Genomic DNA, 61,829 nt, shown 5'->3' with positions numbered 1-61,829 from the left:
GTTCCTTTCAACTTTACTTCCTTTAGCCTCTGCACAGCCTCTCTTTCAACTTGATTCTCAGCTTTGTGCTCATCTCTCTTCAGATTCTCTGCTGCAACCTTCAGTTCAGCTTGTGCCTTTACCCTCTCCATAGCCTTGTGTTCAGTTTTATCCACAATCTGTGCTGCAGCCTGGGAAACAAATTCTGTTCCATACAAGAAGCTGTCAATCTGATCCACCTCTTTCTCATGATCACTCAACTCAATCTCAGAAGAAGTAGTAGAGAGGATAACATTGCAATACTCTTTGGGATTCTGCTCTGATTTTCCTGGTAGAGATCCCATTGGGCGTTTGGAGGTTGAAGGCATAGAGGCAAACTGATTCTCCAAAGCCTTGAAGTGAGAGGAGAGTTGTAGGAACTTGTTGTTGAGGTCATTGTAGCTTCCATCAACTTTGGTGTGAAGGTTCTTCAGCTCATATCCAATGTGCTTCTCACTTCTAGTTTGGGACTCCAAGATCTGTTTCAACATTGCATCAGTGCTACTCTCTTGTGGAGCAGAAGTAGAAGATCCGGCTTGGCCTTGTGTAGACTGATTTTCTTTGGAGGAAAAGCCTTGAGAGTAGTTTTGCCTAGCTTGGTAACCACCTTGTTGGTTGTTGTAGAAGGGTTTTTGTTGGTATTTTTTGTACTGAAAGTTAGGCTCCTTCTTGTACCATGTCCCATTAGCATTCACAAAACATAGCTCTTCTTGACCTTCTAGACCATCAACTTCATTAACCACAACGGTCTCCTCTTGTTTCTGCTCACCAACAAAGTTTACTTTCTCTTGTTTGGCTCTATCCGAAAGAAGCAAATCCATCTTATCTTGTAGAGCCTTCAACTCTCTCTTAGTGTTTGTATCATCACCTCCACTGTCTCTATTGCTTCTATCATGCTCATCACTGTAGACTGAATCACTCTTAGCCATATTCTCTACAAGCTCCAAAGCATCTGCTTCAGTTCTCCCCAAGAAGAAATCATTGCTAGCAGTATCAAGCTGGCTTATAAACTTGGGCAAAGCACCTCTGTAGAAAGTACTAAGCAAACTCTCCATATTGAAGCCATGATGAGGACACTGATAGATGTAGCTGTTGAGCCTTTCCCATGCCTCTCCAAAGCCTCAAGATTCCTTTGATGAAATCCAGAGATTTCATTCCTTAGCTTAGCAGTTCTTGAAGTAGAGAAGGACTTGGTGAGGAAAGCTTTCTTGCATTCATCCCATGTTGTGATTGAATCTCTTGAAAGACTCTTCTCCCATGTGTGAGCTTTGTCTCCCAAAGAGAATGGAAACAACCTTAGCTTGAATGCATCTTAAGAGACACCATTGATCTTTGTAGTTCCACACAGCTTATCAAAGTTATCCAAGTGGTCTAGTGGATCCTCCAAGGCAAGACCATGGTACTTGTTGCTCTGGATCATGTTTATCAAGTTTGACTTGATCTCAAAGTTGTTGTTTTCCACAGCTGGTGCTCTAATGCCAGCTCTATGCCCATGGATATTGGGCTCATCATGGGTGCCAATAGCTCTAGCTTGGCGATGTGGGTGTTGTGGCCTAAGGTTGTCAGCTCCTTGGCCATTACCCTCTCCATCTTGAGACTGATTCTGATGTTGATCCATCACAAACCCCAATCTGTCTAAGTGAGCCTGTTGCTCTTCTTCTCTTCTCCTCTTTGCAATCTCCCTTTCAAGTGCTCTAATGTCTTCAACTTTTGGAACTAGGTCTGCTGGGCCTCTGCTCCGCAAGTTCATGCACCTGAGATACAAAAGGCTAGGAAAGAGAATCAGTAACTAGATATAAGAAAAATAAGACTTAGTCTCAAGTAAGGACCAAATCTCAATGTCAAAATCAACTTAGAATTGGCAACGACGCCAAATTTGAAATGGACTTTTCAAGGGTCCTAATTCAAATCATGTAGTATTTAAGATGTCAATCCATTTCTAAGTTTTTTGATGCAAAGAGAATACAGGTTCAAACTTAATCTAAGTGCATTCAGTTCAATGAAGTGGTTTGATTAAACTAACAGGTTTCTAAAGCAACTAAACATCAACTTTCAATCAAATAGAATAAGGAGGAAACATGGGCATAAGATTTTGATTTCAGATGACTAAGATTAAATCTAAAATGGCAAGGTTTCAATCAACACATTCTCCTAAATCTAGATATCAATTATAAGCAAGTTCTCTTCCAAGATAAAAGCTCATTTACTCTCATGATCAAACATCAAATTCCTTTGGTTTGTGTCAATCAAGCAATTATTAAGGATAGATCATTCAACTTTCCTAACTCCCCTAACATCAAATCCCTTTGGTAGGGTAAGCTAAGAGCTTGATGAGTTGGCTCAGACATTTCATCGAACACCTTCCGGGCAATGAAATGTCTAGAGTTCTAAACCAGAATGGCCAATTCAAGCTTAGCATTAAGATCACTCAATCAAGCAAGGAAACACATTAATCTACTCTAAACATTCTAGATCATCATTTAATCATCCTAAATCATCCTAACCCATGAATCCAAAGATGACCACTCACTCATAATCATGGTAGACACTAGATCATTAGTTGATCTAAATCTAAACATGATTAATGGTCAAAGTAATCAAGCAAAGATAAGAAATTATGATCAAGATTAGATTTTTCACCCAAAAGTGGCTTTTGATTAGATAGAAAACAAAATCCCCTCATTTTTAGGTCTAAAATGTATATATAGGACTTAAAAACGAGTGGACCTATAAACAAATCTCAAAAAGGCCCATAAAATAAATAAAACTCGACCAATCAAAGTGTGGGAGCGGCTTCCTCATCCCGCTCCGAACACCCGCTCCATGGATCGTGTGAGGCACAGCGACCACTTCACCCCGCTGCCCGTGACCGCTCCACTACTTAGCTCCGAAGATGATGTCTGTTGGAAGATGCGCGCGGGTCGGTGATGTCGCAGCAGAAGCCCGCTCCAGCTCACGCTCATGGTACGGCGACTTCACAACCCGTTGTGCGTTGCCCACTCCAGCACTTGTGATGATTCAAAGCTAGAACAAACGGTTAGGCTTCGTCGCTCCATACACCCGCTCTAGAGCTCGTCTAAGATACAGCGACTGCCGCAAGCGGCTCCATGATCTCGCTCTCAAGCTCGTCGTGCTCACCTCCTCCGCGGCGACTTCCGGTTCAGCTCGCTCCAAGTCGACACGGGCTGACTCCAATCACAGCCAATGTGGCCCCTCCACTCTCCATCTTCGTCAATCTCCTTCGTGGTTTCTCGATGTGAACCGTGACACAACCAAGTCGTCTTCTTCGTCTCAAGCTTCAGTCATGGTGGTGGTTGAGCTCGTGCTCCGGCCAGCAGCATCGCTGCTCAGCTACTCCACGTCTCGGTCGTACAGTGAGTCTCGTCGTCGTCGCGTCAAGCCTCGCTGCCGTCGGAATCGTCAGGATCTACAGCTCCGTGAAGCTCGTGAGCTCCAATGGTGATTTCCCAGTATTTTGAAAACCAGGTCCCTGAAATTCTTGTTATTTTCAATGCGGCCCTTGACTTCAGAATTTGCAGACACACCCTCTCAAATCAACCATGTACTTTCGATTGTGCAATGTAACCCAACCGAGAGTTCTGAATTTGCAGCTTTGGTCCATGCCCTCTTGTTAACATCAAATTGGACCCAAAACTCCAAAAGGTGCAATTTAATTCTTGATTTTCGTCCCAAACTTCCAAATGTGCATTCCAACCCCTATGATATGCAAATGACTATGCAAATGCAACATAAAGACCTAAAATGCAACTTTAAATGATCATAATAAGCATAAATATGAATCTAAAACTTATTAAAATCAAGAGATATCACTTACTATATTACTTGTTACTTGAGAGTACTTTTGAGTTATTTGCAAATATTTACGAAAATTTAAGAATTACATAGTAAATAATACTCTTAATAGAAATAATAGACATGAAAGTTTATTTTGTTTATTCTGTAAAGAAAAATTACGGGAAATATACTAATTCAAATATTTGTGCATACTCTAACAAATGATCAAAAACAAGAATATTTCTATATAAGAGTATTTTTTGCTTTTTCGTAATAACAAAAATGTTTTCTATATGAAAGTAACGAATAAGCCGAGTAATGATTTTTTTATACTTGCAAGTATCTAAGTTATACTATTTGATACTCGACTTAACAATGACGAATACTTGAAAAATCAAGACGGAAACGGAGCGAGTAGCGAGTATAAGTCAAGTAACGAGTATTTATGTCCAGACCTAATGAAAACTGCATATATTTTTTTGAAACTTATGAAAACTGCATATTCTCAAGCTATGATTGTTATTAATACTTTTTGCTGAACATACTTTTTATTGATTTCTATGGTCACAACAACCGTTATTTATTGAGAAATTAGGCTAGATAGCTAAGAAATAAAGCATATTTAAGAATCTAACTAAAAAAAAAGTCACCATTATTACTATATTATATACTATATTGCCCTTAGTATCCGGTCACTAAAATCTCATACACTTTCTTCTTTAATTACCAATCGCCACCACCGTCGTTTCTTTCTTAATCACCACTGTCTCTTTTATTGTCGCCACTTCTACTACAATCATCACAAATCCATAATCTTTGTTCAGTATTTTATATTTTTTTAGACTACAATCCTATCAACCATCATCTCTTCCTCCGTAATCACCACCGCCTCTATCAACTCTGTTATTCTGTCACTCGGCCACCGCTATTGTCATCATTTTTTAAATTATTAAAATCTGTAATCTTCGCTTTCATACTTTTGTCATCACATCTTTCAAAACAACTCCATCTATTTGATATCAGTCATCATCTCTTCCACCATAACCACCACCACTCGAATGTACTGTAACTTCCAGGTCGTACTATGCTATTTGAACAATATGTACTATGATATTTCCTTGTTACTATTCTGTTTTAATAATGCTTCATATTATGTACAACGTGCATGTTTTGATATTTGGATTAAGGTTTATATTTTATTTTAGGGTTTAGTGATTAGTGTTTGAGTTTGGGTGTAGAAATCATCCATAGATGTAGAGGAGGGAACACAATTCATTTTCGAATATACCATTCTATTTACTAATTTTACTAATACTTGCTATACCACCTAGTTTGTTCTATACTATTTCTAATCTATGTGATAAAAGATCATTGGTTCCTACATATCCACGACTGTCACTTTCTTTTTAACCACCACCACCATTGTCATTACCACCACGACCACCACCTATTTCATTGTCTCTTTTACATATTTCAAATTATCGTTGTTTCACCATCACCACCGTACTCACCTCCATTGCTATGATACTACGATAATCATCACCGTCACGATCCGTAGCTGCCCCTACCATACTCACCACCACCGCCGATGTGATAATCACCATCGCCGCGATAACTGTCACCATTGTAACATCAAAACCGTTATTATCACCGATTTTTTCATAACCATCACCATTTTTCTTCGATCACTATTATCAACCATGTCTCGTAATCTCCTCTCATTTTCTTCTTTTCAATTTTAACATCATCAATTATTTTCTTTATCGTGTACCTGCAAAACAAAAAGTTAAAACCGGAAAGAAAAGGAAAAAAAATATTATCCATTTAATTATGTCAAATCGATAGCTATATTCTTAATATTGATCCCAAAATTGGTTAGTTGGCGAATTAACCCTTATTTATTTTTCTTTTTGGACAGCTAGAAATCGTTATTTATGATATCTTGCATATTTACATTGTTTTATCCATTTATTCATGTGCATTTTCATCATATAGATTAGGATTTAGCCATGTCTAGGTTGCATTTTGCATACATATGTCTCTATTAGGTATTGGAGTACCACATGGAGTTCTTGGAGACATTTGGGTGCATTTGGAGCTCAAAGGAGGTGATTAGAGTGATCTTTGGACGAGCGACTTCCCGGAGCGACTTCCCGGAGCGATTACATGAAGTCGCTGTGCACCACATCCCGGAGAGACTTTCCCAGAGCGACGTGCCGAAGTCGCTCCCGAAGTTCAGAGCGACCTGTTGGAGCGACACACCAAGTTCGCTCGAGTCCTCTCGTCCGGAGACACCAAAATCGAGCATCCTGGAGCGACCTCTCAGAGCGACCTACCAAGGTTGCTCCCAGCCAGAGCGACCAAGGTCGCTCCCAGCCAGAGCGACCAGCCAGAGCGACCAGCCAGAGCGACCAGCTCAAGTCGCTCGCATTTTGACGGGGCAAGACACGAAGAAACGCGTCGGGAGCGACCTCCTGGAGCGGCTATGCTAGGTCGCTCCGCGTGTTTTACTTGGACGATTTTTATGTTATTTCAGGGACCTTTTGGTCATTTGTTTTGTTGTTTTACATTGCCTAAACCTAAGTTAAGTACCTGGGGTAAGCCACCAGAGGGGATTATCTTTTTCCCAGAGAACAACTAGTAAAACTTCTTTTGATTCAGATTTCATTGCTTTCATCTTGTGTTCTTGTTGATTTCTTATCTATTTCTCTACATGATTAATCTGAAATCCAATATGGGTTTAAGAGGAATCATGGAGATTAGTGAGTAATCACTTTTTGAATTCATGGGTTAGGGAGATTAAGGGTGATTAGGTTAGTTCTAGGATGTTTTAGTGTAGATCATTCTTATTCCTTGCTAGTAGAGTATTCATAATGCATCTTCTGAGTTGGCCACTCAAAAGTTGATCGATAGGCATTTCCCACCCGAAAAGGTGTTCGATGAAATGTCTGAGACAACTCTCCTAGGCTTTTAGTATACTTTGCCAAAGACATTTGTTGTTAAAGGTGCTAAAATAGCTAATAGATTTGTTAGTAATGATTGCTTTCATATTATTCAACCAAAGACATTTGATGTTTGAGATATGTTAGCAAATGAGCATTTATCTAGACATAGAGCTTGCTTAGAATTGTGTCTAGGCTTAAGGTCGATAGTTTGATTGATCATTTGCCATCCTTAGTTCGATACTTGATCACCTAAGGTCTAATCCCTATGCCCATGAATTCTCTTTTCCCTTAGTCAAGAAAGTGTCATTCTATAATTGCTTTCTAGTATTAGTAGTAGTTTAAAACTCATCTAAATCATTAGTTGCACTTAGATTAAGTGAGTACTTGCATTCTCAGTGCTTGAAATCCCTTAGAATTAGTTCGACAATCATTTATACTACAACATTTGTCTTAGGAGCCTTGAATACTCCTAATATCAAATTGGCGCCGTTGCCAAATTCTGAGTATATTTGAACATTGAGATTTAGTTATTTGCTTGAGACTAAGTCATTTTTATTTTCTTTTGTTACTGATTCTCCTTCTTCACCTCCCTTTACTTTACAGATGTATGAACTTGAGGAGCAGGGGTCCATCAAGCCTAGTTCCAAGTGCCGCAGACATCAGAACTTTAGTGAGAGAGTGTGCTAGAATGAGATGAGAAGAAGAGCAACAGTCTCACTTGCAGAGATTGGATACTGATATGAGAGACATACCTCAAAATGATGCCAACAACGTTCCACACAACCAACAGCGACCAGCTCGACCCATTGGCACTTATGACCGCCCCAACATTCATGGTCATAGATTGGGAATCCGAGCACCAGCTGTAGCAGCCAACAACTTTGAGATCAAATCAGGACTCCTCAATGTGATCGAGAACAACAAGTATCATGGCTTGGCTCTAGAGGACCCATTTGATCACTTGGACAGGTTCGACAGCTACTGTGGGTTGTCAAAAACCAATGGTGTGTCTGAGGATGCCTTAAAGCTGAAGTTATTCCCTTTTTCTCTGGGGGATAAGGCACGACAGTGGGAGAAGTCTCTACCAAGCGACTCAATCACCACTTGGGATGAGTGCAAGAGAGCATTCTTGGAGAAATTCTTCTCATCCTCAAGAACTGCTAAGCTGAGAAATGAGATCTGCAGTTTCCAACAGAAGAACTTGGAAGGATTCAGTGAAGCCTGGAAGAGATTCAAAGGCTATCAAACTAAATGCTCACATCATGGTTTCTCTAAGGAGAGCTTGCTCAGTACCTTCTACAAAGGTGCCCTTCCTAAGTACAGAGCCAGATTGGATACAGCTAGCAATGGGTTCTTCTTGGGAAGAACTGAAGATGATGCAGAAGAGCTGGTTGACAACATGGTGAAGAGTGATGCAGTCTACAGTGTAGATCACGACAGAGGCAGTCGGAGTGATGATAAGCAGACGAGGAAAGAGATCAAAGCTTTGGAAGACAAGATCGACCTACTAATTGCTGAAAAAGCCACCCAAGAGCAGCTGAAGTTTGTTGGTAACTCCAAGCAGGAAGATCCACCTGTTGTCCATGAGGTTGAAGGTTTGGAAGGTCAGGAAGAGTTGTGTTTCATCAACAACAATGGTAGTTGGTACAAAAAAGAGCCTAACTTTCAGTACAACAACTACCAACATAAATCCTACCCCAACAACCAACAGAGTGGTTATCCGCCTAGAAACAACCAGCAAGGCAGCTATCAGCCTCAGCAAAACCCCTCGTCTGGTTCCTCTGCTCCTCAAGAGAGCAGCACTGATACCTTACTGAAACAAATCTTGGAGTCTCAGACTAGAAGTGAGAAGCATGTTGGTTATGAGTTGAAGAACCTTCACTCCAAGATTGATGGGAGCTACAATGAGCTCAACAACAAATTCTCACATCTTGCTTCTACAGTCAAGAATTTAGAGAATCAGTTTGCTTCCATGAATACTAACCAGAATCGCCAGCAAGGATCTCTACCTGGAAAATCTGACCAAAACCCCAAGGAGGCCAAAGCTATCACCCTTAGGAGTGGTAAGCAGTTACCTCCTACAACCCTCACTAGGGATGTTGAGAAACTAGGTGAGGAGGTGGCCATCAACTTAGATGATGAAGTGGTGATTGTTGATGAGAAAATCAATGATGAAATCTTGGAGAAGATTGTGGAAGCTAAAGGTAAAGGAAAGGTTGGGGAAGAAAAGAAAACAGTGAAAGATGGTGAAGTTGTTGCTCCAGCAAGTGAGAATTCTTTTGTTCCTCCTCCCTATGAACCCAAACTTCAATTCCCTGGTAGATTCAAGAGGCAGCTGCTAGAGAAGTACAAAGCTCTGTTTGAGAAGCAAATGAGTGAGGCTCAGGTTGCAATGCCCATCATCGATGCTTTCATGTTGATTCCTCAATACAACAGGTTCCTGAAAGATGTTGTAGCTGCAAAGAAGAAGGAGATGGAAGGCATGATGATTCTTACCCATGAGTGCAGTGCCATCATCTAGAGGCTTGATGTTCCAGAGAAGTTAGAGGATCCAGGATGCTTCACACTACCTTGTGCTCTTGGACCTATGGTATTTGAGAAATGTCTCTGCGATTTGGGAGCTAGTGTCAGCTTGATGCCTTTGTCTGTTGCAAAGAAGCTTGGATTCACTCAGTACAAAAAGTGTAGACTCTCTCTGGTGTTAGCTGATCGTTCAGTGAAGTACCCTGTGGGCATCTTAGAGGACCTCCCTGTGAAGATTGGACGGTATGAGATACCTACAGATTTTGTGGTGCTTGAGATGGGTGAGGAGGCTCAAGACCCATTAATTCTTGGAAGGCCATTCTTAGCTACAGCAGGATCAATTGTTAATGTGAAAGAGGGCACGATTGATCTCCATTTGGGTAAAGGGCATGTTCTCCACTTTGACATCAAGGGGAAAATGAAGAAACCAACTGTGTTCGGGCAAGCCTTCCACATTGAAGAGATGAGCACTCCTGCTGATGAGCACCTTGAAGAGTTACCACCTGAGGACGACGAGGAGGGAGCATCTCCCTCTACTCATTCCCTATAGAAGGTAATCCACTACTTTCCCTTGTATATACCATTTCGTTTTTGCATACTAGTTTTCTCTTTTTGGGTATCTCTCTCTCCTTGACAACACAGAGACTGTGTCATTTAAGTTTGGGGGAGGTACCAAGTATTTGATCATGTTTGCTTTGATGTTGTTTCATTGAGTCATGCATTGCATACCTATTTGCATATAAAAAAATCATTTAGTTTGCATCATTTGCATTTCTAGGAGAGTCTAGAGCATATAGGTTGCATTCACTTGCACTGGGAGCAATGATTTTAAATGCCTTGTAAAGAACACTACTTTGCACCTGAGTAGCTTATGCACCTCTCAAAAAGACTTGTATGCTTCGAGCCTTGAAAACTCTTCCTGAAACTTATTGATTGCTGAAACTCAGTCTTTGAAGCCAACTACAACCTTATTTGAACTGAACGAACTTAATACATCATGCTCATGGTCCCTTGTGTACTGAATCATGGATATACACACTTGAGTTGTCACATTCTTTATGCCAATCTTTTTGACAACCTCTAGTGGTAGACCTCTCTCCAAAATCCTTTCCTCCGTTTAAGCCTTCATTGATTGATGAGTGAGGCCTTTTTCGGAAAGTCTTACATGCACATAATGTTGAGAGTATCGGGAACGACAATGCTTGATCTTCATTCTTGCTAGATTAGGCACATTATTGTCTAGCCATAGGATGGGGGTGAGTGTTGTAAAGTTTGATTTGGGAGTATGAGAAAGTTGAAGGAAAAGAGTGAACTCTTGTGTTTAATTGACTAGTCTTTATGGGATAAGTAGAGAAATTTCTAGCTCAATTTGTGAAAAGTCTTGGCCCCCAAACAAAAAAAAAAATAAATAATAATAAAAAAAAATAATAAAAAAAATAAAAAGAAAGAAAAGGGGCTAGCAAAGTTGTTTAGAGCTAAGATTTGTTTAGAAGTTGAGAAAATCCTTTATAGATTTCAAAGAAAAAGAGTTTTATGTGCAAAGTGTTCTTGAGATCTTTTGGTGAGAGATGAGAGTTGGGTTTGACATTGGAAAGTGATTGTGTAACTTGTATGTTTGGGAAAAGGGTAGAACAATGGAGATTGAGCATTGTATGCATGAGTTGGTCCCTTTCTTAGATATATTATGTGCAATGTCAAGGCTACTTGTTTCGAGAGTAAACCACCTTAAAGATCATATATCTTGAACCTCTTGACTCACTTGAATAAAAAAAGTCTTCCCTTACCCAACCAAATGATTTGGACCAATTGGCCATTTGCAAGAATTCATCTGATGTTTTATGCTTAATGAATGTGAGAGTTGGTTGATTGAATGTTTGGATGCTTGATGATGAGTGTAAGGGCAAAAGGAGTTGAGATAGGCCTAGAGAAGCTAGAGTGTAATAAGAGAGTGTGCTCACGTTGGATTAGATGTTGAATTGAGTGCTAGTTGTGTTTCTTTTGGCTATGAGCTCCCACCTTCAAACCTCTCTCCCTATGAGTTCTAGAAAGTTCACTTGACGACAAGTAAAAGAATAAGTTTGGGGGAGTTGATATCTTGCATATTTACATTGTTTTATCCATTTATTCATGTGCATTTTCATCATATAGATTAGGATTTAGCCATGTCTAGGTTGCATTTTGCATACATATGTCTCTATTAGATATTGGAGTACCACATGGAGTTCCTGGAGACATTTGGGTGCATTTGGAGCTCAAAGGAGGTGATTAGAGTGATCTTTGGACGAGCACTGCCTGGAGCGACTTCCCGGAGCGACTACATGAAGTCACTGTGGACCACATCCCGGAGCGACTTTCCCAGAGTGACCGCACGAAGTCGCTCGCGTTTTCACGTCCGGAGACACACAGATTTGACCCTGGAGCGACCTCCCATAGCGACGTGCCGAAGTCGCTCCCGATGTTCAGAGCGACCTGTTGGAGTGACACACCAAGGTCGCTCGCGTCCTCTCGTCTGGAGACACCAAAATCGAGCATCCTGGAGCGACCTCTCAGAGCGACCTACCAAGGTCGCTCCCAGCCAGAGCGACCAGCTCAAGTCACTCGCGTTTTGACGGGGCGAGACACGAAGAAACGCGTCGGGAGCGACCTCCTGGAGCGGCTATGCTAGGTCGCTCTGCGTGTTTTGCTTGGACGATTTTTATGTTATTTCAGGGGCCTTTTGGTCATTTGTTTTGTTGTTTTACATTGCCTAAACCTAAGTTAAGTACCTGGGGTAAGCCACCAGAGGGGATTATCTTTTTCCCAGAGAAAACTAGTAAAACTTCTTTTGATTCAGATTTCATTGCTTTCATCTTGTGTTCTTGTTGATTTCTTATCTATTTCTCTACATGATTAATCTGAAATCCAATATGGGTTTAAGAGGAATCATGAAGATTAGTGAGTAATCACTTTTTGAATTCATGGGTTAGGGAGATTAAGGGTGATTAGGTTAGTTCTAGGATGTTTTAGTGTAGATCATTCTTGTTCCTTGCTAGTAGAGTATTCATAATGCATCTTCTGAGTTGGCCACTCAAAAGTTGATCGATAGGCATTTCCCACCCGAAAGGTGTTCGATGAAATGCCTGAGACAACTCTCCTAGGTTTTTAGTATACTTTGCCAAAGACATTTGTTGTTACAGGTGCTAAAATAGCTAATAGATTTGTTAGTAATGATTGCTTTCATATTATTCAACTAAAGATATTTGATGTTTGAGATATGTTAGCAAATGAGCATTTATCTAGACATAGAGCTTGCTTAGAATTGTGTCTAGGCTTAAGGTCGATAGTTTGATTGATCATTTGTCATCCTTAGTTCGATACTTGATCACCCAAGGTCTAATCCCTATGCTCATGAGTTCTCTTTTCCCTTAGTCAAGAAAATATCATTCTGTAATTGCTTTCTAGTATTAGTAGTAGTTTAAAACTCATCTAAAGCATTGGTTGCACTTAGATTAAGTGAGTACTTGCATTCTCAGTGCTTGAAATCCCTTAGAATTGGTTCGACAATCATTTATACTACAACATTTGTCTTAGGAGCCTTCAAAACTCCTAATATCAATTTACAAAAGAATTCATTAAAAAAAAACTTGGACAATCATGAATCACTACTGAGAGTTACAGAAAAGTGCTTTCTGGGCTAACTAATCCGCAAATGAATTTAATTTCACGATGTCCTAGTTGAAACTCACATCACAAACGTACCACACCAAGTTACCAACTATGAATTGCCTTACCGAAGCCAATGTGGGGGCAATATCCAATACTATATGATGAGCATATATATTCTGGCTTAAAATTCTCTCATTTTTATGGATAAAAAGAAGTGGTCTGAAAAGGATATAAACACAACACTCGGCCCAAACCAGCCCATCAATTGGAGTTATCTCGCAGCCAAGGTCACATTAACTTTCGGCTTACGAAAAGAGGGAAAGACAGAACAGAACAAAACCATTCTCTGATCTCTTTCTTCATATGTTGTGTCTTTTTATAAGCCTTTTCAGATAAATTTCAAGAAGAAAGAAAGAAGAAGATGGATGACGTTAAAGATAAGCTAAAAGGATTCATGAAGAAAGTCAATCCCTCTTCCTCCTCCGGCAAATTCAAAGGCTCTGGTAGAGTTCTCGGATCTTCCTCCTCTGCACCCGTTAACCCGATTCAAAACCGGTTTAACCCTCCCCAATCTTCGAAGCCGAATCCGAATCAGACTCCTAGACCCACCAAACCTTCTCCTTCTCCTTCTCCATCAGCTGCGTTGCCTGAGAAACCCGTATCTTCCGGGTCACAGAAAAAACCGGATCCTGATCCGGTTCGTGCTCCTCCACAAGACGGGTTCGACCCTTTCGGAGCGTTCATCACGTCCTCGAACAGATCTCAAAACGGATACTCTCTGAACATGTTCGAGTGTCCGATCTGCGGCAACCCTTTCAAAACAGAGGAAGAAGTCTCCGTCCACGTGGAGAGCTGTCTTGGAGAAGACACAACCACCAACGGAGACGAAGCTTCATCCGAGGAGAAGGACAAATCCGAAGTGGAGAAGCTCGTGGTTGTGTATCTCTCCGGGAAACCAAGTGAGAGTTCGGTTGATGTTTTGCTTAGGTTGCTTAAGAACATAGTGAAGGAGCCTGAGAACGGCAAGTTTAGGAAGATTAGGATGAGCAATGCTAAGATTAAGGAAGCTATTGGTGACGTTGCGGGAGGCGTTGAGCTTCTTGAGCTCGTTGGGTTCGAGTTGAAAGAGGAAAATGACGAGATTTGGGCGGTTATGGATGTTCCTGGAGGAGACCAAACTCAGCTGATTAACGAAGTTGTCGGAATGTTGGAAAAAAGAAAGATTGAAATGACTAGAAATGATGAGGTTCTTCCGGTGGAGCCAGTTGCTGCTGCTCCAAAGAAGATCGATAGAGAGGTAAAAAGTTTGTTTGCTTTTTTTATGACACAAGCTATTTTAGTTTAGTCACTATCTTCTTCTTTTGTTGGATTAGATTCGTGTCTTCTTCTCGGTTGCTGAGAACGTAGCGTCGAGAATAGAGGTGCCTGATTCGTTCTATAGCCTCTCTGCGGATGAGATCAAAAGAGAAGCGGATCTGAGGAGGAAAAAGATTGCGGAGTCACAACTTTTGATCCCAAGATCTTACAAGGAGAAGCAAGCGAAAGCAGCTAGAAAGAGGTACAAAAGGAGTATGATAAGAGTTCAGTTTCCTGATGGAGTTGTGCTTCAAGGTGTGTTTGCTCCTTGGGAACCAACCTTTGCTCTCTATGAGGTGGTTAATACTAACTAAATGCTTTTTTTTCTTTCTCAAATTAAGACCAAAGTTTTGAAATTTTCTGTTTTTTTTTTTTTCAGTTTGTGAGTTCTGCTTTGAAAGAGCCAAGTTTGCAGTTCGAGCTTTTGGATCCTGTCCTGGTTAAACGGCGTGTGATTCCGCATACTCCAGCCCCGGGACAGAAGCCAAGAACCTTGGAGGATGAAGAGCTTGTTCCCTCGGCGCTAATCAAGTTTAGACCCATTGAGACTGCCTCTCTCGTCTACACCGGTCTATGCAATGAACTCCTGGAGATCAGTGAGCCACTCACATGATCATTTCGAGTTCCACAGAAGACTTGGCATCAAAACGGTTTTATGTTTTTTCTATTTTTATGGTGTGGGTTGATTATTCTGTGTTTGTGATTCCAACATATTATAGGGGTTTTATGGGAAAAAATTGTGTAATTTGCACAATACTTAGAATCAAATTTGAAGATTCATCGTATCTAAAAAAACTCTCATTTTACTAGAAAAATACATGACGTTAGTAACTACATCTCTGAAGGTCCATTTTAGAAAACTTGTGCAAGTTCTACTATGGCTGAGAAAACAAAAATCTGGAATTTGCATGGTTACTTAAGTAGCAAGTAGCAACAACCAAGAACCACCAAATTTTAGCACAAAAAAAAAAACAAGAACTAAACATTCCGACACAGTTTACTACTTTTGCTGCAGCTAAGAACATCTTCAATCTCAATTTATTTTTCATTCTAAAATAAAGTTTAGAATAAAAACTTCAATGTTAGAGTAATTCTTTCAAATAATCTTCTTCTTTTTTAAGTTTTTTTCAAAAAAATAGCTTCAAAAAAAAAACCAAAATAATTTCTTTTTATTTTGAAAATTTTCATTTTTATTTTTTTATTTTTAAAATTTGAAATCATATCCCCAAAACTTCGCTCTTCAGCTATAAACTCTAAGTTTATATTAGTTAACCCTAGAACTATAAGTGTATATTTACATTTTAATAAAACTTATTTTGGTTATTTTTTTCTTTAATAGCTATTTTTGCGAAAATAAATTAAAAAGAGCTATCCAATTTTTTTTCTTCTTAATATAGTATTCTATTTTTTACTTTATAATAGAATAAAAAAATAAAATGATTACTGTATTTATAGATGGTCTAAGATACATATTGGAGATTAGTACAAATTAACGAAAATATTCTGACGTAAAACTTTTGGCTTTAAGAAATTTAAACAATGTCTAATACTTTTATATTTTATTTGTTTGATCTAATTAAATTTCTGACGATGTTGTTCAAGTCTAAATCCAGAGATATGAACCTTATTAAGAATTGAAATGGCAAGATAAAAATAATATAAAAGTAGAAAAAATGAGCAACAAGAAGACTGTCACAAGCAACAAAAAAAATCTAAATGATTAACTTTAAAATACAAACGGGACTCAGGTTTACACACTGCGTTTGTATTGCCAAGGAAAAAGTTGATAAGAAGGTGCTTCAGGGCTGGCTCTTGATTGAGCTTCCGGTCCAGAGAGGTGATTTTTCGGCGTTGATGCATAGTGAAGCGTGTTATGATGTTGTTGCGCATTCTACTACGCCTTCAATGCTTATTACCAGAGGATGGGGAAAGCTGTGATTTCAACAGAACAGTCATCACCACTGATCCAAGTGTGTTGAATCTCTAAACATTTTTATACTACACTTTGGAAAGAGACTACTTTTTGCTATCTTTCTGGAAATGGTTTGTGTTGTTCTGATTCTCTATGCAGACCGAGGATTTTTCTTCCTACAAAAGACAGATTAATATTCGAATTAATCAAAGTCAATGAAAATATAAATTATAAATATAGAGGAATGATATTTTATATTTTAGAAACACAGTCAACCGCTGATAATATGAAGACAGAGGAGAAATAACAAGAATAAGAACACTGCGGGCGATCACAATCAGTTCATAAGATGCTAATGATTGTTCTTCCCTATCTTCATTCAATGTTCGAGCTTCTCTCTATGCCCGCGTTTTCGCCTGTGGTCAAGCCTTACGACCATTGAGGTCTGGGTTAACCAAATAACCAATGATATTCTACGGGAGTGAAAGGTTATAAGAGAACTCAACGGTGGTACAATGACGACCTTTGTCCATAACAAGGTTTCATCTCTCTAACTGCGTTTTTGAGCACCAGATAAACTCGGGACGGGACATAGAAAGAAGCTCTAATAAAGAGTGAAGATAAGAAGAACAATATTGAACATCTTTTTTTAGATATGTCTGTATAAAATGTCACGTATATTTGAAGAGAAGAAAACATATATGTAGTTATCATATAATTAGCCAAAATGGAAACAAATACGTCAACTTTTTTTTTTGTTCAACTTAAATATGAGGATTTCAGGGAAAGGAACTTAATGTGAAGTAATAAAATGAAATTTGCAATTATTACTGAGATTTTGTATAGAACTATTCTTTAGGAAAGTTAGATTTCTTATTGTAATTTAAAGATGTTCACAATCGACTAATGAAAATACAATAATTCGAATGAAACCGACCCAAATACGGATATTCCATGGAGATTCGGCTACCGTTCTTTATTTTGCGATCGTTGGATGGTGTTTTCATCTGCCGTACCAAAAGTATTACGTTAGATAAACATTCGGTCACGCAACATTTAGTAAACACCATTCCCCATCCAAATTCCTACAAAGTGTTTTAGTTTCTGTTTCTGGCATCGAATTTTTCGTCTTGTTGTCGACTCTATAAGAAATTTTTTAATATCTTCATAGAATGTTATAATGGTACCGTCTATTTATGTGGAACTGAACCATCCAATCTTTCAAATTTCTGCAAACATATATATGGTGTCAAGGTTACATATCCACATACTAATTGATGATAAATTATGTATTTTCAGTAGAATAACAATAGACGTTAAGAAATCATTTTTCTTATTCATTTATCAAGTTCCGTCCTATCTAGTTGATCGTCTAAGTTATATATAAAATGTTGCCTATAAAAGCCTAAATATTTATTATTCGAAAGAAACAAATTTTCCGCTTTTGTGTTGACTCACTTGTTACATTATGATTATTGAATTTGATCATGTAAACTTACTAAGTTAAATATTATGAAGTAGCTATTAAAAAAAACAGTGATAAAACAATCACACTTGGATACAAGAACTTCTTCATTCAGCAAACTCCACAACATCTGGCTGTTTCACTCAGTACCCTCTCCATCACGCTTCTTTCAGTTAACATTCATCTTGCTGCTACTGATTATTTTATTAATGATGTTGTAGCAATTCTGAAAAAAAATAACATCTCTCCATTTTTGTTTCTTCATTTTAACTTTTTTTTTTTTTTTTTGGTTAACCGTGGGGATCCGGCGACCGAGGTCAACCGACTAATCCCACGAGGCCCGCAGCAGCCACGTAATTTCCTCCCCAGGAATTAGCAGGGAGAGCTCGGGTGGCCAACGCGAATCGAACCTGCGGGGAACGTATTGGATTTTCTTCCTCAACTACCACTAGGCCAACCGCGTTGGTTAAGAGAAAAGAAACTTGTCAAAGGAAATATAAAAGAGTTAGCCAATCAAAGGAGATAACTTGTATTCGGTGTATTTGTTTTAACATCTACCCCGTTTTGTTGTTTTTTTCCTTCAAGAAAAGTTCACTAAAAGTATTATATTCAATCAATTTTATAGTCATTGTTGTTTGCAACTGTTTTCTATGTTGAACACTTTTTTCTTTTTATTTATTACACAATAAGTATCTTTGGTTTTTACATAATCCAAGGTTTTCATTTAAGAACATAAAAAAAGATGCAGAGAACAACAAATGTTTTTAGATATGAATGTCCAAATCTTCTTATTGGCTTGGTCGCAAACATGGCTTTGGTTTAAAACGACAAGTGGTTTTAAAATTGATAGTTGAGAGGTTCTTTTTCGCTTGTTCTTGTCCTGTAGTGACAAGCTTGGCATACAAACATAGTTGCATCAGTCGTTGTGTTATCTTGCCTCAGGCTGCTGTGACCTGTGCAATATGGTTTGTTGCAGAACCTGCACTTTGGAAGCGCTTGGCAACAAGGAAGACACACAACGTCTGCCCCACACGCTGCTTCTTCAATCTGATCAGTGTCTGGTCCGAGACAGACTGCACATTCCATGCATCTAGGGACGCAATACCAGCATCCCCTGCACTCCCGTTCGTTCCTTCCCTCACGTTTCTTCAACAACGAAACAACATTTATGTTAGTAGTAGTCTCAAAACCATTTCTATGTTTGTGACAAAACCTTCATTCCACTTACACATGATTCTCTTGAGCAAGGCGGAATCATCCTGACTTGGTCGCATTTGGGACACACCTCGAGGTCGATTGCTCCCTCTTGAGGAAGGTAAGTCAAAAGTGCTGAGAGATGGTCTTTAGTGAAGCCAGGGACGCCATTGATGTGAAGTGTCTCCAACTTATGATTGTTCTTCCCCAAACTTTCACCACATGCAATGATTCCTTCTGGAACTAACCCCGTGCATCCCGGCACAATTAACTGAGAAAGAAAGAAAGAAAAATCATTCCTCAAGAACAAACCCTACCTTAAAAGGTTTCATTATGACCAGTCGAGTTTCGTGATGATCAAGTTACCTTTTTGATCAAAGGGTTTGCGTCAACCACACGGCGAATCAAAGTGTTCAACTTTCCTGCGGATTTCAAAGTGAACTCCCATAGATTATCGTCGGTTAGACAGGAACTCAATGGTGGTTCAACAACCACCATGGTCCATAAAACGGTTTGGTCTCTAATGGAGTTTCTTAGCACAGGAGAAACACCGGACAAGGAGATAAATTCAAACAATGAATGAAGGTAGGGAAGTACAATCATTAGAATCTCGTGCACTGATTGTGATAACCAATGATATTCTATGGGAGTGAAAGGTTAGAAGAGAACTCAACGGTGGTACAACGACGACATTTGTCCATAACAAGGTTTCATCTCTCTAACTGCGTTTTTGAGCACCAGAGAAACCCGAGACATAGAAAGAAGCTCTAATAAAGAGTGAAGATAAGAAGAACAATATTTAACATCTTTTTTTAGATATGTCTGTATAAAAATGTCACGTATATTTGAAGAGAAAAGAAAACGTATATGTAGTTAACATAAAATTAGCCAAAAAGGAAACGAATACGTCAACGTAAATATAAGGATTTCAGGGAAAGGAAGCAAATAAAATGAAATTTTCAATTATTACTGAGATTTTGTATAGAACTATTCTTTAGGAAAGTTAGATTTCTTATTGTAATTTAAAGATGTTCACAATCGACTAATGAAAATACAAAGAAAATTCGATTGAAGCCGACCCAAATACGGAGATTCCATGAACATTCGGCTAACGTTCTTTTATTTTGGATGGTGTTTTCATCTGTCGTACCAAAAGTATTACGTTAGATAATCATTCGGTCACGCAGCAGTTAGTACACACCATTAACCATCCAAATTTCTACACAGTTTTTTAGTTTCTTCTTTTCGCAACGAATTTTTCGTCTTACGTCTTAAAGCACTGCTAAAAGCTTAAAAGCGATCAGACACTTGGAAACGGCACTTAATTTGGCAAACTCTGTTTCACACAATATTTTCTCCCTCAACCTTTTTTCTCTTGCTGCTACTTTTATTTCATTAGTAGGGGTTATTGGTTGTTGTATTTTAATGGATTAACAAATCCGAACTAAATCTAGTGTTATTGGTTCTATGATTTTCAAATCTGTATTAAAATCATGTGTTATTGGTTTAATGATTCATAAATTCTGTATCAAATCAAGTGTTATTCAATCGTACGGATTTACTAATATATTTGATTTTATAATGGATTTGAATGGATTTGTTTGGATTTTTAGTTAAAAATACATAGACTCAAATCCGAGGAAAAACCTCCGGATTTGCATATTTTACTTGGATTTATAAATACATAGACTCATATCTCTCCATTTTTCCTTCTTCATTTTAACTTGTTACTTGCAACGGTTGAGTGAAAACGAGTTTACTATATTGTATTAACATTTTAACAAGTTTTAATATTCATTCAATTGCATTAACATTTGGTCTGTAATTGTTTACTATATTGAAAACTTTTTTAATTTTAATTTATTACACAATGAATATTTTTGGATTTTACATAATCCAAGGTTTTCATAAAGAACATAAACAAAGAGCAGAGAACAACAAATGTTTTTAGATATGAAAGTCCAAATCTTCTTACTGGCTTTGGTAACAAGTTTGGCTTTAGTCTAAAACGATAGGATCGCTTGCGCTTGCTCCTGTCCTGTAGTCACAAGCTTGGCATGCAAACATAGCCGCGTCCGTCGTTGTGTTACCTTGTCGCAGGCTGCTGTGACTTGTGCAGTATGGTTTGTTGCAGAACCTGCACTTTGGAAGCGCTTGGCAACAAGCAAGACACACAACGTCTCCCTCACACGCTGCTTCTTCAACCTCAGTGTCTGGGCCGAGACACACTGCACACTCCATGCATCTAGGGACGCAATACCAGCATCCCCTGCACTCCCGTGCTTTCCTTCCCTCACGTTTCTTCAACCAAGAAGCAACATTGATGTTAATTAGTATTACAGTTTTCAAATAATCTCGTAAATCAACTCTAGGTTTGAAACTGTATAACCAAAAAAAATCTTCTTCTTTTTTCTTGAAGCCAAAAATCTTCATTTCACTTACACAAGATTCTCTTGAGCAAGGCGGAATTATCCTGACTTGGTCGCATTTTGGACACACCTCGAGGTCGATTGCTCCCTCTTGAGGAAGGTAAGTCGAAAGTGCTGAGAGGTGGTCTTTAGTGAAGCCAGGGACGCCATTGATGTGAAGTGTCTCCGCATTCCCGCCATGTCCCCTGCTTCCTCTCGCCTCATCAAGCACGGAGACGGAGGAGGAGGAATCGCCTTGTCGACGATCCGAGCTTACATAGAGAAACCAAACTCCATCTCCAGCTTCGCCAACACAGTCGTCGGTTCTCTCCCCGTCATCGGACTCCTCGCCAGGATACTCAGCGATGAAGGCGGCGTCGGAAGAGATCTCGTCGACTTCGCCGAGTTTAGGAAACGAGTTGGGAATAATTGCGCACCTAGTGATTCTAGAGCTTTCTACAGTTTCAACAGCGAAGAGGCAAGGTAACTAGAGTTTGAACATATAGTTGGTTACAGTTATTACATATGGATATGTCGGAATATTGTATTCCCTGTGATTTTACAAATGTTTTTAGCATTTTTGTTGATTTTTTATTTCAGATATTGTATGGTTGAATTGTTGTGTTACATGAGGTTATTACCTTTTTTGTTGGGTGTTAATGTGTGTGATCAGCTTTTTAAGTGGCTTGTTGCTTTGTATGATTATGTCGGAATATTGTACTCCCTGTGATTTTTCCAGGTATGGTTGAGTTGTGTTACATAAAGTTATAGCCTTTTTGTTGGGTGTTAATGTGTGATTAGCTTTTTAAGTGGCTTGTTGGTTTGTTTGGTAGGCAGGAGAACCTTTGTATGTGCTTCTTTGCTGTTGGGTTGCTGCAGTAGGTGCAGGGCTTCTCAAATCTGAAGAGATTCTTGAAGGTGTTACTAGGGTTAGCATTTCAAATGATCTCGAGTTTGAAGAACAGAACTTTATTGCTTTGATGACTGAAGCTAGACAGGTAGCACACGTATTGAAGAGGTAGAAACACAGAGAAATCAAGTGTTGTTGTTAAGTATGTGGATTGAGAAACTGATGGGTTTTTTCCGTCTTGATGAGTACAGGAAGTGAGAAGAATCAAGAAGGAGCATCCTGAAGATCATGGTGCAATAGAAAATGATAGAGTTAAAGGTTATCTTAAGCATGAAACATCAGGTTCTTGTTGCAACTCATAGAATCTTTTGCTCTGTTTTTTGATAAGTTTTTTAATACTTTGTTGGAACTAGAACTAGACCATGATTTGGTATAGAATCATTTGGTTGTTTTTTCTTCTTCCTTGAATAGTTTTGATCGTGGTGGGGAAAGATGATTCAAAAGATTTCAACATTTTTTTTTAATAACTCTAAAATAAGAAACTTGCAATGGACCACACAAATATATTCATCTCTTAACTAAGTCTTTTAAATTCACTTTTCCAACTAAAAATTATTAAAAAAATATTAAGAGCCCATAAATGAGTATTTGGGATAATGATGCTCTAAGAGCCGGTTCTTAGCCGAAAAATGTAAAAAAAAAAATGTCAAATCATGAGTTAAGAACTTCAAATTAAAAACTCCGGTTAATCATGCTCTTAGGCCCAAAGCCCGTAGGACTTGTAGCCTAACAAAACTTTTTTAGTTACAAAAAAAAAAAAAAATTAACTAAAAAATGTTGGGCCCACTCGAAAGCAAGACCCTCCAAAATTTGGGTTAGAGCATGATTAATGCAGATCTCTTAGATTGAGGTTTTTACCATAATATAAGATACGATCTCTTAGCTTTTAACTAAAAAAATTAAGTGATGTCTCTTATATTTCTTATTTAAGAGACTTCTTTTAGGTTTTTTAGTTAAAAGCTAAGAGACCGTATCTTATACTCCCTCCGTTTCAAAAAGATGGTGTTTTGGAGAGTTTTAAATGTTTCAAAATATTTGATATTTTATATTAGTTTCACCTTTATTGAAAATTGTGTAACTAATGATGTTTTATAGTTTTTTTCGTGATTGGTTGAATTTGTTTTAGTTTATATTTTAAATGTTATTTTTTAAGTAAAAATGTATTTCTTAATTCTTGTGCATTGAACCAAAACATCAACTATTTTGAAAGAGAGGAGTATTACGATAAGAACTCTACTCTAAGAGACATGTATTAATCATGTTCTCATGCCGCTTAAAGATGGAGAACACACGGTATTCTTTAGTAAAAGGCGAAAGAGTAGTTCGCTTTGTGTTCACCACATAGCTACGTGACTTTTACGAGGAAGAGAGAGCCTCTATATATAACACAACTACTACTGCTAATTACGCCCCGTCTTCTGATCTGGGACGTAAGACCAAAATTGCTGTACCTTTTAAAAACTTTTTGTGGACTTCGATGGGCCTCTAATAAGGATTGGACAAGGTTTCGGAGACGATCTATGAGTTGTGTATCAGCTGGCATAAGCAGTTGAGTGTATCACATGTAGTTACGTTGTCTATCTTTATTCCTACTAGTTAGAAGTTTCCCTTGATCACAACTCTCTTAATATAGACACTACCACTAGCATGGACACTGAATATATGTCGTGTTGTGCTGTAATTTGGTAACACACAACAAAATTACTTTCTTACAACACTGTTAAAGTTCTTCTAAAGCTATTTTGTCACAAATAGTGCCACGGTAGGGTTACACGATCCGCTTATTCCTGTTATAGGAGGGAAACAAAAGAGGATTACAAATGAACAATGTCCTTGATATCATTGTTTTAAGCTTTTAATATATTCTTATTAAGTGATTTAACATTTTATTTAAATTAGACAGTTAAACTAATTAGATGATGTCAAGTGGAAGAATATGTTTTCTTGAGTCTATTGATGTCTCTTAAATAAAAACGGGTTCTTAGTTTTGTATATTGTGTATTTGTGTGTATAAGAAGAAATGTGTAAAAATACGTATACTGATGATTTTATATAAAAAGGATATATTTGATTGACAATACGAATATTATACAAGTATGAGCACAAAGGGCCGGGTCTCTAAGAACAAGAACATATGCAAGTATTAAAAGTATATAATTGCTTAAAAGAATTTGTATCCCTACTTCTTGTATTGATCTTTCTTTTATATATCTTCAAAAGTGGATCGTAACGACAATGTAATCTCCGTTGAGGATCGTGTGTCTTTATGGTTGTCTTCATGCTTTGATTTCCGTCATACTTATAGTTTGAATATGTCAGTTTGGCGTAGGCCTTCTCTTGAGTTTGCTATAGACCTTGGACCTCCATGGACCTAATGTTTTCTTGCGATCCTAAAAGATGGTAGATCAGGTTTTTGGGCCGGATATGGAACGGAGTGAAATCCACCTTCATCAGTCACTGCTTACATTTGTGCAAAATTAAATACCTAAATATAGTTCCGAAAAGTAATGTAGACATAAGCTGATGATATAGATTAAGTCTATATCGATCATGAATGGCAGTAGAACATGATAGTCATGGGATTGTACGTCTCCTTAAAAAAATATATCCCTTATATATTAATTGAGGAACATTTGAAAAGATGTAACCTCAATTTTGTATTAATTAAAAGAGGTCCCAATGCATAGGTGGCACTCAATTAGGTAGTCAATTACATTCAATTGAAAAATAAGTATGTCCACATTCGATTTTTATATGTTGTTAGATACATAAGTTGGTCAAACTATATGATATAATGATATGATATGATATTTTCTTTCCTTAAATAAAACCTACGGAATTACCATAAATGACTAATATATATATGACAATTAATGAGTTTAATAATAAAGATTTGATAACAATGTATATCTCCTCCATCATTTTTTGTTTAATTTTATATTATTAAAATAAATTAAACAATCAAATTAGCTATAAAAATAAAATTTAGATTTTTTCGTATATGTTATATTTTGAATTTTTAAAAACGACAATAAATGACTAAAACTATTAAAATTATTATGTTAAAAATTAATGATCAATGGTTTAACATTTTTATTATAAGAAGATACACATGATTTTAAAACCATATGAGTAAAAAATATCATTAATAATAAAATAAATAAAATATATATATATATATATATATTAAACACTATATACCATAAGATTACATAAATATTTTAATATTAAAACTTTCAATGAATTTTCAAGAACATTTATAAATTATAAATTTATTAAAGATTTCAGATTGAAAATTTTGTTATCGATGATTTAAATATTTTGTTATAAAACGATATGAACGATCATAGAACTGTATGATTATAAATTCTTATTTAATAAATAACTATACAAAATATACTATTCCTAGAAAAATAGGTTGGTTCATCTTAACTTATATTACACTTTTTATTAAACTAACTATCGAATTGATAAATAACGTACCAAAAAATATTTTGCACTTTCCTTAAATAAAAGCTACGAAATTACCTAATATGATTAACGTATATGTGAAAATTAATTATAATGAATAATAAATATTTGATAACAATTTTTGTATCTTAGTTCTTTTTTTAATTTTATATTATTAAAATATATTTAAAAATCACATTAAATATATAATAAAAACATTTATAATTTTTCTTATATGTTATATTATGAATTTTTCAAAACGTCTATAAATTATTAGAAATTTGAATATCCCCACTCTGAAAATTTTGTGATCAATAGATTATTTTTTTTGTCATAATAAGTTACAAATGATCATAAAATTGTATTAATATGAACTTTTATTTAATATTATAAGAAGATACACATTATTTTAAAACCATATGAGTAAAAAATATCATTTAATAATAAAACATATATATTTATATATATATATAGATTATACTATATACCATAAGATTACATAAATATTTTAATATTAAAACTTTGAATGAATTTTCAAAAACATTTATAAATTATAAACTTATTAAAGATTTCACATTGAAATTTTTGTTATCGATTATTTAAATATTCAGTTATAAAATGATATGAATGATCATAGAACTGTATGATTATAAATTCTCATTTAATAAATGACTATATAAAATATACTATTCTTAGAAAAATAGGTTGGTCCATCTTGACTTACATTATATTTTTTATTAAACTAACTATCTAATTGATAAATAATCTACCAAAATTGTTTTTGCACTTTCCTTAATTAGAGGCTACGAAATTACCTAATATGATTAACGTATATATGAAAATTAATTATTATGAATAATAAATATTTGATAACAATTTTGTGTCTTAGTTCTTTTTTTTAATTTTATATTATTGAAAGATATTAAAAAATCACATTAAATATATAATAAAAACATTTATATTTTTTCTTATATGTTATATTTGAATTTTTCAAAATGTCTATATATTATTAGAAATTTGAATATTCCCACTCTGAAAATTTTGTGATCAATAGATTATTTTTTTGTTATAATAAGTTACAAATGATCATAAAATATAACGCATATGAATTTTTATTTAATAAATATTCAAACTAAATAATATATATATATATAAACACTAATGATTTAAAGCAACAAGATTGGCTGATCAATTTAGTCGTCCAGTTGAAATCTTTCAAAAGTATGTGAAAGACTAAAGTCAAAGTAAATATTGATTTAGAATAGTAGTTATATTTTACTAACCAAATACCGAAAAAAACCGAACCGAACCGAAACTAACCCGATATCCGGGTTGAACACCCGTAATCCAAATGAAGCCAAACTATTGTTTCATTCTCCAAAATATAATAAAAATAATAACTTAATCCCGCGCAAGGCGCGGGTCTTATCCTAGTATACTATTAAAGCAGAATCTCTCGCATAATTATTCTCTTATGTTTTTCTCATAATTACAATGTATGCCATTCTTATATTTATGTCTACAATATTAACTATTTTGACCTAAAACTATATATTCTTATTGCTTAAAACTATCAGCATTTAATTGTATTTAATAATTTAACTGTTCGGTTATATTGCAGCATTTATATAGGAGTATCATAATTAAGTATAAACGAACCAATAATTATACCGCAATTTTCTATCCAAAAATTTACCACAATTTTCTACTCGGCTGTTGTCAAATAATTAAATTAAAAGCAATATTTATAATATTATTAATACTAATTAAGTAATTATTTATATTTGCACCATATATAGTAGCTTGCCGTTGTTAAATATTGGCTTAATAACCAAGTTTTCGTGTATGCTAATATATTTTATGGATTCTAATAAATTTTAACCTAAATTTTATATACTAATATTTGGAATTGACATTTAACACAATAAAACCTATGTGTACTCTTAGCCCTATAAATAGTGATGCATTTCTAACTTTTTAATCTTCACCCTTCAAAATAAGACATGACTTCTACTGTGATTAATCTCACATGTCTTTAGTATACATTTAATTTTTCAGCTTTTCCAACTAAAATCTACTGTATTTAATATATATTCAAGGATAATAAAATATAATTCTCATGCAAAAAACTAATTTTTATAAATTATTTGTATAATTATAAAAATTCTGATTCAAAGTTTTAAGTTTATATCCTTTGGAAACAAAAAAAATCCACATAAAATCTATATAGTAATCATATTTTTCATAATTATAAATATTGTATATGTTGTAATAAAATATAAACACATTGGAAAATAAGAATATATAAAAATATATAAATTTTGATTTTTACTGAATATATATTTTGATTAAATTTTAACCCGCGCTTTTAAATTTTAAAGCACGGGTTAAAATCTAGTGGTTGGCTTATTACCATAAGAAATTATAAATCGACATTCTCGTAAAAACATGAAAGTCACCGGGTTCGCCATGTTGAAAAAGATGGACTTAGCAAGCTGTTTTTGACAACCCGGTCTTTAAGAATTGGTCACCGGGTAAACTAATTTCCACTGGGTCCAATCTCTCGTTTTAACTATGGGTTTGATTTATGTGACAAGCAAATGTTAGGTCCAGTGGCGGAGGCAGCATGTTGTGATGTGAATTTTTGAATAAACAAAATTTACATGTATATTTCTTTCAGAAAACCAGTGTTTTTAAAATCGCACCGACCCGATGGTTGAACCGGGTTCGTCCATGAACCGCTCATGTAGCCAGATTGGATTTCAAACCTATTAAATTGATAAAAACCTCTAAAACTATCAAAAATCTATAAACCATTCATATAAACAAAAAACTAGTTTATTTTTATAATGTTTTATGCTTAAATTTTTTATATATTTTAATTAATATCATAATTACTAACATTCCATTTATATTTATATACTAAAAATATATATTAAACCAACCAGGTTTGACCCGGTCGAACAATATTGAACCGTGATCCAAAACAATTTCGGTTCAGCTTCCGGTCCGGTTTTAAAAACATTGAAGAAAACTAAGAAAAGATGTAAAATTTAGTTAATTGACCCCTTGTGTTTCAAAAAAAAGTTAATTGACCCCTGTAATACATGTAGATTATGTATTTGATCCTCCTAAAATTTTATCCTAGCTCCGCCGCTGGTTAGATATCTGATGTTTCATTTCTGTACTGATGTTTTGATTGTTGATAGGCCATGTAATATTAGGTTTGAGTCTATGCTAGTTTGTATTATGTTCGATCTGTTTCTTGTCATCTATGTTTGTCTGTAAAAAATTTAAAACTGGTAATGAATTTAATATTTTTACCAAAAAAACATGAAAATCATGGGATATCAAGTATCATGCAAAGAGTTTAGTGATTCTATAGTCAAAATATGATACATATTTTTGATAGGGAAATGCAATTAGTTTTTTTTTTTGATAGGGAAATGCAATTAGTTATACTCTGTTTATTAGCGGTTGGATATGTTATACAATCTAGTATACACTCAAGTGTTGTTTATAAGATCCCATGATCAAACTAAAAAAAAAAACTAATTGTATTTTCTACAAAATGAATGCATGGGAAATGATTTCTTAACGTCTAATGTTATCAGCGCCGGTCCAAACATTTCTAAAAAGATCACTGGCCCTAAGCCAAAACAGAAAATATGTAGAGAAAATTACAAAAAAAAAATATGTTGTGAATGAAGAGGGGAACTTGTTTTTATTATTAGGTCGACCAACTGGTCTTTATATACATATGGTAATGACGGTCTAAGTACTGGATCGACATGAGATCGTACTTATCCTTAACTAGATAATGACTAGCAATACGTAAGATAAACACCAACTATAATGTAGATAAACACAAGAGTAGATAGGCGCCAGTATGATCCTGCGGATGGGCTAGGCGCCAGTATGATCATGCGGATGGGCTTGGCCCGTCTTGCTACACGGGCTGATAAATGGGTCGATCACTAAATGGTTTATAACACTCCCCCTTGATCGACACATCCGGTCAAAGTTCATTCATGCTTTGGATGTTGCCTCATTAAAACCTCTCGTGACAAACCCAAAACCCAATGTGGTAAAAGGGAAAACAAGACAGGAAAAAGAGTACAACACATGAACTCCCCCTGATGAATGCATCACTGTAGTAGACGCATTCCCATCTGGTATCCGAGTCTTCTTGAACGTTGAAGTTGCCTATGACTTGGTGAAGGTGATCAGCTGGATTCTCCTTGAATGAACTTGTAAGTCTTGGACGTTGGTATGTCTTTTGGAACTCCATTAAGATGTGGTCAGGATGTACATCTTTGCTGCTGATCACTCCATGTCTTGGTTGAACTGATGGTGCTTCAAACGGTGCTCGGATGGACTTTATAATCTGCAATAAAACTTTACTTGCAGGTCCTTTTTCATGTCCCACGGATTCTCTTTGGTTATATGGCTTTCCCAAAACGTGGACATTCAATATATATTGAGTCATAGACCCAGAACACATACGAATAACTTTACTTCATATCTTTCGTTCATTCGGACTTATATATCTTCGTATGTACCAATGGCTTTATCCATTGTAACCAATCATTCTTTATTTTCTTTTGTCGATCCATGTTGAGCTATAGACCTTGTCTATATTCGTTCATAATCATGAGTGTCTAAGGTCATACCATCAATAATTATTTGCTGCAATGAAACTCATCACACAATGAATTCGCAGTCATACACTCATGTCCTTTGTACATGGTTATCGATCTTTCTTGCTTTAGCAATGCTTACAATCATTAAGCCACGACCAGACATCCTTCTGGTCACTATCCTGGTTTATGGTTCTCACTTAGGCGTGCTGACTTAATCATACACACACACATACGGCTATGATTTTTCTACAGACTTTCCATATGTAAAACATAGCCTGTTTAATCAATCGATAACTTGTATCATTGAACCTTTGAACCATTAAACCTTTTTTCTCTCAGTTGGTCTTTATTATGATCACAAAGAATTATAATATTTTCTGTATGGGCTGACTGCACTAAGTAAATACTTAGTCTTTCATATTACTTACAGCTGTTGTATATTACAATCCATAAACAACTTAGGAACAAAGCTTGTTCTATGAGAATTTCTTTCTCATATTTCTATGGTACGTTGATACCTTTATCCAGTGATCCATTTGCTGCTTACTACACCATTATTTCTTTAGTAAATATCAAGACAAAATCAAACTTGATTTTCTGTAGTAACATCCACCATATAGGAGCATATCTCTTTATAAATTGTTCATTGGTCCTTGTGAGTATCCTTGTGTAATCAAGCTATACTTGAATGTTTTTTAGAAGGAACATGGACACACTATACCATGTGGTCATGTCCTTTAATCTCACGGAATTTCTTATCTCACAAGATCCATTCACTGGTTTCTTTCTTAGATGGCTTTTATGTATGTACATGGTTACTACGCCCATATGTCTTATAATTACTTTGAATTCTTTGAACATCCCACGTCCCTATATAGGTTTTATGAGTACTCTACGTGGGTTCATGATCCTCAGGTTATATCCTTCAAATCCCAAGTACTACAATATTTTATGAGCTCTTATGTATGTAAATACATCTTTGGTGTTAACACTCTTTATCTTCAGTTTCATACTGTTCCAGACATGATCTAATTAGATTTTGAGATCTTATTATCCAAAACCTTTATACCTTGCAGTTTGGCGTCCCAAACTACATGGTCTGGTACCTTAGATGTGTGGTTGCGCAACCTTATTTCTCTGTCTGAACTGGTTTCTCTTATGAACTCGGATTTGTACGATTCTGAGCACCTTTCATTACTTTCCGAGGTTCCTTATTATTTGGAACTTATTTGTCTATCTCTAATAGACATTGTAGCAACTTGATTGTGTCTCTTAGACATCAAATTCGTGGTGCTTAAGCTGGTATGACATAGTCTTTTTTTTCTTTTCGGGTCAGTGTGTCTGGCATATATTTCTGCTAGCTTTTATATCTTTTGATCATATTCTTTTAGAACGTCTAGATCATAATCTTTGGTCTGAGGATCTTGCCAAGACAACTATGGTTGATACCATTATATTTCTCTTTTACTCTTTACTCTTTATCAGCCTGATAATTTTCTCCTTTCAAAGTTGGATAATCAGGTTACTATCTTTTGTAATATGTGTGCTTGGCCACTTGATTAAATCATCCATGTTTGGCACAAGATACATTATAGTTTCGTGGAGAAAGTCTTATTTATCTAATATATATTCTCAATCCTCATCTGAGGTTCCATCTTAAATGGCACACATATATGTGGTGGAATATTCGTATTTTCTTAAGATGGTTTGTGTATATGTCTGGTTTATGACCCTTAATCATTCAGAGGTGGGAATGTCTATGCTTACATGTATGGCCTGATGTAAATCAATATTTATATACATAATGTCCTTAAGCTTTAGGCTGGACGTGGGTGATGTACCATTAGTGAGAGCTTTAAAGCTTTCCAGCCGTGTATATTATGGTTGTAAACCATGGAATCCGAATTTATGATATGATCATGGACTGTGGGTTTTAGTCCTCTCCCCCCCCCCCCTCATGAACATACTCATAATTTCGTAGTGCTTAGGACAGTGGAGCCTTAATTATTTTAGTGATTTTCCCTTTCGTGTACTTATAACACATTGTGAGATTTTATGGGATCACTTTTGTGCCTTAATTAATTTTTCATCATGTTTTGGATCAAGATGGCTAATCTGGTCATGCCATAAGTGTTTATTTTGTGGTGAACCATACTGATGGCTTTATGCCTCTTTCATACTGATCCTTAGCATATAATAAATCAGTGGAAAATATGGGTATAGGCATTCATAATGCTTTTAGGCGATTTTTCAAAAATCTGAAAAGAATCGTATTTTCTTTGCTCACTGGTTCAATGTAGAAAACATTGAATTTTTTTATAACTCAATGGGTCTGAATAATGTCGTGTCTTTTGCCATTGTCAATACCAATTAATTGATTTCAAGTGATTGTAGAAAGGTAAAGTTGAACCTATACAATCAAGATGAAGTTAAATCTATGCGAGAAATCAATCTATCAGTGAACTGACTCATTAGTCTACACCCAACAATTGATTTTATGTGATTGCAGGAATGTAAAGTTAAACCTATACAATCAAGGTAAAGTTAAACCATGCATGAAATCAACTATCAGTGGACTGATTATCCTTTTATTAAGGTTTTATTTGTTATTTAATCAAGAATCATCAAGCAAGACCAAGCAAGATAATATATAAAAACAAAATCGTGAATCATCATGTAGGTCAAAAGCAAATCACAAAATCATAGACTTCAAATAAAATTATCATGTCGAGATCTTTCTTTTAGTCAATGTACAAGCCGGCCTCACAATCTATATTACTCCACACGACTTTCTTGGATTCATCCTGATCCAATGCCTCAGGATATCTCATCTCACCGTTTTGTTCCTCAATGCATCTTTTCTGAAGTTTCTCAAACCTGTCAATGGTATCTTTAATTTTCTGCTTTATTTGCTCACTTGCCAATAGGTATGACAATAGGTCATTATAGGTTGTGAAACCTTTAGCTGTATATGATAGCAACCGATCCTTTGGATTGAATGTGGAATATGTTTTATACAGTAGATCATTATCTGTAACCACTTCATCACATAGTTCAAGACTATGGGCGATTTTCATTAGAGCAGAATCGTATTCTTCCACGGATTTAAAATCCTGGAACCTGAGTATCTTCCAATCATTCATGGTCTTTCGCCATAATTCCATTGAGTATATGGATTTTAGTTTTATCCAAAGATCATAAGGATCCTCAATACTTTCGTACTTATTTCTCAGTTCCTCAGTGAGATAATAGCGCATAATTGTTATGGCTCTATGCTTTTCACTTTCAACTTCATCATTTCTTTCAATGATACATTTCCCGAGTCCTCTAGACTTCAGGGCAATTGAAGTGTTCATTTTCCATTTTGGATAATTATCTCCAGAGATATCTAGGGCAGCATAATCCGAAGGCTCAAATCTCGACATCTGAAATCATTAATAAATTCATGATTTAGAATTCTTGCAACCAATTCAAATAATTAGTGCATATGATTTCATAAGTCTATCTATAATACTTTAGGCTACACGGCTCATGTTTTGTGATGCTTAGGCCTTACGGCTTTAATCTCAATCAAGGGCACAAGGCCGCATGTATGAACCAATGCATTATGCCTCACGGCCATTCAGTATGATTGATAACAAAAACACAATGCCACACGATCCATATCAATCAAATAATCTAGCAACCTAACTCTCATTCAATATGTAAATTCTTTAAATCAATCTTTCAGGTTTTAAGTAATGGGAGATTTAAGGTTTCAAGGCCTTTAGGAATATCAATCAAGATTAAGGGTTTCAAGGCCTTAAGGATTTCGAATCTTGAGATTAGATCTATTAATCAATTTATCAATCCTAACATCTCAGATCATCAATCATCAAACAAAGACATTTTAAAACCGATTTAAACTTTTAGGGTTTCAGTTTGAGTGATTTAGATTCGAATTTAAAAAATCTTATCAATAGCTCTAGGTGATCAAACAATCAAAGTTTAAATCAAACAATTTAAAACCGATTTTTCAAAATTAGGGTTTTTAGGAGATTTCGAAAAACTTTATCTTTGATCAAGGGGATTTGATTTGAGATTCAAAATCATTAAGACTTTGATTTTAATTGATCAATGGATCAATCTCGAATTATGGTTTAGGGGATCGGACTTATTCGAGCTCCGATTTACTCTTTAGGGTTTGATCTATTTTCCCTATGGCTTTCATCTTTAGAGTTCTGATTTTAGGGTTTCAATCTTTACAAAACAACCATGTTCAATTCATGTTCTCAGAATTAGAATTACCTTTGTTTTGCAGATTGTAGAAACCGGACCACCAAGATGAACCTCGAACGGACGTGAGCTGGCTGCTTCGGGATCGCGAGCTGAGAGGATGCGATCGGGTTAGGTTTGTTAGGTCGCAATCGCCTTGGTTGTCTCTCGCGAACGGGTTGAGGCTGATCGTCGGATCGAGCTGAGGTAGTGACGGGAACGTGAGACGGGATTGAGTTCAAGGGTTCGTCTGAGCTGAGATCGGGATGAAGCTGAGACGGTAATGCTTGCTGGAACGGAATCAAGAACGAATTAGGGTTCTTCGGGATTAGGGTTCCAAAAGACCAAGGTGGCGCCGTCTATTGTTTCTGCGAGTGTGGGCGCGTCTGAGATTGGATTGACGAACGGTTTTCGCTGATAGATTCGTCTTGTCTAGAGCTTCAATTTTATATGTGGCTCGTTGTCTGGTTCCTCGGGGTTTGAGAGATAGATTGATTTTAAGTTACGCCTGGATTAGGATTTATGTGTGACGGATTTTAGGTTAGGTTTTATCTCAGGGTTTTGGAGTCTATCGTGCTGATAACGTATTGTGAATGAAGAGGGGAACTTGTTTTTATTATTAGGTCGACCAACTGGTCTTTATATACATATGGTAATGACGGTCTAAGTACTGGATCGACACCAACTATAATGTAGATAAACACAAGAGTAGATAGGCGCCACTATGATCATGCGGATGGGCTTGGCCCGTCTTGCTACACGGACTGATAAATGGGTCGATCACTAAATGGTTTATAACAAAATATATGTAATGGACTTTTTTTTTTTGCACATATGTGTGTGCCCTAATCTCCCGCTGTGGCTTGTGCCACAGACCGGGCTTGACTTATGAACTTATGAAATCATTTCCCATTCATTTTCTAAACTCTTTGCATGATATATCATAACATTATATATCGTAGCTTCAGAACATTAGACGTTAAGAAATCATTCCCATTTATTCGGATAAATCATTTCCCCATTCTATTGAAAATACAGACTCATCATCAAATAATTTGGATATTTGACCTCTCCACATCATATTTCCGCAGTAATTTGTTTAGTTCCACATAAATTGACGGCATCGTTACAATTTTTCTACAAAAATGTTAAGACTTCCATTTCATCTGTAGTCGACAACGAGACGTAAACAACACGAGTTAAAGATTCGATGCCTAAAAGAGAGGAACAGACTTTGGAAAAAAATTGAAGATGGATGGTGTTTACTAACTGATGCGTGACCGAACATTTTCCTAACGTAATAATACCTTTGGCATGGCAGATAAAAACACCATCCCACGATCGCAAAATAAAGAAAGGTAGGCAATCTCCATGGAATCTGGTGGATACCATTCGATATTTCTTGGTATTTCCATTTCTTGATTGAATACATCTTTGAATTATAATGAGAAAATCTAACTTTCCAAAAGAATAGTTCTATACAAGATCACCAAAATGAATTGCTAAAGAATTTTAGCTTAATGCAAACTGCATTTTATTACATCCACTTATTTAAGCTCGTTTCCGTAAAGTCCTTGTTTTTCTTTAATTTTGACATATTTATTTTCCTTTTTAGATAACCCTAAATAAACTACATTCAATGTTACAATATTATGTTTTATATGACGATATTGTTCAAATATATAAACCTAACGTACGTGGCATGTTTTATACCACAATATATCTAAAAATTTAGTTTTATGATCTTAAAATTATATTGCTTGATACGCTACTGGTCGCAACCTAAACACTAACGCCTACATAAGCCGCCAACCATTCAACTAAAATCTTTGTCGGAACAAGAAAAAAAAGAAAGTCGAAAAAAAAACAGTGAAAATGGTAAGCAAAAATCTTACGACGACGTTGCTCCTCTTCACCACCTTTCTCTTCATTTCCGGATCAATCTCAGCCGTTCACTCCTCTCCACGACTTAACGCAACGACCAAAGATCTAGAGTTCGTCCGAACAAGCTGCAACGTCACTCAATATCCAGACCTCTGCTTCAAGTCTCTCGCGGGCTACGCCTCCACCGTTCAAGAAAACCCGGCGAGGCTAACCAAAATCTCAGTCGATGTTGCGATTTTAAAAGCTAAATCAACGGTTGTGTTTCTTTCCAGACTCTCGCGGTCCGCACCCGAAGTCAAAAACTGTGTTTCTTACGTAAGATACGCATTAGACTCAATGAGAGATGATTGTCTCCCAATACTACGAAACATTATACGTGGAGGCGGCGTCGCGGCGGCTCCGTCACCGGCTGCTCCCCCGTCCTCGGAGGTGTTTAGTAATCAGATGGATGACGTGATTACGTATATGAGTACAGTGATTACGTTTGAGGAAACGTGTACGGACGAATATGAAGATGAAGAAGGAAAGGTCAAGACTGTTGTTTGTGATCGGGTGAACAAACTGAAAATGTTTTCTAGTATTGCTCTTTCACTTGCGAACAGTTTAGCCAAGAATGGATCTTCTCCATGAGATTAGATTATGAATATTTTTAATTTTTAATTTTATCGGTTCGTCGGATAATTTGTTCTTATATTGTTTAAGGTTTCTTTTGATAAATTAATATATTATCGGTTTTAATATTAAAATTGTCATTGTTGTGTGTAAAATTTGAGTTGTTACTTCTAAAATATAGTGGGTTCTATTGAAGCCCACATGAGAAGCCCAGTTTCTGATCCAATAAGTAGTCTTAGTGAACCATGTAACTAGGGTTTATAAGTCTATATATATGTCGTTAGTGTCCTCATCAATGTAACATTGGTTGCCATAGTTGAAGCCATTTTAAACTCCTTTTATAATATCAATCATTATACTTAGCTCTTGGTGACAACTCTCAAGCTTTCTCTTTTAGTTTCTTTGTCAATCAATAAAGCTCTATGAGCTATTAGACCATCCGCAATGGTGAGATTCGTTGGAGTCCTTAGCACAAGGACATTTTGGATTAATCTTGGATTTTTTAGATTTAAAAAAAAAAAAAAAAAAAAAAAGATGACCATTCACGGGCCGCCACGTAGTCAATGGGATCCGTGAACAGTGTAAGGATCAATCCTTATCAAAGGATTTTAAAAATTCTTTTTTGCACAAACTCTAAGAAAATGGGCTCCACACCCTCTAAAGATTTCCTTAAGAGCTCCCATTGTGGATGCTCTTAGAGCAGCCGCATTAATGAACCCCCGGTTGGGGTTCATCATGTGAATTTTTTATTATTTTTTTTTTCATTTTTCGTTTGATTTTAAAAAAATAATAAAAAAAAAAAATATATTGACCAATAGCGGGCCGCCACGTGGCGTGGGGCCCGCTGAACAGTAACGACCCGGGTTCACTCCAGCGAACCTGCACGAACCGGGTTCATTAAAATCCGATTATTTTAATTTTTTTTTTCTCGAAAAACGTGTGAACTTTTGAGGATGGTCTTAGTCTCCAATAAACTTCTTAGAGCACAAATCTATCTTTTATCTTCAAATATCTTCATGGTGTTAGAGCTGCAGTCGATCTGTGGACTCAAAAAAAAAAAAAAAAAAATCTTGTCATCTGCTTCATGCTTCATGCTTCATGCTTCATGCTTCATGCTTCCTTCTTCCTTCAAACAGACAATGGTCACCCACGCAGTTTTAAGCTTCCGACAAACAGATCCAGATAAGAAGAAAAGTTTCTTCCTTTCTCAAGTGCTCGTGTCTTCATTCTTCTCAAGCATTGGCGGCGCTCCAGGAGTAACAGCCGACCAGAAGAAGACCGTCGCGAGCACGCTGCCAGCGTCTGCCCTCACCGAAAAAAATAAAAAAATCTGACGCTTAGTTTCTCTTCTCGACAAAGGCAGAAGCTTTTATGTCTCTTCAACAACATTGCTCTTCTGTAGATGTGATACTCCAAGGTGCTTTGCTGGGACGAGTTCATAACGGACCAGAAAGAAAGAGGAATCTTCCTGAAGATTCAGATTCCACACCATTTATCCACGGTATCATCTATGTTTCTCTCTTTCGAGACAGAGAAGAGGATGAAAAAAAAAAATGTTGTGTCTTGGATTGTCTTGCTGGCTGGTTTAGATTTTTTGGTATGGAACGTGAAGTTAGATGAGTAGGCTGCGGTTAGTTATAACAATGGGTTTATGGAAGCAAGTCTGGTTTTGTAAAAGCACACAAAGTGCTCGTTGAAATGTCAACGTGAAAGGCAGGTTGTTTAGAAGCACAACTTTGGTGGTACATAGATGGAACGCAGAGATTGAGTAGAGCTTTGTTTAGTAGGTGTGGAAACAGTTTTTCATTAGACATATTAGAAGAATGAAATAGGTAATGGAAACCTATATTCATAGTGAGATAAAGAGGTCACAATTATACCTCTGAGTGAGATCAACTAAGCTCTCCAAGTTCAAAAGAAACCTCTGAGTGAAGCCATGTGATACTCTCCAAATATAGGCCTGAATAGATCTCACACTAATGTTTGTCTACAATGGTGAATAGAGCCATTTACCAACACTACAAGCATAATGCTTCAACTCTTCATGTCTCCTTCAAAGCCATCTTCAGGTGCATTCAAACTTGTCAGCTTTGTGTTCACCCGCTGCCAAGTTTGCGGGGGGAGTATTGAAGCCCACATGAGAAGCCCAGTTTCTGATCCAATAAGAAGTCTTAGTGAACCATGTAACTAAGGTTTATAAGTCTATATATATGTCGTTAGTGTCCTCATCAATGTAACCTTGGTTGCCATAGTTGCAGCCACTTTAAACTCCTTTTATAATATCAATCATTATACTTAGCTCTTGGTGACAACTCTCAAGCTTTCTCTTTTAGTTTCTTTGTCATTCAATAAAGCTCTATGAGCTATTAGTCTCCAATAAACTTCTTAGAGCACAAATCTATCTTTATCTTCAAATATCTTCAGGTTCAACGGTTTATGCTTCATTGTATTGTCTCTATGTTGGATATATATGCTAATTAATAAAGGTTAACCAATGTGGGTTGATACTCTTAAGTAATATGTGGACAGTACTATGATGATGCTAAGGCCCCATGTTGAGCTAGTCAGGTATGCGAACACCTGCAAGTGTAAATTCGAGCCTATGTTCGAGGCTCTAGCAAGGGAGAGCGACAACCAATAAAGATAAGTCACCATAGAAAGAAAAACAAATCACAATATGGTACGGCGTAATCATAGTTCAAAGACCAATTGACGACGTTAAATCAGTCTTTACTAGCGTTAGCATGCATTAGAGCATGATTATTGAAAAATTCTTAGGGTGAAATTCTTACCGGAATATAAGAACATGTCTCTTAACTTTTAACTAAAAAAACTAAGAACCGGTTCTTAAATAAGATTTTTAAGAACATGTTCTTAGCTTTTTTTAGTTAAAAGTTAAAAGACAGGTTCTTATATTCCGTTAAAAACTTCACCCTAAGAACTCTCCAATAATCAAGCTTTTAGTGTTACACCATCGTTTGAATGTACTGCATCTATTCATAGGAATTTGTATATACAAGAGCGGATATAAAAAGGAAAGTGCATTCGCCTCCATTAACTTCTAAAAAATTTAAAAAAAATTGGGAAGTTTCGGTTGATTGAAAGTATTAACTATGAAGTGCAAGCAAGCATGTTGCCGAAATTGATTATTAATGTCAAAATATTTTTCAAACATGTATTACTTAGGCCCAGTATAAGTAAGTCCATTAGATTATATTTTTGTTCCCCTCTTCAAAGTTTTTGTTTATTTTATTTGTAAGGGAAGACTAAAATCATTGATCAAACCGCGAACAACTGTTCATTACACTCTCACATAAAACCCAAATGGGAGATCTAAATATGTCTGCTATCGTTTGAAAAACTCTAGCTCCTTCCCGCCTTAAATTGAGTAGAACAAAATTACGAAAATTTTGAATCTTGTTTTAATTTCTCACAACATTCAGTTTGTACCTCCTTTTGAGCAAGCAAGCTTTCGTGAATCACTCATAATAATAAAATATTCATTTTCACCAAAGCGTTACTTTAGAAAAAGGGTAAAGAAATACCCGAAATTTATACATCACACCACCACATGCAAATTCGAATTACATTCTCTCAGACGACATTTTTTTTTCTACTCAACCACTAAAATTAAAATAACAGACAATTAACCATTAAACTCGACATAGAAAAATACTAATTATTTTTAAGAGAAGTCTCTTTTTAGAATTTTGTTTTGTTGCTTAAGCTTCTAATCAAAGCTTATTCGATTTGCTTAAGCGTCAACTTTAGCAACCAACAGGCACCATCGCAGGCTTCGCTTTGGGTGGCCTTCCACGCCCTCTCCGCTCCCCAGTACCAGCCGGAGCCTCCGCAGGTTCAACATCGGCTTTAACCGCCTCGGATTCCGTCTTCTGCTTCTTCGGTGGCCGTCCACGTGGCCTCCCGGAACCACTCGGTTCTGCAACCTTCGTTTCCACCTCCGACGAAGGTTCCTTCGCCTTGGGAGGACGACCTCTAGGCCTCGGCGAGGAAACGGGAGGAGCAGGAGCCGGGACCGCCACGTGGCTTGAATCTCCCTGAGGTTTCGCCTTCGGAGGACGGCCACGGCCGCGCTTGGGCGGAGCATGCGGATCTGGTTTCATGTAGTTGTTCTTCACCATCGCGATCTGGCCGGACTGTTTCATCTGGTTGAGGTGGTAGCTGAGGAGCGTCATGTGAGACGGTGGTAGAGAGGCCTGAGTTGACTCGATGTGCTTCGCGATCGCCGTCTTGTTGCAACCGTTCGCGTCGTTCGATGCTTCGATCGCTTCCATGATCATCTGATTTCCACAAAAACCGAAAAAATCAGATCTACCACATGAAACGGTTCACTATACAATTTCGAGATCTGAAACAGGTGCAGTTATAGATTATTATACCTGAGGATACGGTGGGAGAGAGAAGGGACTCGGCTGCTCCTCCGCCATTGGTGATTGTTGAGGTTCAAACTCGGTCTCCGTCGCCATGAATTTGCAGGGGGAGAGAGAGAGAGAGGAGTGAGGTAGGAGAGAGAGTACTGTTGCTTGAATGGGCGCTGAAGCAAAGAAGCTGTGTGGATTTATCAGAAGTTAATAGTGGTTTTCTTTTTAATTAAATAAATATTGTTTTTGTTTGGAAAGCTCATCGGACGGTTAGGGTGTGAGGGATACGAAAGTTGATCTAACGGCTGCGAGACCGTGAGAATATTATCACGCAGGATTGCTGACGTGGATGAAGTAGCGATAAGCGTTAGCTGTTGTGAATTTACTTTTCTCTCCCTGATTTTGAACTTTACGAAGGATAAACAATTGGGGAATAATTCGGTGATTCGGCTCTTTAAAGTTAGCACGTGTCGAATTATTAATGGAGGCTAGGGAAAAAAGAAACGAGAAACTGAGCCAGGCCCTATTAGAATAAAGGCCCGTTGGACCACATTAATTAACAGTTTAAAAATAATTTTAATTTTAATTAAGGGATTTACTCATATATGCATATCCCAGATATGATGATACAGTGACATTGTTACTACAGGCAATGAACAACAATAAAAAGAACAGAGATCAAACAAATCATGTGGAGTCTATTACTCACAAACAAAACCCAGTGAAGAAGATACAAACGTGAAAACACAATCAAAGGAGGCCAGTGCTCCGGAAAGGGTTATTGTGTTGGTTCACCGCAAAATCACCAAACCCGCTGGTATTTGGCTGCTGTGAAACCGGGTTAACCGGGAATTCCCCAAAATCACCAAATGGATTGTTACTGGCTGGGGGGTTTGGGAATGCTAGCTGTAGTTGCTGCTGCTGCGGCTGATAAGTTGGCTGGTAAGAACCAAAGGGGTTGCTCACAGCTGGCTGCTGAGGTGGCAGAGTGCTATTGGATGTTGCAAAAGGATCGTGAACCTCGAATGGGTTGGGAGCTGGTGCACCGTAGACAGGGCGTTGAGAGGCTATGTAGGCTCCATCGTCGTATAGACTGTTCAGTGTAAGCGTGTCTAAGCCTCCAGCCTGCACATTAATTGTTTTTGAAAGGTTAAAGCCTGCAAATGATATGATATACACGATAACGGACTCTTACAGTAATGTAACCACTCTTTGCTAGTAACAAGGTTCTAGTCTGATGATTTCGTTTCATTGTAACCTTAAAGTTTGTCCAGATATAAAGTAGAGCTTTCAGAAGATTAGCTTACAAAACATATAGTTAAACCAACAATCAACTCTCCGTTCTCACTATTCCATTACTAATTTCCTAATAACAAGGTTCCTAGTCTCAAATTTTCCGTAAAGCATGCACGCGACCACTTTCCATTGTAAACTTGTCCAGATATACTCTAGTGGTTTATCCTAGGCTTGAGGTAACATCGAAAATTTCAGCTATACAGCCAATCCTTAACCAGAAACTAACCGGCTTTGGCTTGATCTATTTTGCGATACACTGTCTAAAACATAAACAACCAGAAGAATGCTTACCAATTGCCTATCGGTGGCTGCAGAGATATCGTTGCTTGGTGTTGTTACCAGGGCAAGCTCCCATCCTGAAGGGTCATAATTGTTTGTTTGACCAAAACGAGGCGTTGGGGGGTTACCTGGAAACAGAGACAAAGAACAGAAATGAGCCAGTAAAAAAAGGGTAACACCATGATAGACATGCAATTAAGATGGTATAGCAAGAAGTTTACCATCAGTTGGGATTACGGCTAAAGCAAGTGCATTTTGGTCCTCGATCGCTGATGCATCAGGAGCAGCAGTGTTCAGGCCCTGTGTGGAAAATTAAACAAAGAGAGCCTGAGAGTTAAGAATAGCAATGGGAAGCAAAAGTGAAATCAAGACTCATGAAGTAATAGTAATAGGATTTTCACCAGTAGATCATCTGTATCGATGATGTTCTGAGACTGAGTGTTGGCTGAAGGAGGAGGTGGCGGAGAAGGTTCAGTCTCTTCAGATACAAGAACGACATCATCTGTATTCAAAACAACTTCACGTTCTTCATGAGACGATTCAGCATCTTCGACAGGAAGGCCATCATCCGGCCTATAAGTTAGAAGCTGCATGTAGACAACTTCATTAGCACATAAAACTCAGAGAGAGAGTTCAAAAAGCCAAAATTCTTGGATCACTCATATGAGAAAAGAGCTGGAAGCTGTGTAGAGATCTTCATTAGCATACCAGTGGCATTGGGACATCGACAGCCCGCGGTGCTTCTTTAATATACTCTTCCATTGTTGTCAGAAAAGATTGTGGGGGCTGGAGACAACAAAAATAATGTACCGTATTAACTTACCGGTACAAGCAATAGTCACCAATTTAATTTAGAAACAAGTCCATGTGGTACCTCTCTTAACACAGGAAACTGAAAATTCCTAGCGAGTTCCAATCCTTTACAGGCTTCATAGAACTCAGATAGGCTACGAGCCTGAAAAGATTACAATATCTCTCGTTAGAAAAGAAAGTGACTATATAAGTAAAGCCTACAAAGAAAAGAATAGGCCAACAAACAGAACCTGCTGACCCGCACGCTTGTATATCTCAAGGGAAGTCATGGCTTCATGTTTTGGCATTTCAAAGAACTGCAATAAATAAATAAATAATCAGGGAAGGGAGAAAGACATGATAACTAAAATGGCAAATAAAAAAAACTAGACCTACCTTGTCAATGAGATTGATAATTCCGTCATTGATAGCACAGTAGACTTTGAAACTCTCCTTCAACACCTACCATTCCATCACAAAAAGGTAAAGATATTTTCGAGCTTTGCTTTTTAGAGGGAAGGGAAAGCTTGGCAGAGCAAAACACCCCAACTGTCTCCGGTTGCGGAAATGTTAATAATATTATCACGTACCAGAGCAAGTGCATATTGTATAACATGATTATGGTTAGCAGCGCCTTCTGGCTGAAAGGTGCAAGACAGTTCATTGATCAGCAAATGTAGCTACAAACAATCAGCTATACAAAGAACTAAGCAAAAGAAGAAAGAGAGAGTACCCTGCAACCGATGAGACGATAGAGAAGCTGCTGCAAAGCAGGCAACTGCACCAAGAGCTCTTCACCATCTAAATCCCTGGTTCTACTGTACCCCTGCCAATCAACAACGCGCAAAATCAAAACCATCAGAAAGAGAGGTCTACACGCAAGACAAAGCTGGAAGCAAAGCAAATAGTTGATACCTTATCCTGCCCTGGGGTAGACTTAGGAAGACGCTCTGCCTCAGTATCATATTTTAAAACCCTGAAGCACTCAAGGCGTTCCTCAAGAAACAACGAATAAGTACGTACCCAGGCTGAACAATCCCAGGCTATGAGAGAAACAAAAAGAAAGGCTAAATTAGCATTCACACTCAATAAGAACCTCTTTTGATCTGTAAAACGCTGAATTGAGGACTCACCGATAGGGCTTGAATCATCCTTGAAATTAGAAAGCTGCAGGATGCGAGCTCTCTGCGAAAAATTAAGAAGCTCCTCTCGAAAGGTGGGGTCTCCTTCCCTTAGAAGGCGGTGAATCACAATTAGTGTTTTCAAGGCAACCTGTTGAAGCAACAACAAGGATGGAGAAGCGATCAAGTTCATATGCTTATTACTCAAAAACTCTAAGAATCACAGGAGAGAGTCAATTGGTACCGTCCAGTTTCTGGTTTTATGCAATCGCCGGGAGAGAGCGTGAATACAGTAGGCAACATCTGCTCTAGCACGAGTCACTGCCGTCGCCGCGAAGATTTCTGCAAAAGTGATACAAACAATATAGGAATCATTTCATAGATCTAACGATTCCCGAGAAAATAACTGAAACCACTCACTTCGGAGATGGCGATCTTTGGGAGGACACTCCACATGATTGGTAGCTTTGACTATGGCAACATCTAAATCCTATTAAAAATTCCCCCAAAAAAAAAAAATCGAATCTATCAGAGAAATGATCAAACGAAAATTAAGGAGGAATCGGGGAAAGCGCGTACGGCGTAATCGCTGTTGACGCGGACGAGGCCGACTTTGGTGGTGTCTTTGAGGGCTCCATAAGCTTTACGCCATGACTGCAGCGTTCCCATCGGAGGAGGACTCTTTCAGATCTCTTCACTCTTCCCCCGAATAAACCGTGGATTATTACGTGTCGATGAGTTTTGTTTCCCGATAAAACCTCCGGCAAAGTTCACGAGGAATCACAAAGTGAGAGCGCAAAGTAGAGAGACGCCCACAAGAAAAAAAGGGACGCCATATTAGTTGGACTCGTTCCGATTTTTTATTTTTATTTTTTCCTAAATTCAAAGTCAATATATATTCAGACCAAAAATAAAACAGAAGTCGGATAATTATTTGAAATGGCTAGTTTATTGAATTTTCTGACCACAAAAATGGAATGGAAGGAATTTTCTGTTGATTTTTATTTAATCATAGTTTATTATATGGCCATTTATAGATTTGTTTTTAATTGACAACACGAAATAATGTAATCAAAGAGACAACACGAAATAATGTAATCAAAGAGAAATAGGATTGGTCGACAAAAAAAAAAGGATAAAAAAAAGAACAAATCTCCAAAATAGCACATTTCTAAGTTTATATCACAAAAATAGCACTCAAAAACTAAAATGACCAAAATAGTATTATATCTTTTGAAAATTTTAATTTTTTTATTTTTCAAAATTTGAAATCTTATCCCCAAAACCTCATTTCTCAACTCTAAACCCTAAACCCTAAACCCTAAACTCTAAACCCTAAAGCCTAAATTCTAAACCCTAAACCCTAAACCCTAATCCCTAAACCCTAAACTCTAAACCCTAAACTCTAAACCCTAAAACCTAAATTCTAAACCCCACCCTTTAACTCTAAACCCTAAATTTGTGATTTTTGATAAAATATTAAGTGATATTTTTGTGACTTTTGACCTTGAATGCTAGTTTGGGAAAAAAACTTGATTTAGTGTTATTTTTATTTTTTTTCTAAAAAAAATACAAAATACAATTCATAAGTTGCATGATTAAAGGTCACGCAAAAAGCATAAATGGTAATGATACATCTCTGACAGTGCAAATGACCTAACTCGTCATAAAATTCGGATCTGCTCCTCTGGATTATCATCTCTTTGTACCACTCATTTTTTTTAATACATAAGGCTCCGACCCCGTGACATTGCATTATTAAAGTCGAGTACAATTCGACGCAGTAAAAATTACATGGTAAAAACTTAATTTTATGAGGTAAATTAGTAAGTTTTGCAGTAAAAACAAGAGTTATCATTTTAGTAAAACTGATGACAGGTAACTTTTTTGATGTATAAGTTGCAGTATAGTTTAAAAAAAATAAATATAAATATAAACATATAATAATGAATTATTATTATTAATAACAAAAAAATGTTAACCTATTTAAAAATAAATAAATAATAAAAATAAATTAATATGTATAAAAATAAATTTTAACAAAAAAATAAGTTGTAATATATATTTATCTAAGAATTGTACTTACTAATGATATTATTTATCCGATATCAATAACAAAATAATCTATAAATTTCTAATCCAAATAAAATTTACAACTAATAAGATTATGTAAAATAATAATTTTAAAATTAATAATTCAAAAATAGGAACAAGAAAGAGAATACAAATATTTGACTAACACAAAATTAAGTTTGTATAATATTGTTAGAAACATTCCCAGAAATAAGAATATTATATTGCTATGATGGCTTTGGAAATATAAATAATGGTTTATTTACAAACATAGAATTCCATAACGTATAGCATAAAGCGTTTCGTCCGTGGAGTGTTTAGGATTTTATTATTTTCACTTGTTATTTTTGACAGAAACTTTAATTATAACTGTAACTCAAATCTTAAGACATAGGATTGGTCATGATGTTGCATTAGATTTTGATTTAATAATTTTACAGAGGGTGTAAATCAAAATTGTAACTCAACCATAATACATGATAACTCAAACTTAAAATCAAAAAGTTAAATTTAATGTATGATTGGTGATATTTTTGAGTTATCTATGAATTAAACTCTTTAACTCAAACTAAATCAATGTTACCACGTGTTACCAATAAAAAAAATTGCAAAACCATGTGTATCTTGTGTAGTTTACATAAACATATAAGAGCAAACATTATTGGTTAGTATCTAAAAACAAGTATCAAAGCAAATTGTATTAATAACTGGACAATAGATGGACACACTAAAAGTTCTAATGAATCTCTTATAAACTCTAATTCAAGAACCTCATTACATTCTTTTTCTAATTCTCTTTCTTATTTTGCTAATTTGTTTCATTAATTTAAAAATGAGATATTCCCTTACATACTCTCATTGGAGATGTTCTAAGCTTCACTGTCATCAATTTCAAAATAATGATCATTTTTTTTCTGTTTAATAAGAAAACATAGTTTAAGAAATAGATTATGGATGCGAGAGTGATAAATGTTGGCCACTTACCAATTTGTAAAATAGCATAGCCAGCTTCATGTTCAAAATTATGTCTCACCAGAGAACATTCGGGTCTTCTTTTCACTGCAACAAAATGTGATTTTGATATCGGTATCAATTGTACCCATAATTTTGATAGATTTCTTGGATATATATAGTTGGTAAAACGTTAAAATGGTGGAACATGCTGCATGCACAAACATGAGATGGGAAATAAACAATTTTTTCTTATTATATCTGAAGCAGAGCTGCAAGATTATTGTGGACATTTCTTCTTGCAGGATAATACTGTCTATGCATACACTTTCATAAATAAAGATTAGTAAAACATGGTCACAGTAATGTAACTGCTTACCAATCAAACATATTATTGGGCTTGTAACCTATGGGTTTGGGTTTCTTTTTTATATATCATATGATCCGTATATCAGACTAAACGTAGAATACTGAAACATGGCAGAGAGAGGAAAAAAAATTGACGTCAATATGCGTATGAGGTTATTTATACAGTACAAATGACGACAAGTTATCAAGTAATTTTTTTCACCTCTTTGTCGAGAACTTAAACATTGTAGAAAGTCTCTTCTAGCGCGAATCAAACCCGAGTAGCTCTTTTACACTGAGCCAACTCTAAGTAATTTTTTACCAAAAAAAAAAAGTTATCAAATAATTTGAAAACACCACACCATGGCTTCCTTGCAAACGATTACATGTGTAACCAACCATTTTTAGTTGATCATATTCATACATGTGTAACCACTTTTATATAATTTTATGTTTTGCTAATGAAGCAATGCTAACAAAGTAACATGATCTATCAACGATATAATTAACAAACTATTTATTCCATTTTAGTTTAAGAAGAAAACTATTTATTCCAAGTTTCTAGAAAGAAAAAGTAATAATTGTGTATATGTGGTAAGAAGAGAATTTTCCGAATTGGTCCAACCGATTGGTCCTACAACATATACCATAGTCGACTCCAAATCCTAAATGTTTGGACAAATCGAAAATTAAACGGACAACTCGCATAGACTGATAGACCGCATAAAAACTGCATACATGCTGCGTAGACCTCTGAATTTTTATTCCTATCTAAAGATTCTAAACCCACCCTTAAAATAATACCTCCACAATAGAAGTGTGTTAAGCGCATAAACGCCGTTTAGGCCTAACACGATTTCTTGGACACCGGCAAAAACGAAAACAAAAAGTAAAGATAGTGAAAAGTTTAGGGTTAACGTGTAAACCTTTTTTTTTTTGGTGTAAATGTTAAGATTTATACCAGACTTTTATGTTTTTTAAGGTTGTGGAGATCCACTTATTACAAAAGAGGAAAGCAAGATCAGAGAAGGAAATATAACAAAGCTAAGGAGGCCGATAGGTGAGGGAGAAGAATAGCTGGAGCAGCGACGGAGACTGTGGTCTTGAAGGAGAGATGGAGAGGAGCTGATCCCTGATGAGCCTATCAACACGCGAGATCACCCCTGCTTCTGAAGTGGCAACCCGCTTGAAAATGCGAGAATTCCTCTCCCGCCAGATGCAGTAAACAATAACCTGCATCAACAATTTAATCACCACTCGCAACTGAGGAGATACAGCGATGATATCAGCAACCTCAAGCATAGACGACGGAGCAGCTTGCCAAGCGCTTCCAGAGAAGTGAGACCAGACAGCTGAGACATATGGGCACAAAAAGAATAAGTGGTGATGGGATTCATGTCCAGAAGAGCACATGACGCAAAGCGTAGAGACATTCATGCCCCACGAGGACAATCTATCTTTAGTAGGTAGTCTGGAGAGTACTGCCATCCAAGCTACAAAGGAACATCTTGGAATCTCTTCTTTAAACCATATCAGATCCCACCAAGGGACCTCAGGAGCTCTCTCTCTGATACGGTGCCATGTTGCTTTAGAAGAAAACTTTGGAACAAAATGATCAGCTCCATTACGCCAAAGATACTTGTCATCACCCCTATCCGAGTGAGGTGGGGCCATGGTTGAGAGCACAATCTGCAAAGTCACTGCCTCTTCAGATCTTGCTGGAGGAAGAAACCAGTTTCCATCTACCACTGCTCTGATAACCGGAGCTTCACAGTTGATCCGAAGATCTCATGGACCTCTAGCTCCCAAAGCCAAGATCAATGCCCCAAATCTGTCCAAGAGTCGTGCCAAAAACTTGCAGTACATCCATCTCCAACACTACATCTCATGAACTCTCTCACCCTTTCTCTCGCTCTGATGATCATGCTCCGAACAGTTGGAGAGACTCTTTGAGAATCTGGTATAGTCCAATAGCAATGGTTAGTGAACACATTAGCCTTGATCCAAGCAACCCACAAGGAGCCTTCATCAGAAAAATAATTCCACACTCTTTTCAACTCAAAGACCATTTGAAATTCCTCCACCCTTCTCAATACCAGACCCCTCTCCTTCTTTGGCTTGCAGATACTAGCCCAGCTGACTCTAGCTCCAGCTGCCGAAGTAGTACTATTTTTCCACAGAAACGCCGAACATAACGAGTCAACTTTTTCATAAAACCGCTTAGGCAGGGCAATGACCGAACTCCAGAAATTTACCATCCCATACACTACTGAGGATACTAGTTGAACTTTCCCTGCAAATGACAAAGTCTTAGCAGTCCAAGAATGCAATTTAGCGGTGATGCGTTCAAGAAACGGCTGGAGAGTGGCGAAGCTGATTCTACTAGGATTTAAAGGTAGACCCAGATACCTAGTAGGGAAAGTTCCTATTCGGAACCCCGAGATGTCACTGATCACATAAGCTTCGACCTCAGAATAACCCCCAAAAAAAATTTCAGACTTTTCAGGATTCATGTCTAGGCCTGTCCATTCTTTAAAGACAGATAGAACCTTTTTAATACCTGATATGGAGTGCCTAGACCCATCAGAGAAAACCAACAGGTCATCTGCAAAAAGCAAGTGTGTGATCCTTGGTTCATGACAATTTGGGTGCAGTCGAATGTCTCCGTCATCTACTGCTTTTTCTAGCAGTTTTGATAGCACTTCCATGATCAAGATAAAGAGGTATGGGGAGATGGAGTCTCCTTGTCTCAGACCTTTCTTACCGGGAAAGAAACCGGCGAGTTCACCATTGATGGCAACTGAGAAGCGAGGAGAAGTTATACACTCTTTTATCCAAGTGACAAATAGAAGAGGAAAGTCTTGAGCCGCTAGCAGTTTCAAGATGAAATCCCAAGAGACTGTGTCAAAAGCCTTCCTAATATCCACTTTCAGCATACAACTTCTCTGACAGCGCGGGGACTTGTATGTTCTGATCAATTCCGAGGCGAGAAGAACATTTTCACCCAAGCTACGACCTTTAAGGAAAGCCGCTTGATTCATGGAGATACAAGACCGCAGGATAGGTTTCAGTCTATTTGCTAAGATCTTTGTGATGACCTTGTACACTATGTTACAGTAGCTGATAGGCCTATAGTCCTGAAGTTTGCAAGCTTCGTCAGATTTTGGAATCAGCACAATAGTGGTTGTATTAAGGTCCTTGAGTAAACGGCCATTCCTGAAGAACTCCCCAATTGCAGCAATAACAGTCCCATGATGATCTAATGAACTCTACCGGATATCCATCTGGTCCTGGAATTTTATTCAGAGGCAATGAGAAGATTGTACCCTGGATTTCTGCAGCTAGAACTTCCCTTTTCAAGTATGCTTGCTGTAGCTCTGAACTATTAAAGGTTAGCAACTCTCTAAGACCAGCAACATCAACAGGGGAGGAGTTCATGTCTGTTTCTCCAAGAATTCCTTGAAAATATGAGGCAGCATGCGCCTTGATATCAGCTGTTTCGCCGATAAAATTGCCATGGCCATCGTTAAGAAAGTGAATATGGTTCCTGGAATTTCTTTGAGTTACTTACTGGTGGTAAAATGTAGTGTTTCTGTCTCCCACATCTGCCCATCTTACTCTTGATTTTTGTCTGTAAAACTTTTGCTCTGCATTCAAAAGTATGTTTAATGTTGCTCTTTCCTGATGCTCCTCTCTAGCCGCTACCGGGTCTGGCCTAGTAAGGAGAGCTCTCTGTAGAAGTCCTACCTTTCCTGTTTGCTCCTTCACCCTTTGAGAAACACCGCTGAAGTTCCTTTTATTGAGGTTCCTCATATCTTTTTTCATCATTTTCATTGACCTTACCAGCCTGAACTGAGTTGTCCCCATGATAGTCCCCGGATTCCACACATTAGAAACAACAGATGCGTAATCTGGATGGTCCATGACATGATGAAAGAACTTGAAAGGCTTCCTAGATGAACGTCTGACAGAGGGAATCTTGACAATGTAGGGAGAGTGATCAGATTGCCCTGGGTCCAAGAAGTCTGCATAGGAGTCTGGAAATCTTGTCGCCCATAGCTGATTTATAAGAGCATGATCAATCCTCTTCGAGATAGGGTTTACCTCATTATTATTCCACCAAGTGAACGGAGCCCCTTTAGACTGAGCCTCGAAGAGCTCTGAGTCCTGCAGAGCAATATTCATATCTTCCATACCATCATCATCAATAACTCTTGTAGGGTAACCAGAATGGTGAGAGAGTCTCAGAATCTGGTTAAAATCGCCTATAACCGCCCACGGTGAATTTGACATGGCCGGTGTTCTATTAATCTGCTCTAACTCCTTCCATAGAGCCATCCTCTCCCCAACCTCGTTAAATCCATACACAAAGGTGACTGTGAAGGTCAAACTTTGCGCCAAAATATGAATGCCACAGGTAACTGCCTGTGCAGAAGCCTTGTATATAAATACTGAGACCGAGGGGTCCCAAACCACTACTATCCGACCAGAAATGTTTTCCCCGTAGTTCCCAAAAAACTTCCAACCGACCGGGATAGCACTACGGATTCTGGCTTCATTACTACTGTGAATATGCGTCTCAAGAAATGCTCCAAAAAGAGGTCTCTGAATATTAATCCAGTCTTTGACCATGTCGTGGCGTCGATCACTGTTCAGTCCTCTAACATTCCACGCAAAAAACATCGACATATTATTTATATGGATTTATTGGCCTCGCGGCCGCTCTTCCTGCCATGGACCAGAAAGAAATCATCGTCGGAAGCCCGACCAGACTGTTCAGAGTTACCCACTTCAGATGAGGCTCTATCTCGCAACATGTTGCCACTCCCAGCCGCCGACCCAGGATCGACCTCTGAATCAGAATTTTCTTGCAACCCATGTCGAGCAGCTTCGCCAGCCAGAGTTTTTACTGAACCACCAACTATACTGCACTCGACCGGAGGAGGTATCGGCACTTGAGCCTCAGCGGGAAGCTCCCCTTCTTCAAGGACAACCTTCGCAGTATTATCCTTTATTGCATCAGATGCAGGAGGGATCACTTTATTAGCCACTTTTGTACGACTCGGCATGGATTTGTTTCTAGTTCGTGAAGGTTCACGTGCTGGACTCTCTGATATCTTCCTATTGGAGGATCCCGGCTTCCCGTAGCGGCATTTTGTCTGGAGGTGACCGTACTTCTTACATAGATCGCATTTCAGAGGCAGCCACGGGTAAGATACGGAAATTTCATTTTCTTTACCGTTCGAGAACCCTGAGATTATCTTGTTTGGTAGCGGTTTTGTCAAATCCACTTTCACATAAAGCTTTGCAACTTTAAAATTTAACTTACGCTCTGTTTCAGGAGCAACAGAGACTGGTTTTCCCACCGCTGTAGCAAGCCTACTTAGACTCTGCTTATTGAATAGCAGGTAGGGGACTTCTCTGAGTTCAACCGGAATCACCGCCGATGTTATCGGAGCTTCCTCAGGAGTGAACTCCGGAGACCAGGGAGCAACGAACATTGGGAAACCAGCCACATTCCAACACGTACGACCTAGCAGCATCTCTCTGGTTTTGACGTTTGAGACGCGCAGCAAAAATTCTCCTTCTCCAACGTTATGGACGAATATCCTAGGACCATCTCTGGCCCATAAGGCGTTAATTACTCCAATAATACGACCAATTCTAGGCCAATCCCCATGAAATCTGGCGTAAATGAATTCTTTAAATTCCTCTTTGGCAGCTGTGATGTTATCGTTTGGAATCAGAACAAAAGGCACGCCCGAGATATGTTCAGTCGGAGTTCCTAGTTCTTCCAACTGACATGAAGCTTTAAGGAGACTAGCGTAGTTCTTGACCTCCTTAACTTCAACAGCGTCCCCTGCATTTGAAGCCCTAGGGGGAGTATCCGCAGCAGCAATAACAGAGGCTGAGACCGGTACAGGTTCAGCGTAACCCTCCTCTACAGTAGCAGGAGTAAGTTCATCTTGAAAACCCGAGGACGATAGATCCAGAGGACCCGTAGAACTGGGAGAAATTTCATCTACTGCAACCGGGCCTGAAGGGTCCGAAGAGCCTAGTGAGCCTGGGAGAGAAACTGTTGACGCAATCTGAGAGTCAACTACTATCGTTATCGGCGGGGACTCGTCCAACGGAACCACGGTAGTGGCTATTGCAGCATCAACGCATGACGCGCCGGCGACATTGGATTTGTTCCTCAATGATTTGACGGTAGCAGAAGGTCTAGAGGCACCGAGAAGGCGCGTCATCTTTGAGGACCCATGAAAGAGGTTTTTGCGTTTCTTCTTTGGAGGCATAGCCGGTGAGCAAGAGAAAGAGGGAGGTGAAGAGTTCTCGTCGGCACGGCGTGAGGCCGACCAACGGTGGAGCTAGGGTTTGGGAAACCTTATCTCCTATCGCCTTTTTTTTTGGGAGAGAGGAAAAGCCTCTTTTAAAAATCCAAAAGAGGCTTTTAGTCGTTAACGTGTAAACCTGCTACAACATTGTGGTGTTTTACGTGTGAATAAAGTCAAAATTTGGTCACTAGAAGAAGCCTTTTTCTTACATATAACAAATTAAAGAAGAAAGGTGTGTTTAACTATCGCTACTTCCGCAATGACTTAAAAATGGTTACATTTAGTCATTAAACATGCAACTATCGTTTTCTCACGCCTAATCTTTCTAAACCAAACCCCACCCACTCTTAAACAACATTTTCAAATCATTAAAAAGGAGAATCATAAGAACACAACAGAAGAAATGATCCCATCATTACAAACAAGAAGCTTCTAGCTATTACGTAAACCCACCAAAGAAAACCATTAGATAAAATGGCAGATTCCGATATAGAGACCAGCAGCAACCATAACAGCAACCACTCAACCGCATCAACGACAAGCGTTCATATTTCAGCTCTCGACGGGATAGTCAACGCAAATTCACTCTTCACAGTTGCAGTCTTTGTCGGAATCACATTCGACCAACCACGTGACCTCAACCTCGCGGATAAGACGGAGTGCAACGCGGGACGAGACGTGGAAAGGGACCTCGTTGTGTTCGAAGTGATCTCATTTGCATTCTTCCTCTTCTCCTCCCTCGTGGCTCAAGGGCTGAAGCTAACAATAAACTTGTTGAACAGCAAAGAAACAGACGAGGTTTTTAAAGCAAATATCAACAGTGATCTGCTTCGTCTCGGTGTGGTTGGTGCAGCCGGTGGATCCATCTTGGGCTGTGTGTTCCTTCTGTTGTCAATGGTTGAAGTTATTCAGCTCCGTCTCGGGCTGCTCTCTTGTGGTACCTCACTGGCGATTCATACCGTGTTGGCGCTTGTGGTCTTGGTCTCTTCTGCTCTTAGTGTTTATATTTTCACTGTGTTTTACTCTTTCAGGAAATGATTGATTATCTTTTTACATATATTAAGAACCTGATAGAGGTAATTTTGTAAAGTAACATATAGTTGTTAAATTAATGATATAAGTATACATATGTATCTTGGTATCTACATAAAGAAAGAAAATAGTAATATTTAATCACTACAAGAAAACAGCAAGGATTCTGAGGGAAAAAATCGTCGGAATTTCGTCGGAATTTCGTTATTCCGACGACATACCGACGAAACAAGTCCTCGGAAATAATTCCTCAGAATTTCTTCTTTCCTCGGAAATCCCTCAGAAATTTCCGACGGAATTCCGAGGAACCAAATTTCCGAGGATCACTAGTTTGTCGGAAATCTCCTCGGAATATACCGAGGGAGAACTTCGTCGGGATATTTCCTCGGAATTCATCGATCGATGCGTTTTTGGACATATATACATCGATCGATCGGAATATACCGAGGGACATGTTCCTCGGAATATTCCGAGGAAAATGTCCCTCGGAATATACCGAGGAACCGTTCCCTCGGTATATTCCGAGGAAAGGTGTCCCTCGGTATATTCCGAACGTTTTTTTATAAACAGAACGATCGATTGACTTATGTCCAAAAACGCATCGATCGATCGAGTAAAAAATGTAATGAATTTCCTCGGAATGTAAAAAATATTAATTTTTTTTTAAAAATAAAATTTTTGAAATTTAAATTCGAAAATATAAAATTAAAATTAAAATTGAAATCATATTAATTAATATTCAAAGTTTCACAAATAAAAATAAAACATTCCGAGTTTTTGGAAAAAAAAAAACTACGGGTCTGGCACGTCCGGGAACACCTCGTTCGGGTACATCCTCTGCATCATCTCCATCATTTGCTGGTTCAGCCTCCTCTGTGCCTCATAGCCCGCCTGTTGAGCCGCCATCTGGGTCTCCAACAAAGATATGCGATCATCCTTGTCCTTCAACTGAGCCGTAAGTACTTCTGGATCAACAAAGGGCGGTGGTGCAGAAGAAGGAGGAACCGACCGGGTGCGACGACCCAAACCGACCAAACGTCCCTTCTTCTTTGGAACCGACTGAATAGAAAATAGCCAAATTTACAAATTTAAACCAAGAAATAAATGAATTGAACTTTAAAAAAAAAGAACTTACGGATTCAACGATTTCGTTGATTCGAAACCGGGACAAGTTGGTCGAAGCCGTCGAAGCGTCATCCTCGGTTTGAAGCTGAGACACTTCGTCTACCACCTGAGTTTGGACCATGTCGACCACGTCCCTCACAAGACCGTCATCAATCTGGCCGGTCTTCTTGTTGGTATACGCCCTCCTCATTAGGGCGAGATCATCAACCGGCTCCCCATCATTTTCTTCCGTCTTGAAAAAACATAAATTAAAGAAACATTAGAAATTAGAAGAAATGCACAATAAATTAAAATTCTGAAACTCAAATAATTGAAAAAAAAACGGTTGAACTTACCATGCGATCTCCCAGAGTGGCAATAGATTGAGCACCCAAGTTATGCTTGTAGATGCCCTTCCCTTTACGGTCGCTCCTGCGGTTGGTGGAGTTGGTGGAAGAAGTTTCTTTCGTCTCTTCCTTATCCCAATGCGCACACAACTCCCTCCAGACCGTGTCGTTCATCGACTTTGGGACCTTTTAATAAAAAAAAAAAAAGTTTAATAAATTAAAAAATAGTTTAATAAATTAAAAAATTGTTTAATAAATTAAATCGAACCTTATTGATTTCCCACTTCTTCTTCCACTCGTGGATCTGCTTCCCATAGTTGTCCATAACTTTATGGACGAAGTGGTGATAGATAAAGAGCGTCTCATCGGAATTCCAGTTGAACTCTTGCTGAAAAAAAACACAATTAGTAGAAAATTTATATTAAAGATTAAAAATATAAGTAAAAAATTAGAATACTTACCGCAAACTGACGAAACCACAGAACCTGCTTGTCGGTAGGGAAGTGAGTGAAAGTTGGATGTCCCCTGTCGAGGGCCGAGTACATCATACGGTTGATCCATGCGCTCATCCCGTTCCCGGATCGGTTGAACCTAATAAAAAGAACAAACGGTTAATAATGAATCCAAATTTAAAGAAAAAAAATGTTTAATTACCATGTTTGACCCCGTCCATGTGGATACGGAGTGAGATACGGAAGATGGTCACGACCGGGCTGTTGATGCAGCAGCGGGAGCGAGAGGAGCAGGAGCGGGTGCAGCAGAGGGAGATGTATGGTTGGAGCTGTGGGGCGAAGGGAAATCCTGAAAATGGCTGGAATCCCGAGATTGGCTCCCCGTACCACCACGACCACGACGCTGTCGAGGCCGGGTCTGATCATCATGAGACATGTAAATTAAAAAAATATATTTAATAAATACAGAAATATATAAATTAGTTTTTTTTTTAAAAAAAAAATCCCAAATAATTTAATCACAAAAAAAGATTTATATATATTAAAAATATTTAATAAATATATAAAAATAGTTCTAATAAACAAAAAATAGTTTTAATAAATAAAAAATAGATTAATAATTACAAAAAATAGTTTTAATAATATATATATATATTAAAAATATTTTTAAATCCCAAATAATAGTTTTTAATCACAAAAAAAGTTTTATAGATATTTAAATGTTTTGTAAAATCCAAAAAATCGAATTTATATACAAAAAAGATTTTGTAAAATCCAAAAAATCGAATTTATATAGAAAAATCGTTTTGTAAAATACAAAAATCGATTTTATATACAAAAATCGATTTTATAAATACAAAAAAATAAAAAAATTATTAAAAAAATTATAAATCAATTCAACAAAACAAATTATTCAACCAAATCACAATTCTAAACCTATTATACAACCAAATCACAATCCTAACCAATCACCCTAACAAAAATCTATCAAAACTACACAAAAACCTAACAAATAGAACCTAAGAGGGTGTGATAGGGTCCTTACATGATTTGTGTAAGAGAAGGGGGAGATCGCCGGAGATATCGTCGGATTTCAGGGGGAAATCGCCGGAGAGAAGAGAGGAGTCGCGCAGAGGAAGAAGAGAGAAATGGGGAAGAAGAAGGGGCTCGTGGTTATAAAACCTAGGGTCCGACGGACATTATCCATCGGAATTCCGTCGGAATTCTAATTTCAATTTTCGCGAAATATTTGCCCGGTAAAATGAAAATATTCCGAGGAAATTCCGACGGATAGTAAAATATCCGTCGGACTTTCATCGGAATATTCCGAGGAACTACCGAGGAACTAGTGTTTGGGGTTTCAAAACATCAATTTTTGTTGCCGTATTTCATTTCTTATACAATTGTAATGCATACCATTGAGGATTTTTTGTATAGATGAGCATAAACCATGAAATAACAAATTTCAAAACTAATTGAAAGTATTCCCTTTACCGTTCATTAAAAGGTATAAGTGTTTCTCTTATGTTGTGGGATTTCGTTCATACAATCGGAAAAGTGTTAATTATACGGTAAGGAACAAATTTTTGACTTCATAATGAACGTAAGACACTTAATAAAGGTTATATAGGTGTTATTCAAACCGCAAAACGTTGTTTTCGGTTTAAAAACCCTATTTCCTCGGAATTTCCTCGGATTATTCCGAGGGAATTCCGTGGAAACCCTCTACTTCCTCGGAATTCCGTCGGAATATTCCGAGGAAATTCCGAGGAACTAGTGTTTGGGGTTTCAATACGTCAATTTTTTTTTATAAACGGATCGATCGATGTATATATATCCAACAACGCATCGATCGATCACTAAGATGGACCAAAGCGTAACAATGTGATCGATCGATTGGACTATCCCATTGATCGATCGAGAATCTCAAGCTTTCCTCGGAATGTCCTCGGAAAATCTCGTGTGTTTTTTTTTAAACGGATCGATCGATGTGTATATATACAAAAACGCATCGATCGATCACTAAGATGGACCAAAGCGTAACAATGTGATCGATCGATTGGATTATCCCATCGATCGATCGAGAATCTCAAACATTCCTCGGAATGTCCTCGGAAAATCGTGTAAGTTTTTTTTATAAACGGATCGATCGATGGATATATATCCGAAAACGCATCGATCGATCACTAAGATGGACCAAAGCGTAACAATGTGATCGATCGATTAGATTATCCCATCGATGGATCGAACAAAATCTCCGGAGCCTTTTTATAAACGCATCGATCTATCCGTATTTGTTCAAAAATGCATCGATCGATGCGTGTGCGGGAAACAAAATTATAAGGCAAAACGCGAACTTTTTGGATCAAAACCTCAGAACTCTCATCCCCTCCGATTTCCCCTATAATTCACCCCCCCCCCTTTTTCTCTCTCTATAATTCCCCTTGATTTTTCGAGCTCTACCTGATTCCTACGCTCGTTTTCACCCTAAGACAGGTATACTCCACGAATCTCCACATTCTGAAATCGTGTTCTTGAGGAATTTTTTGGGTTTTGTGAATTTCTTATTTCCATGTTGATTCCTTGATCAAATATGCATGAAACAGATGTTTAAACATAGAATAGAACACAATTGTCTGTGATCAACGAGTTTGGAACAGGATTTGAGATGATTTAGGGATTGAGAATTTTTTTCAATTTGGTTTTTTTTATCACAACTCGATTTCGCCTTTCATTTTCATGTTGCTTTGAGTTCTTAATTGATTATAACCATGTTGAGAGCAATGATTCTATTTTGTAGAGAATGAAGCGCACGAAAACATCAGCAAAGAAGAACACACAAGAAGAGGGTTCGTCTCAGCGAGAGAATCAAAGGCCAAAGAAGTGGGATAAGTCTGATACCACCCACTACAACAACATGAAGAAGGTAGCCGTTCCGGCTACACAACTAGTGTGTCCTGAGACGATGACAATATTGGGAATCAAATCAGACATTGAAGGGCTGTTCCAGAACATGGGTCTAGGCCAACTATGCAACCTCAACGAACCCACTTATCCGGAGTTGGTACGCCAGTTCATAGCATCCGCATACGTCAGCCGTCCCGATGATAGCCATCAGGAAGGTTTTCTGGCATTCGTAGTGCAGAAAGTATACTTTGAGGTATCTTTCACAAACCTCTGTGGACTATTTGGATTGAGTGCAGGGGAGAGGACATCTGGTCTTTATTGGACTTCAGAGCTGTTGAACTTCTGGGAAACGATTGGCACAGGGGTTTATAGATCTTCTCAGGCAAAGGAGTCACTTATCCGGAGCCCAGTACTGAGATATGCCACACGCCTCATTGGCTCATTGCTATACGGGACAACCACAGCCGCATCAGTCACGCAATGGGAGTTGTGCCTCCTGTACCAAGGTGTGAGGCATTTGCTACCGGCATTTGGAAACTCTACATTCCCACCTGCTACTGCCTTCAACATGGGAGCGGTGCTGGCCGCAAACTTAGCAGGATACAAGGGGAAAGTAACCAAATCCAAGAGCAATGCATGTGGATTTGGTGCAGTGATTACTCGGATCCTTACACATGTGGGTGTAGACTGCGAGAACCATCAGGTAGCACTGGACAGATCGAACAACATTGCTTGGAACTACCTGGATGTCATTTCTCTAGTAAGTAAGGAGTTCATAGCTGGTCCCCACTCGAGGATCGATCGGGATGGTCCTTACGTCTACGTATTCCAGGACCGAGCGAAGAAAACACTCTACTGCCACCTGCCTCAGATCGGCCCGACTGCTCTACTTTCAGAGGCTGCAGTTGAGTTCCTACCCCCTGCTACCGCACTAGTAGACAAGCCATCCTTCTTCACGCCAAAATATCAGACCAAAGGCAAGGCCGTGGTTGATGAAGAAGGAGAAGATGAGGCTGCACAAGCCATTCCAGATGATTCACAACCCCATCAGCTACTCCCATCAGACTCCAGCCAGTACAAGCTGCAAGAGCTTCCACCGAACGCCACTTCGCGCCAGCAACAACATTGGAGAGATCAGAGCATAAAGACAAACAACGACATGCTACACAAGATCTGGGCTGCCATTTCACGTATCAGGCCGTGTCGTTGCCAAAAGGATGATGTAGTTCATCGGGACAACTCTCCATCCAGCTCTGGTTCGGGTTCGAGTGGTACACACAGGGTAAGAAAGAGGTCCAAGAGACCCACAGATGCAGGAACATCTGGAGCAGGAGACGAGGAGTAGGAGCTATCACCGGCCAGTATTGCCATTTGATTTTCGACCGCGCTATTTTAT

General features: G+C 37.7%; 9 protein-coding genes, 1 long non-coding RNA gene and 3 other non-coding genes across 13 annotated transcripts; 5 read left to right on the top strand and 8 right to left on the bottom strand.

Annotated features, from left to right (window-relative positions):
• The first annotated feature begins 1,077 nt into the window (after positions 1-1,077).
• LOC125590862 lies at positions 1,078-1,183 on the top strand. Its single transcript, XR_007326864.1, has one exon. It is a non-coding gene; the product is annotated as a small nucleolar RNA R71 (small nucleolar RNA).
• Positions 1,184-7,920: 6,737 nt separating this feature from the next.
• Positions 7,921-8,027, bottom strand: LOC125590863. The gene has a single exon (XR_007326865.1). It is a non-coding gene; the product is annotated as a small nucleolar RNA R71 (small nucleolar RNA).
• A 5,171-nt stretch (positions 8,028-13,198) lies between these two features.
• On the top strand, positions 13,199-15,064 carry LOC106411060 (plant UBX domain-containing protein 2). The gene is made up of 3 exons (XM_013851739.3): positions 13,199-14,223; positions 14,300-14,578; positions 14,662-15,064. Exons 1-3 carry the CDS (start codon positions 13,348-13,350, stop codon positions 14,893-14,895), a joined length of 1,389 nt encoding a protein of 462 aa, XP_013707193.2. The 5' UTR covers positions 13,199-13,347; the 3' UTR covers positions 14,896-15,064.
• Positions 15,065-17,920: 2,856 nt separating this feature from the next.
• On the bottom strand, positions 17,921-19,351 carry LOC106418111 (F-box protein SKIP28-like). The gene is made up of 3 exons (XM_013858771.2): positions 19,220-19,351; positions 18,888-19,124; positions 17,921-18,805 (listed from the first exon to the last, which is right to left on the bottom strand). The coding sequence occupies exons 1-3, from the start codon at positions 19,349-19,351 to the stop codon at positions 18,497-18,499; spliced, it is 678 nt and encodes a 225-aa protein (XP_013714225.2). The 3' UTR covers positions 17,921-18,496.
• Positions 19,352-20,690: 1,339 nt separating this feature from the next.
• LOC125590590 (F-box protein SKIP28-like) lies at positions 20,691-21,839 on the bottom strand. The gene is made up of 3 exons (XM_048764206.1): positions 21,825-21,839; positions 21,296-21,748; positions 20,691-21,154 (listed from the first exon to the last, which is right to left on the bottom strand). Exons 1-3 carry the CDS (start codon positions 21,837-21,839, stop codon positions 20,852-20,854), a joined length of 771 nt encoding a protein of 256 aa, XP_048620163.1. The 3' UTR covers positions 20,691-20,851.
• Positions 21,840-23,399: 1,560 nt separating this feature from the next.
• LOC125591046 lies at positions 23,400-23,519 on the bottom strand. Its single transcript, XR_007327033.1, has one exon. It is a non-coding gene; the product is annotated as a U5 spliceosomal RNA (small nuclear RNA).
• A 12,315-nt stretch (positions 23,520-35,834) lies between these two features.
• Positions 35,835-37,381, top strand: LOC106409983 (pectinesterase inhibitor 11-like). Its single transcript, XM_013850508.3, has one exon. The coding sequence runs from the start codon at positions 36,394-36,396 to the stop codon at positions 37,030-37,032; it is 639 nt and encodes a 212-aa protein (XP_013705962.2). The 5' UTR covers positions 35,835-36,393; the 3' UTR covers positions 37,033-37,381.
• Positions 37,382-38,025: 644 nt separating this feature from the next.
• LOC125590257 lies at positions 38,026-39,315 on the top strand. Its single transcript, XR_007326568.1, has 2 exons — positions 38,026-38,314; positions 38,378-39,315. It is a non-coding gene; the product is annotated as an uncharacterized LOC125590257 (long non-coding RNA).
• Positions 39,316-40,535: 1,220 nt separating this feature from the next.
• LOC106406902 (HMG-Y-related protein A-like) lies at positions 40,536-41,595 on the bottom strand. The gene is made up of 2 exons (XM_013847646.3): positions 41,415-41,595; positions 40,536-41,315 (listed from the first exon to the last, which is right to left on the bottom strand). Exons 1-2 carry the CDS (start codon positions 41,499-41,501, stop codon positions 40,782-40,784), a joined length of 621 nt encoding a protein of 206 aa, XP_013703100.2. The 5' UTR covers positions 41,502-41,595; the 3' UTR covers positions 40,536-40,781.
• Positions 41,596-41,952: 357 nt separating this feature from the next.
• LOC106410791 (putative clathrin assembly protein At2g01600) lies at positions 41,953-45,763 on the bottom strand. The gene is made up of 15 exons (XM_013851398.3): positions 45,464-45,763; positions 45,305-45,374; positions 45,129-45,226; positions 44,897-45,035; positions 44,679-44,806; positions 44,497-44,589; positions 44,354-44,404; positions 44,160-44,225; positions 44,015-44,080; positions 43,846-43,926; positions 43,680-43,757; positions 43,373-43,558; positions 43,193-43,271; positions 42,984-43,099; positions 41,953-42,521 (listed from the first exon to the last, which is right to left on the bottom strand). Exons 1-15 carry the CDS (start codon positions 45,551-45,553, stop codon positions 42,147-42,149), a joined length of 1,716 nt encoding a protein of 571 aa, XP_013706852.2. The 5' UTR covers positions 45,554-45,763; the 3' UTR covers positions 41,953-42,146.
• Positions 45,764-49,300: 3,537 nt separating this feature from the next.
• On the bottom strand, positions 49,301-49,930 carry LOC125590589. Its single transcript, XM_048764205.1, has one exon. The coding sequence runs from the start codon at positions 49,928-49,930 to the stop codon at positions 49,301-49,303; it is 630 nt and encodes a 209-aa protein (XP_048620162.1).
• A 1,893-nt stretch (positions 49,931-51,823) lies between these two features.
• On the bottom strand, positions 51,824-52,945 carry LOC106408072. Its single transcript, XM_013848900.2, has one exon. It carries the CDS (start codon positions 52,943-52,945, stop codon positions 51,824-51,826), a length of 1,122 nt encoding a protein of 373 aa, XP_013704354.2.
• Positions 52,946-54,825: 1,880 nt separating this feature from the next.
• LOC106409410 lies at positions 54,826-55,760 on the top strand. Its single transcript, XM_013850055.3, has one exon. It carries the CDS (start codon positions 55,066-55,068, stop codon positions 55,627-55,629), a length of 564 nt encoding a protein of 187 aa, XP_013705509.2. The 5' UTR covers positions 54,826-55,065; the 3' UTR covers positions 55,630-55,760.
• The last annotated feature ends 6,069 nt before the right edge of the window (positions 55,761-61,829 follow it).

Source organism: Brassica napus, chromosome C7 (assembly GCF_020379485.1).
Source record: "Brassica napus cultivar Da-Ae chromosome C7, Da-Ae, whole genome shotgun sequence".
NCBI classification, from domain to species: Eukaryota; Viridiplantae; Streptophyta; class Magnoliopsida; order Brassicales; family Brassicaceae; genus Brassica; species Brassica napus.
This window is presented reverse-complemented; position numbering and strand designations above follow the sequence as displayed.

Bases quoted from the DNA above. Each gene is read 5' to 3' on its own strand.
- LOC106411060 (XM_013851739.3), top strand. From the start codon at position 13,348: ATGGATGACGTTAAAGATAAGCTAAAAGGATTCATGAAGAAAGTCAAT. The intron at 14,224-14,299 runs GTAAAAAGTTTG...TTGTTGGATTAG, and splicing joins CAAAGAAGATCGATAGAGAG to ATTCGTGTCTTCTTCTCGGT. The intron at 14,579-14,661 runs GTGGTTAATACT...TTTTTTTTTCAG, and splicing joins CAACCTTTGCTCTCTATGAG to TTTGTGAGTTCTGCTTTGAA.
- LOC106418111 (XM_013858771.2), bottom strand. From the start codon at position 19,351: ATGGTGGTTGTTGAACCACCATTGAGTTCCTGTCTAACCGACGATAAT. The intron at 19,125-19,219 runs GTAACTTGATCA...TTTCTTTCTCAG, and splicing joins CAAACCCTTTGATCAAAAAG to TTAATTGTGCCGGGATGCAC. The intron at 18,806-18,887 runs GTAAGTGGAATG...TCGTTGTTGAAG, and splicing joins CTTGCTCAAGAGAATCATGT to AAACGTGAGGGAAGGAACGA.
- LOC125590590 (XM_048764206.1), bottom strand. The intron at 21,155-21,295 runs GTAAGTGAAATG...TCTTGGTTGAAG, and splicing joins CTTGCTCAAGAGAATCTTGT to AAACGTGAGGGAAGGAAAGC.
- LOC106409983 (XM_013850508.3), top strand. From the start codon at position 36,394: ATGGTAAGCAAAAATCTTACGACGACGTTGCTCCTCTTCACCACCTTT.
- LOC106406902 (XM_013847646.3), bottom strand. From the start codon at position 41,501: ATGGCGACGGAGACCGAGTTTGAACCTCAACAATCACCAATGGCGGAG. The intron at 41,316-41,414 runs GTATAATAATCT...TGTGGAAATCAG, and splicing joins CTCTCCCACCGTATCCTCAG to ATGATCATGGAAGCGATCGA.
- LOC106410791 (XM_013851398.3), bottom strand. From the start codon at position 45,553: ATGGGAACGCTGCAGTCATGGCGTAAAGCTTATGGAGCCCTCAAAGAC. The intron at 45,227-45,304 runs GTGAGTGGTTTC...TCACTTTTGCAG, and splicing joins CAAAGATCGCCATCTCCGAA to AAATCTTCGCGGCGACGGCA. The intron at 42,522-42,983 runs GTAAGCATTCTT...ATTAATGTGCAG, and splicing joins CAGCCACCGATAGGCAATTG to GCTGGAGGCTTAGACACGCT.
- LOC125590589 (XM_048764205.1), bottom strand. From the start codon at position 49,930: ATGGCCCCACCTCACTCGGATAGGGGTGATGACAAGTATCTTTGGCGT.
- LOC106408072 (XM_013848900.2), bottom strand. From the start codon at position 52,945: ATGTCGATGTTTTTTGCGTGGAATGTTAGAGGACTGAACAGTGATCGA.
- LOC106409410 (XM_013850055.3), top strand. From the start codon at position 55,066: ATGGCAGATTCCGATATAGAGACCAGCAGCAACCATAACAGCAACCAC.